The sequence below is a fragment of the Bidens hawaiensis genome, unplaced genomic scaffold (genome assembly GCF_021521415.1).
Source record: "Bidens hawaiensis isolate Kalapana, Puna unplaced genomic scaffold, B.hawaiensis_p1.1 tig00001412_1, whole genome shotgun sequence".
Lineage (NCBI taxonomy): Eukaryota > Viridiplantae > Streptophyta > Magnoliopsida > Asterales > Asteraceae > Bidens > Bidens hawaiensis.
In genome coordinates this window covers 667,273-725,000 of record NW_027491079.1, presented here as the reverse complement: position 1 = coordinate 725,000, position 57,728 = coordinate 667,273, and the positions used below count along the sequence as shown (strand labels likewise).

The 57,728-nt window shown below is 35.4% G+C and overlaps 1 protein-coding gene across 1 annotated transcript; it reads right to left on the bottom strand.

The window, feature by feature from the left end:
* Positions 1–11,466: 11,466 nt before the first annotated feature.
* On the bottom strand, positions 11,467–20,790 carry LOC143575522 (pleiotropic drug resistance protein 1-like). The gene is made up of 22 exons (XM_077059877.1): positions 20,468–20,790; positions 20,275–20,395; positions 20,097–20,185; positions 19,293–19,377; positions 19,053–19,212; positions 18,663–18,739; positions 18,494–18,547; positions 18,310–18,400; positions 17,930–18,231; positions 17,114–17,712; positions 16,864–17,024; positions 16,611–16,714; positions 16,379–16,535; positions 15,799–15,900; positions 15,138–15,613; positions 14,271–14,561; positions 14,069–14,152; positions 13,847–13,980; positions 13,008–13,235; positions 12,751–12,922; positions 11,981–12,235; positions 11,467–11,910 (listed from the first exon to the last, which is right to left on the bottom strand). The coding sequence occupies exons 1-22, from the start codon at positions 20,788–20,790 to the stop codon at positions 11,653–11,655; spliced, it is 4,323 nt and encodes a 1,440-aa protein (XP_076915992.1). The 3' UTR covers positions 11,467–11,652.
* Positions 20,791–57,728: the final 36,938 nt, after the last annotated feature.

The window sequence follows — 57,728 nt, the reverse complement described above, 5'->3', positions numbered from 1 at the left end:
GCAATAGTTCTAGGATTGCAGGTTCGTTAGAGCTCGACGGGAATTTTGCTGCATCAAGGAAAGTACGTTGAAGATATGCTTGCAAAATTTGAATTTCATGATTCCAAGAGTGCCGCCACTCCAATGGCATAAAGGCCTCTTTTGTCGTCTGATCCTAAAGGGAGTCCCGTAGATCAAACGTACTATCGATCGATGATCGGGTCTCTAATGTATCTCACCACCAGTCGTCCCGACATGATGTTTGCAGTCTGTCAATGTGCTCGTTTCCAGGCTAATCCTAAAATCTCTCATTTAATTGTTGTTAAATGCATTTTTAGATATTTGAAGGGACAACCAAAGTTAGGTCTTTGGTATCCCAAAAACTCAGAATTTGATCTTTATGCTTTTGCTGATAGCAATTATGGTGGAGATGACATTGACAGGAAATCCACATCTGCCGGCTGCCAGTTTTTAGAAGATCGTCTCATTTCATGGCAGTGCAAGAAACAACAAACAGTGTCTACTTCGACTGCCGAGGCGGAGTATGTTGCTGCGTCAGCTTGCTGTTCACAGGTTATTTGGATGCAACATCAATTGCTGGACTATGGTTTGGAATTTCTTAACACTCCCATTTTTTGTGATAATGATGCTGCTATTGCAATTGTTAAAAATCCCGTTCAGCACTCCAAAACCAAGCACATTGACATCAAAGTCCATTTTATTCGTGACTGTTACGACCGGAAACTGATTCATCTTGAACAGGTCCACACTGATAATAATGTGGCGGACCTATTTACAAAACCGGTCGGAATAGTCAGATTTAATTTGCTTGTAGGATTTCTTAAGATGTTGCATTTTGATGACTGAGTATTTTTGAGGTTTAAATTGTGTACATAAATTTTTCTTCGTGTCATAATTTCTGTACAAATTTAGGGGGGAGAAAAAGGAAAAATACAAAAATAGTGTGTGTGCGTTGTTATCATTTTATAAAAATCAAAAAGTCAAAAAATAGTGTGTGTTTGTTTTTATCATTTTATAGAAAAATCAAAAAGTCAAAAATAGTGTGTGTGTTTTTATCATTTTATAAAAATAAAAAAAAAATAGTGTGTGTTTGTTTATATTCACTCTCGCTTAAAAGTATGTCGACTGCTCAATTTTGAAGGACATATACTTGTATATGTTTGGTCCGGTAATCTACTCGTAGATTCACAGGATAGCCATTTATCTAAACACTGAAAGCATTCGGGGCGATTGTGATGTGTTTTATGTTTTGAACTCTTTCACATAAAATTATGTCGGTAATTCCAAGTTGGAGGGACACGTATTCTCATATGTGTTTGGTCCTGTTAACCACTTGTGGTCATACGGGATAGCCATTTACCTGAAAGCTAAAGAGTGACCGGGGTAACTAAGTTCTTAGCATGTGTATCTTCTGGGAAATGATATGATTATTCAGTCAATAGCTTGATGAAGCTTAAAATTATTGTCAAATGAAAATTGATCCAACCTTTGGAAAATGATAGATAAATTGTTTTTGTGTGTCTAGCGGGTGAAGTTATTAAGCTTAAAAGGCCCTAGAACAATCACTGATTTGTATGGTAGCTTTCCATGATGCGTTAAAGTTGAAGTGATATAAACTAAAATTGCTAAACTTACTGTGGAGAGTCATTTTGAAGAAATGTGCATGCTTTCATATACATCTCTCCAAAGGATAGACAGAAAAACAATTACCCAGTCATACACGAGCCCGCTAGTGTCTTGATCACCAAAAATATTGTACTGCTTTGCTTAGTATTCAAAAAAAAAATTATTGTGTTATTATCTGTATATATATTTCTTAAACAAATTAGTTTTTCTTTAAAAAAAAAAAAAAAAAAAAAAAAAGCTTGAAGGGTCATACTAGAACTACAAGGGTGGGGCACTCAAGCAAGTCCTAAACACTCTAAATGAAAGGCCTGTAAGTCCAGACGGCTTGTAAGTCCAACGTTCAACCTTAAAGCCTAAAATTTTTTTTTGTTGTCCATAAACTTTTGATCAAGCACTAGGGGATTGGAGTCAAATTGAGGTGATCTGGGTAAAGCCAAATACGCTTTGAGAAGAGATAGGAGGCATCACAGGTCCATGAATGATGTCTATCTAAGCTTTATGCTAAACTAAACCTAATTCATATCACTGATGCAATGAAAATCATGCTAAGTTCAGTATACCTGCTATCAGCCTGTCTCTTTGTGTCATAATAATGTTGAACATGAATCCTAGTGACAGCACCTTAAACAATATGATTCCATGTTGGGCTATATTTTGTGGCTTATGCTTGTACTTTGGGCTTAGTTTGGGGTGCATTATGTAAACCGAGATCCTTATGGATCTCGGTAGGCTTTGGGGTTTTGTTGGGCTAGTATGTTGGCTTCCTTATATATAGATCTCTTTGTATAGGGTTTAGCAGCTCGTTCAATTGGGTTTTTAGCCGTCTAGTATCATTGGTGTATTAGACGAGTATTGTAAGCATAGCGCTTAAGCACCCGACGTTAATAATAACGTGTGTTTTGAAGCATTCCATCGTGTCTTTTACGTGTTCTTGCTTATTGTCTTGAATCATCTTGTGTTAGGATTCCGCACTAACATCAAGATACTTGATATCATATTGTAGTGATTCAGATTCGGGACTTACATTTGATTTTCTTCATTCGATGCATTAAAGGATGATTCATTTAATTGTTTATCATTTACTCATATTCTTGTTCACTCGCTTACGTAATAAGGTGAGTTTGAGCATTCCCCTTTATTTTACTATTTTTAAAACGTTTTGGGGATATATGCGTACCTATTCATATTTTCTATCATATATAGATACACAAACTCGCAAACATAATTATTATGTGTATTTCAATTAAATGCTAATTGCTATTTGTTTAAGTGTTTATATTCTATCATGTTTCGGAGAGGTCCATCAGAAGTCTAGCTAGTCAGTATGATCATACGTCGTCTTAGTAACCAAATCCCGTTCGCATGGCGATGGTAAACCGACAATCACTTTTGTATACTAGTCATAGTAGCCAATGCCCAATTTGCAAGGCAATGGCCAATTGACACATTGTTTGTTTATGGTTTGATTGACTATTACTCACATATATTTGTTTGCACATTTAACATTTATCATATATTACATATATACTATTATTTTTCATGAAAACTGGTGATCATCTCACTCAACATGTGTTGTTAGCAAACTCTATTCCATTTTCTACGCATATGCAGGTTATCGTGTGACTTAAAACTTGACATGAAAGACATTTAGAAAAGACCTTAGGGAACTTAATGAATACTATTACTATTTAAATTTTGTTTGGGATTATTTTTACTTGTTTTGGATTATTTGTTATGTTCAGATAATGTGTGCACCTTAATATGAAATAATTAATTTAATAGATATTGTCATTTTATTTATGATATTACATTTGAGCTGTGAACAGTCGGCTTACGTCCCAACATTTTCGCCTTAAGTTGGGGTGTGACAACAAAGTGATGTAGAGTCCCTAGTCACTTGAATCGATTGTGAAAACGACCGTCCGACAGGCCGTTTTCACCTTTCTTGTCTTGTGTTTTGGCAATGATAGAGTCATGTGCAACATTTATCTTTATCTATTTTTGTCTAACTGATACACATATACATATCTAAAATACATATCTAAAACATATCTCTCTTGATTCCATTATTCTTCAAGCATTAAATCAAATAGGAGAAAGATTATAGAAGAGCAAAAAGACAAAGAATATTTAGAACATCTTTCATATAATCTTGTAATATTGTGAGGGCATCCTTAGTGTTACACTAGTCATTTGTAATATTGTGAGGGCATCCTTAGTGTTACACTAGTCATTTGTTCATCATTTATTGGTGACTTGTTAGGGGACACTTATCTTGATATAGTGAAATTTTTTATCTGAGAATTAGAATACTATCTGAACATAGTGAATGGTTGAGAAGTTGTAAAGACATGTAATCTTGACATAGTGAGTTGAAGAAGGTGATAAATATCTTGGCTTGGTGAAACATTGTTTTGGAGAGCGCGAAAAGAATGTAGATTGGATTAGTGAACATTCACTTAAACCTCTATATATCAATTTTGTCGTCAGTATCCTTTTAAACTCTTAATTTATTGCATATCTTATATTTGAATTGTAAAAAGAGTTTAACAATCAAGTAAAATTTAAGAAAACCCATTCAACACCCCCCCCCCCTCCCCATTTTTTTTCTCCTTACTAGTTTTCTAGAACATTCTAATAAACATGTTATGTCAGGCTGATCCAAAACATGTTCTTAAAGTCATGTTCTGGACTTCTGGTTGTGTCAGGAATTGTCGTCTCTATATTTAACCAACATGATGAAATAAGCCTATGGTAATTTGACAACGTAAAATGAGTATTTTACAAAAAGAGTAGTTTTAAAAATATTTAAAGGAAGCAAGTCGAATACAACCCCAAACTTAGTAGGTAAGCAGCCAAGACGCAATTGAAGGTTACAAAAAAGGATCTCCACAAACTACAATGCCGTGAATCACACCATGCAATCCTGTTTATTTAAGAACATCACATGTACAAGTTGGCACGTCCTCAAGCCAATGAAAAGTTTGGCATTACCTATACATGAACGAAACAAAAGTAGTTCACTATGTGGGTCACCTAGTTTTGAAAGAAGACAAAACAAATCAATAGCATTATCTTTTTTCTTTGTCGAGTGACTAGTAAACCTTGTGTCTATGCTAGGAGCTCCCCCCCCCCCACCCCCAACAAAAGAAGCTTCACCCCCGGTGATTGTCTCTGTCAACAAGGTAATAAATTGTCACAAGACTTTACACCATCACAATCAATCAATCAATCATGCCCAGTGAAATCCCACCGACAGCAAAGCTATAAGTAGGGTCTGGGGAGGGTGGGATGTAGGCACACTGTACCTCTATCCAAAGGAATAAAGAGGTGGCTTCCAGAGAGACCCTCGGCTCTAAGTACATGTGTATGAAGCAAAATAAAGGAAATCAAAGTTTAACAGTTATATAAAAACTACTACTAATTATAATAATATTAATAATAAGTTCACAGTTTAACAGCTATATAAAAGCTAATAATAATTATAATAATAATAATAATAATAATAATATATGTAAGGGAAATACCATTATGGTATGTGACCTAAATAAGTAAAGTCTAAGCCCTAAGGTATTCAATTCTCTCTAAAGATCCTTAACTTTAATTCTACTTCTCCACGAATTCCTATCCTCAACCATGTCCTCGGAGAGGTTTAGGTCTATCAAATCATGCCTAATCCTCTCATCCCAAGTCAATTTCGGTCGTCCTCTACCCCTCCTCCCCTCTATAGTAATGTTTTCTACGGATCTAACAGGATTCGTCGTCTGTCTTCTCTTTACATGTCCAAACCATCTCAGTCTCCACTCTCTTATCTTGTCTGCTATGTTCGCCACCCCTAATCTCTCGCGAAACACAACATTTCTTATTCGGTCTAGCCTTGTGTACCCACACATCCAACGTAGCATTCTCATTTCTGCTACCTCCATCTTCCGCACTTGTGCCTTCTTGATGGCCCAACAATCTGTTCCATATAGCATTGCAGGTCTTACTGCCACCCTATAGAATTTTCCCTTTAGTTTAGTCGGGAAACTCTTGTTGCACAATATACCTGTGGCTGCTTTCCATCTACACCATCCTACCTGAACTCGGTGGGTCACATCACTGTCTAATTCCCCATCGTTCTGTACAAATGACCCTAAATACTTGAACTTCGTTACCTGCGGAACCACCTGCCCTTCAATTGTGATCTGTGCGTCTTCATTGTCGTTTATCCCACCAAAATCACAGTTGAGGTACTCCGTCTTAGATCGGCTAATCTTTAAACCTTTTGTCTCTAAGGCTGTTCGCCACTCCTCAAGCCTCATGTTTAGATCTTGTTTTTTCTCAGCAAGTAACACAATATCGTCTGCGAACATCATGCACCACGGGAGAGTCCCCTGAATCGACTTTGACAACTCATCCAAGACTACTGCAAAAAGAAACGGGCTCAACGCTGACCCCTGGTGAAGACCTACCTCTACAGGAAAGAAATCAGTATCCCCCACTGGCGCACGGACACTTGTTTCACTCCTGGTATACATATCCATAATTATCTCTATGTATTTCCTTGGCACTCTTCTACCCTCCAAGCACTCCCAGAGCACCTGTCGTGGCACACTGTCGTAGGCCTTTTCTAGGTCAATAAACACCATATGTAGATCACGCTTCTTCTCCCTATACTTTTCCATTAATCTTCTTATAAGGTGTATTGCCTCTGTGGTGGAACGCCCCGGCATGAAGCCAAATTGGTTGACCGTAACCTGAGTTTCTCGTCTAAGTCTAACCTCAATCACTCTTTCCCATAGCTTCATAGTATGACTTAGTAGTTTGATTCCTCGGTAGTTACCACAACATTGGGCGTCTCCTTTGTTCTTATAGATAGGAACTACAACGCTGCTCCTCCACTGGTCTGGCATCTTACCTGATTTGAGAATACTATTGAACAGAGTAGTTAACCACATGACTCCTTCCTCCCCCAGACACTTCCACACCTCGATGGGTATGTTGTATGGGCCAACCGCCTTAGACCTTCCCATCCTCCTAAGTGCATCCTTCACCTCCTCTCGTGTGATCCGTCGGCAGTAGCAGTTATTCGATTGTTGTCGTTGAAAGTTTGTGTTGTCATGTTCTTCTTGGTAAGCTCTCCTATTGTTAAAAAGAATGTGGAAGTAGGTTTGCCATCTTAGCTTGATGTCCTGCTCCTTGACCAGTACATGCCCATCTGTATCCTTTATGAACCTTCCTAGATCTTGCCTTCTACGCTCCCTGGCTTTGGCAATCTTAAACATAGCATGTTCCCCCTCTTTTGTTTCTAGACTTTCATACATCCGTTTAAAGGCCGCCTTCTTTGCTTCCGCCCTTTACACCATCACAAAAAGGCTAAAATTGATCAGTTTTCTTTATATTCAGTTCAAGACTCAAAGTTGGACTCGTCACCTTAATGATATTTAACACTCTAGACACCTCCTCTTAATCTTCAATAACAGTCTCGTCATCAAGATACCAAGCATAAAGAAAAAGCTTGCAATTGTCTCTAATCTGATGCATAAAGAGAGATGCAAAAAAAGGACGAAAAGAAGTGGTCTCAAAAGGTTGCCTTGCTGACCTCATATATATATATATATTCCTTTGATTTGTATTATACATCAATTAAATTCTTTTTAAAACAAAATTGAAATTATTGTATTTTCATATATGAAACACAACAATCGCTTGGTAAATTTTAAAAATAAAAAATTATAATATTTATTATTTCATGTCTCTAACTCTCGGTAAGAGCTCCAAACTTTTCCTTCACTTTAGGCCCTAAAAATGGTTGGGCCACGCTGAACATCTAAGTTTAAGTGTTTAACTCCCATTTGAAATCCAACCATGAGTCCAGGCATGATGACAACTGCATGTAGACCTTATATAAATTCAACTCAACTACACATAGTAAAACACACCATCACAAGCAGATACATAAATGTACTTATAGCTCCAAATCCCCCTCCCCCTCTCCCAACAAATCTCTTTCATCTGCAACAAAAACCCTAAGAAGGCAGAGCCTTGAGAAATAGAAAGCAACTCATTTCCTTATCTTTCACTCAATTCTTATGTATATGTCATAAAATCTCCTGAATTGAAGGAATCAGGACTCAGAAAACCAAGTTCTCTGATTCATCACATTTGTGAACTGCAAGTGTTACATTAAGGGGTGTACATAATTAAGACATGACACATGCAGCCGTAATTAAACAAAGAATATTCATTAATTAGCTAGTATCTTGCACAAAGAATCTGTAACATTCGTAATTTTTTCAAACCTGAAAACCCGACCATTTTAAAACTTGATTTTATCATCATCATCATCATCATCATCATCATCATCATCATCATCATCACTACCACTACTATTCTTATCAAGCATTCAAAGATAGGTTACATACCATTTAAATATACTACGGGTTACTCAGGCTTAATAAATTAAATATTGACAATATGCATAATCCACCCCTTAACCTATGTTTTGCACCATTATGTTTAAACATTCATAGACCAAGGACCAAAATGCAAATAACACAAAAATTATCTCTTTCCCTTCTTTTCCTTTACACTGTACACATGAGACAGCCCCTCCCCTTTGATCTTGAATCCGTTAATCAAGCCTAAAATCATGTAAACTGATCTAAACTACTCGTTAATTGGTCAAACGCGGTGTCTATTGCAATCCAATTATGCTGATTTACAAATTTTGACAACTAATTTCGGCAATGAAACGAACCACAGCTACCATGATCTTATTCTCCTATAAACACGTTATCATAATGCAATTAACTTGACACACGCCATCCACTCCTCATATTGACGCCAAACAAATCCCCATATCAATTATAACCCAGAAGTTGTGTAAGATCAAGTTCAAGTTCGTTTTCAAACTGAAAACCCTATCTCGTCGTTCTCCGCCAATTCTTAACCAAATCAAGTAATTTTTTGAAGGGAAAATAGTTGATTTTGCACCCTTATTGAAACCCCTAAGTCAATTTTAATTGACAGACGGTGCAGCTACTTCGATTGAATTCTAGGGTTCTTCGGGTTTATGATTGACTTGGGATATTTTATAATGATCTTTTTCACTCGTTAAATCAGATAGCCATCAGCTCAGATGGCCGGTGCGCATTGCGTTAAGACTCAGACCAGTTCAGGGGCACGGGTTCGAACCCCTGGACCGGTTTTTGATATATATATATATTATTTTATGCATCCTTGTTTTAAATAAATTTACACTATTTAAATTATAACCATACTAATAATTACTATTATTTTTTCCAACTGATTAATGAACTGATCGCCAATAAATTTTCGAAACAAGTTCTTGCTTAAAGTGTGGTTACACACATGTACATGTACATGTACATGTATATTTATTATTATATACTTAAATTAGCATTTATCGGTTTAAAATCGAAAAATATCTCGTAATAATAATAAAATAGTTTCCGTTTTTTGTGGACTTTTAGAAAATTAATATAAAAGATAATTAAACGTCCTTTCGATCCCAAATCCATTATAAACCAGTTATCTCGTGTTTTATTAGTTTATATCGTTTGAATATTTATTAATTATGCCTCTAAAATTAGGACATATAGTCGAAATTTCTCGTGGAACTAACTAGTCCGTTTTACCCGTCTTCTCGTTACCGCCTTTATTTATTTTAAGGTGAGTAACCACATCCCTTTTTTTTCATTTTTTTTGGAGGGCATTTGCACATTAAAGTAATATTAACACACTATTATATTCAAACACAATTCCATTATTTCCTTGGTTGTGAAATTGCTCGATTAATTTTTGAGTGCTATATGACTTATGTGTTTACTGCTTTTATGATTGGTTGATATTTCATCCTCATCCTCATAGTATAATCATACGCCGTCGGAGTGTAACTTGACACCGTTTGGTTTGAGGGGAAATGACGCTTTCATTTTATGTTGTTTATTGGTTGCGAATTCATCTGAGTAGACATGTCTGAAATCTAGTGGCATGAACGAAAAAACACATATACTTTTTTATAATAATTGATGCTATTCCCACACGCAAAGAATTGTTTCTTTCTCAAAATTATTATTATATTTATAATTGACTGCAGTTACTCGATCAACATGTATTGTTGACAAATTATTTTCGCGCGTAATGCAAGTTATTATAGAAAGTGAATTGAAGTGAAGGCATAGATTTGGACTTTAGGCTAAAAATTATAAAGTTTAAATGTTGTAGTTATTTATTTTTCATTTGAACTCTTTTTGTACGATCTTGTGAATAAATAAATTTAGATATTAACGCTTTAATTATTTTATTGTCTTTGAACTCTGATACAACTATTGTCGCTTCCCGACATATTCCGCCGTTAGGTTGGGGTGTGACAAAATCTTCCTTTCATCATTTCAAGAATCTTGTTCGGAAATCTTGATGGGTTCAACTGGAGGAGATGTAGTTTTTGCTATAGTAGTAAGACCAATCATTGTTGGAGGTGGACCATCTGGTCTAGCAGTGGCTGCATGCCTCAAACAAAATGGCATCCCATCTCTTGTTCTTGAGGGAAATGACTACATTGCATCTTTGTGGCAACACAAAACCTATGACTGTGTTAAACTCTATATCCCCAATCAATTACGTGAGCTTCCAATGTTAGGATACCATGAGTGTTACCCTAAATACCCTACAAGAAACCAACTTATTTCTTACGTAATATCAAGCCAGTTTTTAACCAGACAGTGGAGAGCGCTGAGTTTGAGTTTGAGCGAGGGGTTTGGAGAGTGAAAACGCAAGACGGTCACTATGAATCATGGTGGTTGGTGGTGGCTACCAACGAAAATGCTGAGCTAGTGGTGCTCAAGATTCCGGGGATTGAAATGTTTGAGGGGCGACTTGTGCATGCAAGTGAGTATAAGAATGGAGATGAGTTTAGAAAAACGTTTTTAACCGGAAATCTCACATTTTTTTCCAGAAAATTCAACATTTTCATCCCAAACATCTTTGTAAACTTAAATCAGACATTTAGAAACTTTTTTTCTAGTAAAAGCCTCAATTATTAAGGTCGGCGGAACCCTAGAATCATCGCCGGATCGGTTGGTGGTGCTCAAGCGGTGGTGGTTGGTTGGTGGTGGTGGTGTACATGTTGAGTTTCCTGGCAAAAAATATGACTTTTCCAAACAAAAACGTTTTTCCGGTGAAATGTAACTAATGGAGTTGGTATTCTGTTAGTCGTGGACCGTTGGGTACATATATGATAAAAGGTGGGATTGTTATCAACTCATTCGTTAGTTGGGACAAGCAGCGACCAATAAATGATAGTTGGGATTAATAAAAACCAATACACCTATATTCATTTACATAACGAGTCTAGTATATTATTGGTTGACCGGAACGAAAGACGAGTGTATCCCGATCTATTTAAAGGATTCGCTTGCCATTCGAAAAAAAAAAGTATATTAATTTATAAAAAAACCATAACTAAACTTTTCAATTTTCATACATATAAATATTATTTAATTGATTTTTATGCTAGTTATATCATTTTCCAACCGGTTGGTTATTTTGGTTCTATTTTTTTGTGATGACCCCCTAATTCAAGAGCAAATGTGAGTACGGGGAGTATGTGAAACTCACACCCAATAAAACAAGGTCATTTTCACTCTTTAATACTTAGTATTATAATGCCTGTAACCTGTTCGATGAAATGCCTCGGAGAACCCTGCTTTGTATTTTACCTTATAATTCATACGTACATTTATCTATGCCTTGTTGTTACTTGTTTGTAGTGATTCATACCATTTCTTGCCTAATAAAAATTGCGACTTTCATATAAATAGATACATATGATGGGATCTGTGTGTATTGTACATTAGTGCTAAAAATGATACATATTATTGTTTCCATTTATATCAGGACTCACAACTCTTTAGTGGTCAAGACATATAACTCATCTAACAGCTCAACTAACAACAATAACTAACTACCAACATACTCAAACCGAAACAAGTTTCTTGATTTACATACTGAACCCGTTCACTACCGTTTTTGGAAGTTAAACGCCTTGATGGAGTACGCGAATATGAACCCAAACAAAACTGTAAACCCAACAATAATAACCGCCACGTATTTTATAAAATCATATTCAAACCCATAGAAGTTGTGCACAAACTCTGCGACTGTTTCACCCGTGTCAAGCTTGTCGGTTATATCCCCGAATTGTGAAGTAACCAATCCGTATAATGTCCACGCGATCGGGCATATGTAATAATACCATCTCCACCATATGGGTATCCGCTGTTTAGAAAAAAAAAGATTCAAGATTTGACATTTTTTTAAACATTATAGTGTGAAAATTAAAACTTACAGTTCGTGGGACGACAAAGCCTGAAAACAGATTCCAAATGGCGTAAAACGCTGATGAAATTATGGCAGCAAAGTTGTGGTTTGGTGTGACTGCAACCGTCATCATCCCGTAAAACGTGAAGTACAAAAGTGTGAAGTACATGAAGAAGAGGTACCAAAAGAACTTGACAGCTGTCCACTCGAATCCGATCATCGCGTATACAATAATACCATAGACAATAGTTTGAACAAAGATGTATGGAATCTCAATCATAACCTGTATAACACAGTTATATATAAGTAACCACAAGTTTACATATGTGTAATCATGAAATTACACATAAGAAATGACAAAACTATCCTCACATAATACTAAATGATAAAGTAAATAAATAATATGATTGCTTGTTAAGAGTTCTTAAAGTTCTTGAATTACTTGAAGTTTTGAAAGGATCCTGATTCTATATATAAATATTTTGTTACAAAGAAGAATTTTATTTTAAAATTTTTAAGTTTTAAATATTATAAAACTAAGGATTTATATATTATTAACTTTATGAATTTTAAATAATTCACTATATTTTTTAGTTTTTCAAATTTTATTATAATTTTATAACTTTTAATATTTTCCTACTGATCCATCCTTTCGTTTAACATTTAAAGAAAAAATCTTGACTTAAAACCTCCCCCAACAAAAATTATTTAAATATGTTTTTTGTATATTTTTTCAAAATAAAAGGTTTCAGCAATGATGTGACAATGTTTTTTAAAAACCAAATATTATATTTCTACCTGTCCGAAAGCATACGGCAAAGCCGAATACATTCCCGCTGCTCTTTCTCTATAAAAAACCGTTCTTTCTATAGAAACAACGGGCTGAACTGACGTGGCGTTTTGTACACCGATAAAGAGTATAGCAGCATACATAGAACCCATTGCATTAAAAAGATCTTGTTGTTTGTCTCTGCGATAAGAAATGCAACAAGTTTAATAAAAGATCAATGATTTATCTTATTTCATTCATTTTCTGTTAATCATGATTTAATTACCTTTTTGACCCCATGTCCCAGAAGATTGTGCCAAACATCAAAGCTATAAAGGTTGTAAATAAGAACCTAACAGCCGTGTATGGCGGGTTCCGCCAATAAGACCAGTTTTGTTTCCATAAACACGCCATACATTGCGTCCAAAACGATTGTGAATATTGGGAGTTGAAGTGTATATCTGATGAACCGGGTATCGGTTTACTGCTTTCCTTTATTAATTCTTTATTTCTCCTGAATGTGTCACAAGAACCGTGTTTAGAACGAGTATATCGGGTTAGAGGTGACAGTTTTGACCCGCTTTTATATGAACGGTTAGCTTATATTGAAACAGATCGAATGGGTTAAAAGTCGCCCAAAGTGAGATTCCTTTATTTATTTTATTTAGAAAAGTTAGATTTTTTTTATTTATTCTATTTAGAAAAGTTGGATTATTAAAAGTGTAATTTTTGTGGTCTTATTTAACAAACTATTCATTTAAAAAGATTTTGGACAAATTTTAACCTGTTATATATGAACGGGTCGATTCAGGGTACTTTGACCCGTTTATATGTTAACGGGTCAATTCAGGGTATTTTTGTTTCTAACGGGTCAAAAGTCACCCAAACTGAAATTCTTTAAATTATTTTATTCAAAAAAGTAAAATTATCATTGAAATAATATAATTCTTTTGATCTTATTGGACATGCGATTTTGTTAAGATTTTTGAAGAATTTTATATGGAAAAACACAATTTTGACCCGTGTAAAATTACCCGCTTTCATCTAAACAAGATTTTGACCCGTTCCCGACCCACCCGTTTTGCCACCTCTGAATATAAGTATCAACAGATGATGTCACCATACTTGTACAACTCCGAGTTTTTGTAGACTTCCGCAAAGTTTACTCCAAGAGTTGTTTCTTGACCCGTTGAAGTCACCTCTAGCATCCAAGTTGCGGGATTATAACGGTCTTTAATTTTACTAACTCCTTCGATTCCCTTAATTAAAAAAATAACAATGTGTTATTCTTTTTTCAATAAAACTTGAAGAAAATTTTGATTACTTTTCTATGTTAATCATACTTACCTCAAAGTACTTGATTAAATGAGACGAATGACGACCTAATGGACCGACATATATTTCTTCGCCTCCTCTTTTCAAAAGAAATAACTACATTTCATATAAAATATCGATTACTTGTAACTTTTGAAACTTAGTAGTTAGTACCCAAACGCGTGAGTTTGGTCAAACCACATAGACCGTTTATGTAATTAACTCTTATACTTACCTCGTCAAAAGCGTCAAATATGTCAATGCTCGGTTGATGTATGGTGCAAACCACTGTCCTTCCTGTGTCAACCGTGTTCCTAACCGTTCTCATGACAATGGCTGCAGCCCGTGCATCGAGTCCTGATGTGGGCTCATCCATGAATATTATAGACGGGTTAGCCACGAGCTCGACTGCTATAGTGAGCCTCTTTCGTTGCTCGGTTGAAAGCCCGTTTACTCCCGGTAAGCCCACGAGTGCTTCCTTCAATGGAACAAGTTCCACTAGCTCCATTACCTCCTCAACAAACATCTACATGTAATTAAACATAACATCAATATTTTGCTAATATTATTACATAACATTATAATTGGTTTTTAAATAGCATCAATATAATGACGGTTTGAGAGCGTAAATGAACCAAGACGCTCATGAACTGCTCAAGATTGCTTCGCTAAAAGCTCAGAGCGAGCCGAGCTTAAACGAGCCCGGGCCCAAGCTTCAATTATTGAACTTAAGCTGGCCCGCGAGCCTTGAGTGCGTCTAGAGCCTTTGATAACAATGTATTTATATAATAGTTATTATTATGTATAAATTTATAATAAAAATAACTAAATAATATATTATCATCAATATGATTAAAATAACTAAATAGCATCTATTTTGTTGTACATAAAAACTATAATTAAAAAAAATATAAAAGTTCATTATAAATGTATATAAAATAATTATTATATAATAAACGAGCCTGCCAGGCTCGGCTCGGCTCGTTACACCACTTACCGGTTTTGTCTAAAACAACAATGTACCTCACTTTCGTCCGATTTGACAAAAATGAAAGTACGTTTTTATTTTGGACAAAAAATAACTCTTAAACATAATGATCACCTCTCGGGTTGCGGAATCAACTTCGGGAGGTAACCTAAGCCATGCAGAATACTGCAATGATTCATAAACTGTAACATGAGGCGAGTGGATGTCAGTCTGCTCGCAATATCCTGCTATACGAGCAAACGTTTCTTGTTTTTTCGGGTACCCAGAAATTTTTATTGTTCCCTCAATATAACCACCTGTTTTTCGTCCTGCTAATACATCCATTAGCGTGGTCTTACCGGCCCCACTTATCCCCATTAGGGCGGTTAGAACCCCGGGCCTAAACGCACCATTAACGCCTTTTAATAACTCTAACCGATCTTGCGCTACACCTTGTGCTTTCATTTCTTGTGGCATATCGACTGCATATCTTATATTATCAAATGTGAGTGATAGGGGTACAAATGGTAACACCATTCCTCGTTTTTTGTTCTGAACGGGTTCGTTTATGTTTCCCACTCGTGATGACATTCGGACTTCGTTCTTTCTTTCTGCATTTTTAGTAATTAGTTAGGCTTGTGGCGGGACATATAGTTTAAATGAATGCATAAACAAAATGTTCACGAACAACATGTGTTCATGCTTGTTCGTTTAACTAAATGAATAAAAAGTTTTGTTCATTTTCAGTCGTTTATTAAATAAATTAACATAAGCGAGCTTCCCAACAAACACTCACCTGAGGATGATCTTGTTGATAGTTCAATCGGGCGTCCGGTTTTCATAGCTTTTCTTGCAGCCATGCTTTCTTCTGATAAAACCGCCTGTGAATTCCCAAAGGCTGCAACAAAAGGTAGTTAATAATACATGCTTAATAACATAATATTATTATGGGGAAGGTTCATGTACATTTTAATCAACATGAGAACGTAGGAAATAATACCAATTTATAAAAAATGAGAACGCAAGAAACAACACCAACTACATAAACAATGATTTATAATAACAAAGAAAAAAACCTAAAAATTACAACAAAAGAATCAGTATCAAAAACAAAATAATAACAGTAAATACCAGCAAATACTTATAACAGCAAAAGAAAAAATCTAATAATAACAACAAAATATAAATCAGCAAATACTTATAACGTCTCATAATCTAAAATTAGCAAATACGAATAAAAAAATAACAGCAAACACCTACAAAAATAAACCTAATAATAACAACAAATTGGTTCTCACTGTTTTCATGTTAAGAATAAAATGTATTTGATCATGTTTCATATTATTTTATATAGTAATATACTAATAAACACTTACGGTTGAGGCAATGGAGAGCTAAAGTGAAGCATATGTTGAAAAGAAACATGTAACCGATTGATGCAGCTACTGCTATCCAATACCAATATGCTTCCGGGAATATTCCCCTAGATTTAAGAACAGATACACCTATTGTTTCTGTGGAATTTGGTAAAATCTGTAGCATATAGTTTTCATAAGGTTAAATTATATTTATATATTTTTACACTTGATGAACATAATGTTAACTTACTTTATTCCAACTATCTCCCAGAAATTCATTCACTGCCACACCATTTTGTCCATACATCATTGGTGAAAACCAATAACACCATATCCACCAACCCCTTATATCATCTACACAGGGTGAAAATTAAGTTCAAATACTATTAGGTTTGTTCTTTTTGTTCTCGCAATAATACAATGTTCTGTAGTGAACCTCATTCTGTGTGTGTGTGTGCGCACGCGCGTGTTTCTTATTTAATAAACTTATGTATATACTTTACCTCGTGCCAAGATGAATCCACCAAGAACAAAAATAGTAAGCAAACCAAACGAACCAAACGTGTTAGCAACAATAATATTTCGTCCTAACGATCCAATGAAACGAAACAGGCCAGATGACATTTGGTGAATACACACAAGCAAAAACAACTGTTTGAAAAATCTGCAAAAGCCGAAAAAAGGATCCGTTACGCATATAATATTAATGAAGTAAACAGAATCTATGAATTTTTTTTTTTTTATAAACTATACCTTGTGGGATCAGAGTCAAAACCTATGACATAATAAGTCATAATCACCCACGTGGAAACTTCAACAATCGTAACCGGGAACTTTAGAACCCATGTAGGTAACGAGTAAGCCCAAGCCGGAAAGAACAAAAGATCCCGTTGCTTATAAAACACGGGTAGTTTCAAAATACTCAAAGATAACTCTGAAAAACCGTTGAATGTGATCATAACCAATGTGAAAAACAAAGCACCCATGAAAATTGTGCCATCAGCAAATGTTCTTTTTGGCATTTCGGTCCGTAAGAATAATGTCATTGTTATTGTAGCCATGAAAATGAGTTGAGTCATCTTGAATATGTAGACGAATGAGTTTCGTTTCATGAGTAAATACTCTCTAGATATGCATGCTTTTAGCAGCTCCTTTTTACTCACACCGAACTTCTTATTTGTTAACGCGTGTGGGTGGCTTTTGGACCGGTCAAACGAGGTGGAAAGTTCGTCTCCGAGCTTCTTCCCAATGTGAAATGACTGAAATGCCTCTGCAAATTCTCGTGATGTTATGAAACTGTACGGTTCGTCTCGTTTAGTCCAGTATTGCTCTTGATCTTTCATCGATGTCACCTATGATAATAAAAAAATAAAAAATAATAATTAATTAAAATGGTAAAAGGACGAAAATGCCCTCACGTGCAAGGCGCATGACTGGATTAACAAAAGCTATCGCCTGCTAGTGGAAAGGACGTAAACTATTATAGCATACGAACCTAAGGACTATAACTGTAATGCACTCTAATTTTTAGAAAGTAAGTTTAAATGTTTAATAAGTAAATAAGATTACTTCTTGTAAGAAGTCTGCAACGCCTTTTCTTTCGGGACACTTGAATCCCATATGCTCGAAGAATTCTAAAACGTTCTCACGTGGACCTTGGTAGACAATTTGACCGTCCGAGAGAAGGATGATGTCATCAAACAAGTCATAGGTTTCGGGTGCGGGCTGCAGGAGTGAAATGACAGAAGTGCCCTGAAGAATATGGATTGATTGCCTTATTGAGTTCACTATTTGAAATGTTGTTGAACTGTCTAGACCCGTTGATATCTCGTCCATGAACAAAGCTCTCGCGGGCCCCACCAGCATTTCGCCTGCATTTCAGTTTCGTTACAGTTTACAAATCCATACATCAAATTTATTAATTTTACACTAAGGCTTTATGTATTTACCGGTTGTGACACGCTTCTTTTGCCCTCCGGATATACCTCGGAACATTTCGTCACCTACTATGGTATCAGCACATACTTCAAGACCTAAAATCTTTATAACAAAAATCACCAACCAGAATTTTAGTTGAATATCTTTTACAATATTATTAAATGTTTATAATCAGGTAAGTTTATAAGTTGGTACCTTGATAACATACTCGGTGACAACACTGGCCTCTTGTCCTTCTAGTGATGCTGCCTGCAAAATTATGCCGGAAATAATATAAGAAGTTTTAGATGCAAAATGTATAATTATGGAAAATGTATATTCTATATGAGATTTTTTATTTATTTATTTTTTTTTTTAATTTTACCTTCATGTAGATGTCAAGATCATGATCAGGCTTAATGTTTGCTTCCTTTTCTCTTCTTGACAATTCTGCCAACATTTCTGCACATTTTCCAGAAATTAAAAATCAGTAAAATTTCTCATATATATATAGGATCAGGATCATTTTAAAACTTCTAAATAGTCTAAGAACTCCCAAAAGTCAATTATCAATAACTCTATTTATTTATATTTTTTTACCGTAATTCTACTATTACATATATGTAAACTGGTTATCATACATAAATAAAATGACAAAATTGTCCTCAAATAATATTATAAAATAAATATATATAATGATTGACTGTAATAAGTTCTTAAATTATTTAAAAGTTCTAAATGTATGTGTTAAAAGTCTGTAAATTTTTTAACTGACCATAACTTGCTCCAACTCCTTGACATCTGGCTGAGAAAGCTAATGTTTCTCTAACTGTCATTTCTCCAATGTGAAGGTCATATTGACTTATATAAGCTGATGATCTTTGAGGGACAAATTCATTCATTTCATGCCCATTATATGTTACTCTACCAGATACCTATAACCACACACATACATATCAATTTTTTACTCAAACTTTTCAATCCACACTACTTGCTTTGACTCATGTTCTCTTACTTTCAAATCTGACCCAAGTTTTCCAGCCAAAGCCAAGAGCAGTGTCGTTTTTCCCGAGCTTGGTGGGCCCAATAGCAGTGTCATTCTGCATAAACATTATATGTAATTAGTTAGTTACATTTATTAATTTCGCTTTTTGTTTAACTACTTGAGTATGAATTGTCGTTTTTTCTTGAATCAAGGTTTGAGTTTTAAAATTTTTAATCATTTGAGTCGTTTTGGTCGACTCCGTTCGATTTTTTTTAATGGAAGGACATTTCAGTCAGTTTACATCCGAGGGGTAATTTCTGTAATTACAAATATTATTTTATTTAATTGTTAGAGGGCAATTTTTATTATTTTAGCAATTTTAACACTTAGCCGTCTAAATATTAAATAATCATTGTAATTTACATGAATGGCCCCTCAGATGTAAAATGACTGAAATTCCCTTCATTTTCCGTTAATTGGAGGGGTACTTCAGTCAAATTACATCTGAGAGGCTATTTATGTAAATTACAACGATTATTTAATAGTTATAGGCTATTTTTATTATTTTAAGTAAATTACACAAATAGCCCTCTAACTATTAAATAATCTTTGTAACTTACATGATAACCACTCAGATGTAATTGACTGAAATGCCCTTCCATTTAACAGAAAAATCTAACATAGATGGTTAAAAGTTTAAAAACTCAAGCCATGATCTAAGAGAAAACGAGAATTCGTACTCAAGTAGTTAAACTGAGTACACGTAAGGGACGAAAAGCAAAATTAACTTTTTACATTTATTATTATTCAAATTATATTGTGTTTAATTCTTACCTCCCGGGCTTGATAATTCCACTGACATCATGAAGAACCGGTAACGGTATCTTTCTACTGGGAAAAAGATGCAGGTAATTCAATGATCCCTGAAATAAAAAAGTTTTTTTTTTTTAAAGTGAACTTTATATTAAACTAAACTGTTATATGCAGGGGTATAAATGTAAATTATACCAACCTCTAGTATGTTAACCACAAAGTTAAATATGGTAGGAAGTGCCCTGCTTCCAACATATGCCTCTGCATCAACGTTTAAATGCTCGAACCGAACCTCAATAGTTGGAAGCTGAAGCCCGACTCTGTTTAGATTAAAATTTAATAAAAAAAACCTATAAAAGTAAGTTACTATGTCAAAAAGTTTATATTTTTACCGGTCAATGCGATTCTTGAGTTTTAACAAGAAGTTCTCATTATCTTCCTCTGCAATTTTCACAAGTCTTTCAAGAAGATTTCTTTTTTCAACCAAATCAAGATTCTTGATATCAATCTCTCGTGGCTGGCCCAACTCTTCGGTCAAAATGCCTCTTTCTAATCTTAAGTTTGTTGGCAGTTTTTCAATTGCAGCCCATTTTAATGCTTCTTCATCATCCTCTTCAACCGAAGATCTCGAAAATATATCTCTACCGCTATTTCTCCATATGTTTGAGCTGCTTATACGCGCACTGCTTACTCTAAATACATCTCCACTCTCCATGAACACTTGTATTTTTTTGAAATATGATGATTGGAGGTTGTGTATTATATATAGCTAGCCTCTTGTGTCACACACATACATAATTAACATATAAAATATAACAAAATATATGTTTACAGCTTTGTTTTGTTGTGTGATGAGGTTAGAAATGACATCATGCCATGTTATACGTATGAAGGTTTATCTGAAGTAGGTGAGTTTGGAATGCTTGGTCTTTACTTTAATTATCATTCCATTTACAGTATCTTCAAATCTTTATTAATATTACTAATTTCCAGGTTAGACCCATCTGTAAGTACGGATATTGGTTATCACAAAATCATCATAGATCAATCATTAAATAATGTTTACATGTGAATGAGATATGAACAAGTTGGAAGATGTGTTTAATTATCTGCATGGGTGGTTCTATGAAACATCATATGCATAATTAATAATGTGTCCTTATACGGGACCGCTAGTTACATAACTAATTTTAAGTACAGAACTGCGAGAACAATATATTTGTATAAGTAGTTGTATGTAGCGCTTTAAAGATATAGTAGAAGAGGAAATGTTGCATTTTTGTTAGTTGAGGGGTTAGTTTGTAATTGTCCTTTAGTTCAGGGGTTGTATTGTAAAATGAGGACTAACGTCCAACAGTCGACAGTTGTATTTGAACGATCATCATAAGATTAGTCGGTAGTTGTATTAGAGAAAGAGTGACAATATGTGGTTATAGAATCACCTTATGGATCACAGTTAAAACAATATGTACAAGTGTTTACATGGTTCTTATAGTTCTCTACTTAAAAGTGAATATGTATCTAACGACTCTTTATTTAATGCTAATTAAACATATGCATTGAGTGTGCACGTGTGAGACTTTAATTACATATATTGGTTGTGTATTTGTTAAGGTAAATGGCAATAGTTATATTATCTTTCTCCCTTTTCCAAGCATACCCAAATGGTAAAGTGGTAATTACATGTATTTTGAAATATAAACATAGAAAGCATATTAAACTATGAAAACAATCTTTCATTGATTGTTGTACCATGTTATTGGTCGGCCGTAGCTGGTTTTGATTTTGAATATAAAATTATTTTAAATCAAACATAAATGATTGTCTATTTGATTTTGTCACAAAAAAGCTAAACAAATAGGGGAGTCAACTAACTTGAAAACAAGAAGAAAGATTCCATATATTAATCATATACTCAAAATAGTGTTTACAATGCATCCCGGTTTGATGAGACCGGATCTTATCATATCATATGAACGTATAAAACTAGAAGGGTGTACATGCGTAAGGATGCTACTGAGAGATGACTTGTACACAACAATGTTATGCTACAGAGTGTTGTACCGTATGCTGGTTGATGGCGGTACATGTTGTGTGCATAAATCACCTCCCTTATGATTATAATATATGTGTAAGGTATATGGCATGTGTAGTATCATAATATGTGGGATATGCTTCTGAACATATCTATGTAATTTAATAGAAGCCATAACATATCACATAAGTTTAAGCTAGCTGTGTGATACCAAGACAACACATGGATCTTGGAATATAATAATGAACATGTACCTTTACCCTTGAGAATTTTTCATATTTAACCCAGATTTTTCTGTTTTGAGATCTTGATTTTAGGAACAAAATATTGCATTTTTAATGTCTATTTTTAGTGGGCTTTGAATGATAATAAACTATGTGTTTTGTGCATTTTCTTGATTTTGCTTCACCATCGATTTGTCTTATTACTTTTATTTGTTCAAATTATTCCTTCTTTTAGAAGAAAAGAGTACTTCAGAATTGGGGAAGATTGAAGAACACAAAATATACATGATGCACAAGTTGTTAATTTAGTGAATTCTCAAATCTAGAGAAATGTAAAAACTTGTAATGCATAAGGTAGAAGTTATTGTAGCACCATGTAAAAAGGTGGATTATGAATCCACTCAAAGTGGATTTTACACAAGTTCACCCCCAAGATTTCCCACCAACAATTCTCTATTGAAATCTTAGTAATAGATATCCCACTAGCTCATGCTTTTAAGTCGTCACATTTTGGACAAACTTACATGATTTGGGAGATCTGGGTGTTTCCAGTCAACTTTGTTAGATATTTTAGTGTTACTGGATTGACTTGTTTGACACATGTGAATCATAATATTCATCAAACAAGTTAGGAGGTGTTTGATGCACGCCTGTTTTAGTTTATTATGGTTCTTAGGGGCTAAGCAATGGTGGATCCACCTTTGGCGGGGTCCAAGAGACAGAGCCCCTGGCTTGGTTTAGGGGTGCAAATGAGCCGAGCTGCTCGCAAGCTACTCGAGATCGGCTCGTTAAAAAGCTCGATCCAGCCGAGCTTAATCGAACCCGAGCTCGAGCCTAAAAGTAAGCTCGTTTAATAAACGAGCCCGAGCCCGAGCTTCAGTTATTGAGCTCGAGCCGGCTCGCAAGCCTAAACGAGTCTGTCATTCATATAATTTTTTAAAATATCTATTTAATAATTGTTAATTAATATACGAAAAATAAATAAAAATAACTAAATAATATATTATTATTTTATACATAAAATTATAATAGAAAAAAAATATATAAAAATAATTATAATTATATAAAAAATAGTTGATATATAGTAAACGAGTCGAGCCCGAGCCAAGCTCGAGCTTGAAAATCTACTCACGAGCCGAGCTCGAGCTTTGAAAATAGAGCTCGAAACGATCCGAACTCGAACTCGGCTCATTTGCACCACTAGCTGGGGTCGAGCTAAGTGAAAATGGGCGTGATTTTCAATAGACATTAGAAACCCTAATTTAATATGATAATTGCAATCGACGGTTTCTCAACCCATCTCGTAATATGATTTCTGTATCATTGGGTCATATACACGTTTCATTTCTGGTTCTCAAAAATTCACATAAATCATACTAAGTTCTTATCATTTTGAGTTTTACCCGATTGAGTATTTGAAGAACCACCAAATAATTTCATGTTAAAAGTGTTATACGACTCTCTGATTATCCAAGTTTATCATGAAATTCTCCAACACACTTCAATTGGTCTTGGTAAAATTCTAATCAAATTAATGATATGATTTAATAAAAGGGCAACTGAGCCGGCCAGGTTGATTGGGTCAGGTCAACTTAATCGACCAAAATGATTCAGTTTAGATGTTTAAATTAATTTTTAAAATATGTTTTTGAAACTTTTAGTATGTGTTAGATTTTGAAAAATGATGAAACAAAACCAACTAGCATGAAATTTCTTGTACAATGAGCAAAACACAAAGAAATGAAATAAAGATCACATAATTTCATCTTATATTGGTAAGGCTGAGGGGTGTGGAGCGCGAGAAAGGGCGCGTGAGGCCATCCGCCACCGAGGCGCGAGAGGGGCGCGAGAGGGGCGCGAGCGCGGATTTCCAGGCGGGCGCAAGGGTGATCGCGGGAGAAGAGAGAGGAAAAGCTGGTGGGCCCACCCAAAAGAGCCGTTGAGCTCGGGTTTTTTTTAAAAAAAACCTTTACAAAATCCTATATAATACCCCTAAATCAACCCATTTTAACCATATCAAACACAACTTCAATCTCCAAACTCATATATAATATCCCAAACTCCTTTATAAAACCCTAAATTTTTTTCCTATATATAACCCATTTCATATAAATCAATTACCACAACTTCAAAAAAAAATCCAAAAACAACCCATCGTCCCAATTTTTTTTTTAAAAATAATGTCGTCGTACTCGTCTGATTCCGACTCCTCCGAAGAGGATGATTTGCTTCTTCATGTAGGGGGAGTTTTGACCGCAACCGTGGTCAATCTCTTGCAAAATCAAGCCCATCAACCCCGACTCCCGAGGGTTAGAGCACCACCTCGTGATCGTGATCGTGATCGATCGGGTGCTAACGATACTTTGATGAGGCATTATTTTAGCCCTCAACCGGTATACGCGGAGTCGGATTTTCGAACTCGTTTTCGAATGAGCAGGCAATTGTTCACACGTATAGCGAGTGATTTAGAGGCACGGTATCCCTTTTTTCAACAAAGGGAGGATGCTAGGGGTCTTCCCGGTTTTACCCCTCTTCAAAAATGCACGGCTGCTATCCGTCAATTAGCGTACGGCATCTCGTCGGACGCTTTGGATGAGTATTTACAGATGTCGAAAAGGGTTGCACGTGAATCCCTTCATTTTTTCTGCCAAGGTAAAAAACATTAATTTTACTTTTTATTAAATATTTATTACATTTTGTAATATATATTGTACGTAGGAGTCATATCGACTTACGCTCGGAGATATCTGCGTAAACCTACAACGTATGACATCCAACGCATATATGAGGTGCACGCAGAAAAACATGGTTTTCCTGGGATGCTAGGTAGCATCGATTGTACGCATGTTGGATGGGCTATGTGTCCAACGGCCTGGCGAGGTCAGTTCCACCGTGGTGATCATGAAGGGCCGACCCTCATACTTGAGGCGGCGGTGTCACAGGATCTTTGGTTTTGGCATGCTTTTTTTGGTGTTGCTGGGCCAAATAACGACCTTAATGTTATCGATCAGTCACATTTGATCAACGACCTTATCGACGGGGTTGAACCACCTCAATCTTTTGTTGCAAATGGAGAACTCTTCAAGTACGGGTACTATCTGGTCGATGGTATTTACAACGAATGGGCTGTGTTAGTTCAAGCTTTTACAGATCCAATCGCCGACAAACGGAAGTATTTTACGAAGAAGCAAGAGTCTGCTAGAAAAGATATTGAAAGAGCTTTTGTAGCTATAAAAAAACAATATTATGTTCTGGCGAACCCGATACGTTATTGGACTCGGGAGAGGATAACGAACGTCGTCTACACGTGTCTTATCCTACACAACATGACGTTAGAAGACGAGGGCAAAGCTATATGCCAAAACTACCAAGGTGACATTCCGCCACAACCGTCCACAATCAGTGATCAACAAAAACTTCATAACATAGCAAATATCAAGAGCCGTGAGATACACGGGGAGCTTCGACATGAGTTGGTTGAACATTTGTGGGCGAGGCGACCAGATGATCTTGTATTAGATTAGTTTTATTATTAAATATTATTGTTTGTTTAATTTTTAGTATGTTTTTTTTTATTATGAATTTTCAAAAAAATGTGTGTTTTTTTAAATAATTTCTTGTTTTTTTAATAATACGTTTTTTTAATACATTTATAAAAAAATAAAAAAATAAACCGCTCGCGCCCCCTCTCGCGCCCCTCCACACCAGGGCCAGGGGCGCGAGCACCACAACCAACACCCATCTTATCAAGTTTCTCTCTCTGCCACACGTCACAATATTATTGGCTGGAGCCCCCACTCGCGCCCCCTCTCGCGCCCCCCACACCCCTCAGCCTAATGGTAGCTAACAGTTGCTTTCATTTTTAGAAAGAAAAAAAAGTTTAATAATGGATCATTTGTCATTTGGATTTTAGTGCACAAGGGATCCTATTTCTAGGCAAAAGGAATTAGAAGTTTCTAGGCCCATGAAAACATAGTATTGACATTTAATAAGTCAAGGAATCAAACAAGTTGACATTCGATTAGGTTAAGTTTTGTCCTAAAGTTAAGCTAAACATATACTTAAACTTAATTCATCTTTTCTAAGCATTTTTAAATAGCATTAACATCTTAATAACTATTTATGAATAGATGGGTTTTTGTCTACATGTCTACAACAATAAGTGGTACTTTTTCCCAAAAGTTTTTCCTTTTTTTTCCCTCTTTTGAAGGAGTTTAGACTTTAAATAGAGCCATAGAGGCGTCAAGTTAGCATTCGTGTCGTGATGGAAAGTGTTCGTCGCCCCTATGTTTTGATGCTTTAAGTGTAAAAAACGCTATTAAAAGTAGCCCTTTGGAAATTAGTTATAAACCGAATTATTCTTATCCTTTAATAAATTATGATTTCTATTTAGGTTTGAGTTACTTTATTCAAACATACCCATTATACCCAAAGGTCGCATGCGAGTTTACGAGCACATAAAATTGTGTGTACGACTTACATAAAACAGTTTACTAAAATATAATAAATAGTAATAAAAATTGGTACGATGACTAGAATATGCATCCTCTAACAATTTTTTATTGCGAATTCATAAAAGAGGACCACATACAAATTAAATTAAAATTGAAGTTACATCTTGGTTTAGATATTTTATTGAACGTCAATTTGGATCATTGACGGTTTACTGATCAATCCGATCATCTCCATTCCATTCAAGTGGAAACTCATCAATAAGAGAGAAAACCACTGGCCCAACTTGAGTCTCTTATTATTATTATTATTATTATTATTATTATTATTATTATTATTTTGTCTTGAGTGAGACTTGAACAATTAAACCCAAAATCACCCACTTGAACACTTGGACTAGAGATCATTAACAAAGTGTTTGTACCTTACCAATTTAACTAGGATGAATCGATAAAATCGGTTTAGATGAGCCAATGAGTTTCTAGAAGGCCTATTTTCAGAATATAACAGTTTACTTTTAAAAAATTGGAACTTTCAAGAAATAATCAAGTGTTCAAGTCTAAAGATTCGATTTGTTGGGTGAAGAACCTATGAAATTATATGTTTGCTGAATACTTTTGGGCGAAAGAATATGCAATTTTAACTTGAAGCAAAAACAAAACTATTATAATAGTACTATTGTGTAGTCATGTCGAGGAGATTAGATTGCTAGAGCACAAATCAAGGGGAGTTTAAATGATCTTAAGCTTGACGAGTGCCTTGAAACTCCTTTAATAAACAAAACAAGCTTAATATATTAAGTTTGACTAGACTAGCAAGTTAAAACAGACATGTTTTAAGAAGATTTATATAATTTAAGAATGCTTTAAGTAATTTTACTTAAACTTAGTTTTAAGAAGAGAATTATATCCTTTGACCATAGTCAACATCATATACGTTAAAAAACGACTAGTGACTAAAGTGGGTCACTTGATTATGATTTATTAGTCAAATTGATCATTTTCTACTTTGTCTTAAGAGTTAAGACCATTAATAATTTAGAGAGCAAGGTGTCATTTTCATTCTTGTGGTTTGACAAATAATGCGAATTTAGTTCAAAAAGTTTATTTTTTGCATATAGACCCTCCATGTTTCTCAATTCTTGCCAATTACATCCAAATCACTAACCTCGTTAAATTTAATCGTTAAGTCAGGGGTAGACATGTCTTTTCACTATTTCTTTATTATATGAATAAAGTGTCAAAATCGTCCCTGAGGTTTGGTCAACATAGAAATCATGAAATGTTTGGATTCATACAAAGGAATCATGAAATGTTATATATGTTAGGGATGAGCAAAATCGGTACCGGTAACGAAATTGGTACCGATACCGAAATCGGTACCGAATCGATACCAAGGTTTTGAGTTTTTGAGACCGGTACGGTAAGGTACCGGTATTTCCCGAATTTTACCTCAAATACCGGTACCGTCCCGGTACTGGTACCAAACATTTGCGATTTTGGGGATCGGGATTTTCGTTACCGGTACCGGTCGGTAGCGGTACGGTACCAAGCTCATCCCTAATATGTCATCAAACAAGCACATAATAACAATAATGTAAACAAACATGTAAAAGGACAGTAACACCCATAAGTTAACGTTGAATTTAGACCGAGTTAACAATTTGAACGAAATTGGCAACGGTCGAGAAAAATCGATGGTCTACTTGAGAAAAAAATATTTTTGGACGAAATTCGCAAATATGACTAAACCTCATGGACAATTTTGGCACTTTACTCATATAATAAAGAAATAGTGAAAAGACATGTCTACCCCTGACTTAACGATTAAATTTAACAAGGTTAGTGATTTGGATGTAATTGGCAAGAATTGAGAAACGTGGAGGGTCCATATGCAAAAACTAAACTTTTTGGACTAAATTCGCATTATTTGCCAAACCACAATGACGAAAATAGCACTTTACTCTAATTTAAATTACTGGAAGCGATGTAAGCTAAGTATTGAAAAAGGAGGGCATCTATAATTTTTTACTTTCCTTTGCTTAACCACCCTCATAAACTATAATCTAAGTTGTTCCTCCCTTATGGATGGACGAACTACCTCCAGCATAGCCTTCTAAAAAGTTAGACCCCACTGGGAATACCACAGGGCCTGGAAAAGATGGCCTCGATCGGGGGTAGCCACCCGATTCAATGACGATTAAAGAATAAATTGGAATGGGAGGGATGGGAACACCACCTCGCCTCCTTCGGGGTCGAAGAAAGATGATTGGGTGGGATGGGTACTCCCACCACCTTAAATCATGCGTAGTGACATAATAAAGGTGGATAAATTTCTTTTGAATAGTTAAACTATTTCTAAATCCACTTAACTGGCTTGTAACACAATTTAAACTCTCGACTTCCAAATGAAGATATCACAGCACATGCACCAGCCGGCCAAACTTCCTTTTGATGGTCACAAACAATTAAACTAATAAAAGTGATGATAAAGGAAGGATGCTATTGTTTTCAGGATATTGCAAATTGAACTAGCGTCATAGGCTTATGTGTGTAAGACAATAATATTTTAAAAGATGATTTGAACTCCACATTTCTTTTAAAAACGAATTTCTGTCATTCGAAATACTTTAACTCAAGGTCTTCTAACTTATTGGTGTTTTAAAGGCTTTGTCTTTATCAATGGGCTGCCCAATCATGTTTTTTGACCCCATATTATTACGGAAGAAAGTAAAAGCATTTATTCTTTATAAATAAAAACTAGATTTTATCCCCCGTATTAAGGGGGTTATTTTACATTATTCGTTTTTAATATTTATATATGTATATTTGGATTTTAATTTTATTATTGTAAGAAAGTTAATAATTAATATACTTGAGGTTTGATGATGAAATGGTTTCACAAATAAATGATATGTTATAATCCGGTTTACAAGCTATCTGGGTTTGATGATACCCATTACCTGTTTATTTTCTTTATTATAAAATTGTTTATTAATTATAAATAATATCTTTTTTTAAATAAAATAGGATATTAATTTTTAGCATATTCCTATTTTATAAGATTTTCATATCAAATATTTGTTGAGATTATTTTTTAATATAATGAGATGTTATAACCCGTTTAAGAGCTATCTGAGTTTGATGAGACCTTTACCCGTGAATTCGGGTAAATGCGTGAGAAGCCTTCATTTACAAATAAAGCAATCTGATGGCTTGAGAGAATGGTTGTTTTACATTTTTTTGTTTTTTAATATTTATTTTTTGGATTTTAATTTTCTTTATTGTAAGAAAGTTAATAATATACTTAGGGTTTGATAATAAAAGGGTTTCATAAATAAATGATATGTTATAACCCGTTTAAAAGCTATCTGGATTTGGTGACCCATGACCCGCTTATGTTTTTTACTATAAAATTGTTTATTAATTATAAATAATATCTTTTTCTTTTTAAATTGGATATTAAATTTTAGTATATTGCTATTTTGTAGGATTTTCATATCAAATAATTGGTAAGATTAATTTTTAATTTAATGAGATGTTATAACCCGTTTAAGAACTATCTGGTTTTGGTAAGACCCATATCCATGAATTTGGGTTAAATCAAAGAAGAGGTCTCCATTTAAAAATCAAGAAATCTGGTGGCTTCCATAAAAGGGGGGAGCGACCATAACGCGACACATATGATTTTTGAGTTTTTGTTTATATATTATAGATAGATAGATTAATAAGGAATTTTAAAACTAGAATAAGAAAAATGGAGAGCTAAATAAACCAATAGAGGAATCTACACGTAATAATAAAAAATAAAAATAAAAATTGATCCATCCTTTTCAGTTCAGGAACGAGAAAAAAGGGAATTTGGTTTCTGAAACATGTAACATATTTTTGTTTTAAATACTACGCAATAAGTGTATTCTAGAGAATCATTTTAATAGAAAGAAAAAATAAGAGTTTATTTTATATAACAAACTAGACTTTATCCCCCGTATTACGGGGGGTTGTTTTACATTATTTGTTTTTAATATTTATATATATATATATATATTTGGATTTTAATTTTATTTATTGTAAGAAAGTTAATAATTAATATACTTGAGGTTTGATGATAAAATTGTTTCATAAATAAATGATATGTTATAATCCGGTTTAAAAGCTATATAGGTTTGTTGATACTCATTACCCATTTATTTTCTTTATTATAAAATTATTTCTTAATTATAAATAATATCTTTTTTTAAATAAAATGGAATATTAAATTTTAGTATATCCCTGTTTATAGGATTTTCATATCAAATAATTGGTAAAATTAATTTTTAATTTAATGAGATGTTATAATCCGTTTAAGAGCTATCTGGGTTTGGTAAGACCCATACCCATGAATTTGGGTTAAATTAATGAGAGGCCTCCATTTAAAAATTAAATAATCTGGTGGCTTCCATAAAAGGAGGGAGCGACCACATCGCGACACATAGGATTTTAGGGTTTTCGTTTATATATATTATAGATAAGTTTATAAAATCTTTTTTAGTTTGAAATTAAGAAATTAGAAAATCTTAAAGTATGCTAGAAAACCAATAAAAAAACTGGAAAAAAAAATACTTGAAAAAGTTGAACAGATACTATTTAAAAAGTTAAGTTTGTTGCTCTTGCTTCTACAACTACTCGTATTGTTGTTGATGGTACGCAGTGTTTGTGCAATTGTGCCGGTGTGGTTGTTAATGACGAGTCATTGTTGTTTTAGTCTTTCTTTTTATTGATTTGAGGGTTGTATCTTGCTTGGTTGTAGTTGCGGTTGTTAATTGTTATTGTTGTTACTACTATATATAACCTTACAAGTTCTCACATGTACAAGAACAATGGCTTGTTCGGCCACTTTCAAGCACTTGTTACTTGTTAGTTACATGTTGGAATCAAAATCGAGATACCATGTGAAATTGTTTTAGTTGTTTTTGACTTTTTGTTTACCGTATGTATGTGTGTGCGCTTTTAGAGACAATAACTTTTGTTTTACCAAAGTGATTTTCAAGCTTTGATTTAAGGTGGGGTTTCACCTCATCATGACAATAAGTCCTGAAAGTCTAAAGGGCTGTTGTCACGCCTTAGATAATTCCCGTATCATTCATGGATACGGAATACGTTTGATTATCAAAAATGTATGGTCTCAAATCTATACTATATAATAAATAAAAGTTTTCTTTTGTCTCGTATCATTTTATGTTGCATTCTTACTCTTTCTTCCCGCCTCTCTCTTCTATTAAATATACATTAAGGGGGTGTTTGGGATTCCTTATTTTTACCAACTTATAACTTAATAACTTTTTAAAAACTAATAAGATGTTTGGGATTGCTTATATTGTAAGAGGAAATATTTCGTAAGTTACACTTTTATAACTTATTAACTTAATGAAAAATTATAAGGAGGTAAAATAAGGAATCCCAAACACCCCCTAAACATAAATATTTTTTAATTCATTTTGATTTCTATAACTGCTTTTACAAAGCATATTTTATTTAAAAAAAAAGTTAGGTTTGTTTATTAAACATTTTTATAAATTGGGTATTTTTCATGATTTAACTTCTCTAATATGAATTATATCGTTTTATATATATATATATACACACAAACATTTACAGATATACGAATCATTTTTTCCCTTAAAATTTACTCGGGTTCATTGTTAAAAACACGTGGATTTTTAACTAAACCCAACCCACCTTCTTTTTCTCTGACCATATATTGTTAATCAAAACCATATCGATTCTCTTTTGCTACACATTCTTCAACTAATCGAATGCTTTCTTCCACTGATGATAGGTTCGTTTTGTTCTGATTGTACCAGTTATGCTCTCATAATATTATTCTACCTTAGTTGTTACCATATTTTTAGTGTATCATTTAATGTTGTATCGAAAAAAATATTTAGAGATTTATGATATATTTGAAGTTTGTGAATTAAAGTTGCAATTTAACATTTTACTTATTTAATGTAATATTCAACTTTCTTTATCATTCTTTTAAGTTGTTCAACCCATGTAGAACACGAGTACCTAACCTAGTACCTTATATAATTATAACTCGTTTGGGGTATTTTGGATACCAATGAAAGGGGACTCCACTGTAAGTGTTTTTGGAAAGAAGAAACATCATGATAGGTATTCAAGGATAGGCGTGTGTTTTTGTTTTAAGTAGAAGAACGACCCGCCCCAGGGTCGTCTCTAGGGACAGCGTAATGTAACTAAGGTTTTATGTAAGTCCTCAAATTTCCAAAACAAAATTAATACTTATTCATTTGTAATCTGAGATTTGGATTAAAATGTGTGATTTAAGCGACATTTAACTTGAATTAGGTCTGGGAAGGTGTGAGGAATTGCATTAGTTATGTATTTGCAAAAAATGATGACAACATCTTGATTTATTTGGAGCGTAAGTAAGATAACTTTTTTACAACAGGATCTCATTTTTAAACATCATTTTAAGCCATCAAAGTAGTTGAGACGGCCCTGGCCCGTCCTCATCCCTCTTGCACATGAGAGCACTTAATATGTGATATTTTGACATTGTTAAGGGGGTGGATGAGTTATATATAGAGTTAAGTGCCATTTTATACGCGTGGTTTGTTCAATTACACAACTTTAGTACTTTTTTTGAATTTAATGCAACTGGATACTTGATTTTCAAAAACATGTCATTCTATTGCTTTTTCTAACCACGTCTATTTTGTTCGTTAAGCTATGGGTAAATTGGTAATTTCGTTTATTTTATTTATTTTCTCTTTTGATTTAGGTGTCATTTTCATATATGTGATTTGCTCTATTATGCAACTTTAGTACCTTTTTTGAGTTTATTGCAACTAGATACTTGGAATTAGTTTTGAATACATAGACAACCAAAAGAGACATTGCATATTACATATTACAATTAAAATGTCACTAAAATACATGAGAGAGGATAAAAAACAACCATGAAATGCATAACATAATTTTTAGCCTTTTGTTCTTGATTATCAATTTTCTTCCAGTAGCTTTTAAGATCTGAGTTCATATTAGCCACTGTTCTTGCATTTTCTTCATGTGCGTTAATTTTGTTCAAAAGTCCGGTTATGATAACAGCACCTCTTTGACACGTCGGAGGATCAAGCCAAATAACAAACCTACAGCTTCTCACATTTCAGTATAACATCAATTAGGCCATAAATTGGAGGACCAACATCGATTAATTAGGTCAGAAGTGAACAAAATTAGTATTTTAACATACCTTTCTACCACTACAATAAAAACGTTGACCAAGTCTATATGATGTCTTTATGTTCTAACGATGGTTTGCGTTTTTATTGCTGTAGTAGAAAGGTATGTTAAAATACTAAATTTGTTCACTTATGACCTAATTAATCGATGTTCGTCCTCCAATTTCTGACTTAATTGATGTTATATTGAAAGGTGAGAAGCTGTAGGTTTGTTATTTGGCTTGATCCTCTAACGTGTCAAAGAGGTACTGTTACCATACCCAAACTTTTGAACAAAATTAACGCACATGAAGAAAATGCAAGAACAATGGCTAATATGAACTAAGATCTTGAAGCTACTGGAAGAAAACTGACAATCAAGAACAAAAGGCTAAAAATTATGTCATGCATTTCATGGTTGTTTTTCATCTTCTCTCATGTATTTTAGTGACATTTTAATTGCAATATGTAATGTCTCTTTTGGTTTGTCTATGTATCCAAAACTAATCTAAATATCTAGTTGCAATAAACTCAAAAAAGGTACTAAAGTTGCATGATAGAACAAACCATAGATATGAATATGGTATTTAACTCAAAAGAGAAAATAAATAAAATAAATAAAATTACCAATTTACCCCTGACCTAACGAACAAAATAGATAGGGTTAGAAAAAGTACTAAAATGACATGTTTTTGAAGCGCTGAGTATTCTGTTGCAATAAATTCAAAAAAAAAAAAGTACCACCGTTGCATAATTGAACACACATATATAAAAATAGCATTTAACTCTTATATATATAAAAACCAACTTGAAAGCTTTTGTTTTTTATGCGTTAGCCACCAAATGTACTTTTGTCTTTTATATTTTATCAACCAAATTTATAAAAACCAACTTAAAGACTTTTGCCTTTATATATACTTTGACCATCAAACAAATTTTAACTGCTTTCACAAGCCACCAAACTTTTGTTTTTAATACTTTGCCATCAAACTTTTCATTTTTTTACGATATCAAAACGAACCTAACTGGTACCAATCACGCCCCCGTTACAATGTGTTGGTTTAAAGCAACTACAGAGGTTTTTGGATCATTTCATTTTTCTATGGAGATAACCGGTAAAGGCGTTAGGGTTTCTTTATAAATCAAGTTTGAGCCATCGTAACACGCAAAAATCTCTAACTTATTATGTAATTATGTTACTAAATGGTAACACTAAGGATGCTCCTTGAATTTTGTTTTTGAAATGTACATATGGTATAAATTTTACACAAAGTACGAGACTGGTTTAATAATTAGTTCTACATATAATTATCAAAATATATCAAACATAAAACTACGATGCTATGCGTACTTTCCAATGTAGTGTAGCGATAGGAATAATGGGTCATGTTTAATCCTCATTTACAACATTTTGGGAGGGCATATGTGCCTCAATGAAGGAAGACTGAGATATTTGTGATCTCCAATTCAATCTTGAGAGCATCCGGGTTTTACCATCAGTGGGTCTTCGTGCGGGTGGATTTCCTGTAACTGGAGATAACTTTGAGACGCTTAAGGGCTTCGTACAGCTGGGTTGGGCCAACCAACGATAGCCTTTTTCAATTGGATTACACCGTATAGAGCACCTACGCATTCTATATTTGTTTTCATTTAAAATAATAATAAAATATGCTCTAATTTAATGCTTGACTATATATGGTCAGAATCCACACGTAACATGCTTAATATTTGTGTGGGACATTGGAACCTCCTTTGGTTTGGGCACATACCCACGAAGCTACCCGACTAGAGGTGGGCATAAACCGGGTAAGAGTAGGGTTATAAACGAATTGAACCGAATGAAATTTTATTCATGTTTGATTTAAACTTGTTTATGAATGTTAATTGAACGGAAAATCTTGTTTGTGTTCGTTTATTAAGGAATTGAACTTGTTCACGAAAGCAAGCGAACATGTATTAAGAAAAAAACTAACATATTTAATCTAAAGCATTAGACATAATCACCTTAATTATATACAAAGTAAAACACTTGAGATAATAATCATAAACACAATCATCTCCCAATCATATGTTTTTGTTCTTTTTAATGTCAACTAAGCATTAGTTAGATATATATGTTGTTAGTTAAAACAAGAATTTAGAAAACAAGGAAACGAACTGAACATAAATAATAAGGTTAAAAATTTTAAATGTTAGGTTGGTTTTACAAGTAAAATATTATAAAAATATAAAACAAACCTTTAGCTAACAAACACAAACAAACGAACATAAATGAACACATTACCGAACGCTCACAAACACAAATGAACGAACGCCACCTTTATTCATATTCGTTCATTTATGTAAACGAACAATATTTCTTGTTTGTGTTCGTTCATTTACTAAACGAACGAACGTAAACGAAATTTCCGCCGAACGGTTCACGAACGGTTCGCTGAACATTCGGTTCGTTTGCATCCCTACCCGCGAGACCCGAACTGATCAGACCTAGTTATATTACAAATTTACAATAGGGTCGGTCGGATTCAGGTTCGAGTCAAGTATGACCAGTAAGACCCATTTGCTCCTTTACCCAACCATCAATTATATATAATATTAATTTAAGATCTATTTTTTATTCAAATGTTAGATTAATTATGAATTTAAGAAATGGTCAACTATTAATCATGCATACCTGAAAACATAAAAGCATAAAATTATTAAGGGAAGGGAATATGCATGGAGATCACGATCATATGTACCATGTGTATAAAATCTCCATGCATCCAAGAAGATCTCACCTTTCATGGTCAAATATTATTTTTATTTTATTTTTCTTCTTCTAATCAATATGTTTGCTTGCATTTCAGGTCTATTAAATGTACTTGAGTTGGTAAGTCATTGCATTATCATATGCTCTCTCTTTAATTTGCCTCCAATTGTTAGCAATAAGTCCAATAACGGTGATTTATATATAATAACATATGCATATTACATATGCACTATGCACAAAGATAGGGAACTTCTTGTAGGAAATTGTTTTTTCGGTGCGAATTACAAGAAATAAAGGAACTATTACGTAAGTTATGTATAAAATCGCAATGATTCACATAAAGTGTGTACATGTATACATAATTAGGAAACAATCTATATAATTACACAACTTTTATGTAAAATACAACATCCTTTTCAAAAAAGTTAAATTAAAAATATTTTGTTTTTGGTTTTATGGTATAGTTTAACATGAATAATAAGATATATAAAACCACGGGTGTTAAAAAAAATATTGTAATTAAAAAGTAAACAATTTTAGCTTCTTTTTTTCTTCTTCCTGTTTTCTCACTTAATTACAAATTAAAATAGTGTATGTTAAAACTTAAAATAGAATCCTTGGATTCCAAAGGAAAAAGCAATTTATTTACGTGTGAATATGATTGGAGGATAATAATATAATTGTCAGAAAAATAGAATTTTTCACTGTTAAAATGCACTCTTTTTTTCTTTTTGTTTTCTTTTTTCTTTAACTTTAAACATAATTTTTTAACTATCAAATTTCTTTTAATACATGACGTCTTGTTTATGAGACTTGACACTCCTCATCTCAAATTCAGGTCTTTAAAGGTTTTGTCTTTATCAATAAATTAATCACTACCCTCCGTTGGTAACTTTAAACAAAAATAATTATATATAATTGCAATTAATATAGCCAAAAAACACACAATTTGTTAATTTGATTATAAGAAAAACTATGCAATACATCAGTTTTATATTTGATATTTTGATTATATAACTAAAAAGGATATTAAAGTATAACGACTCAGATCATAATTAAATCAATCTATTTTGACTTTAATGGTAGCCATTAGCCAAACTCTTGTATTATCATTATTATATAAAAGTTGGTTTTCGTATTTATATAATTTTGAATCTTTGCTGTTTTCAACTTCGAATATTGATCATGTAATGTTCATTGTCTTTAGCATTAACCCCAAAACACTAACGAAAAAAAAATACAAGTTTTGATTGGAGTTCGGAAGATGATGATCTCATTTCTTAACAAGAAAACTGTAGCCAAATGATATAGTTTTGTTGCTAAGTCATATATAATATATCCTTGGATCTTTTAAGTAAATGAGTTGAAGAAACCTACATCAGAAAAATTTCAAGAAATTATTAAATGATGAATCATTAGAGAGTTCACAAGAAGCTAGTGATACATTAGCATTAGGAAAGTTTTCTGTCGGTTTGGATTAATGGAAACGAAAGCGTGCCGCATGGGTACCCGATATGAATGAAAGGGTTACTCGTGTTTGGTAGGGGCATGTAACAATTGGTATGTACCAGGAAAGGGCAATAATCGGCCTAAAAACACTTTAATCTGTCGGTTGCATACTAGGGTTTTTTGTCCCCCCCTATATGGACCACATAACCTTTGTAAAGCCAAAACTGTGGAGTTGTTTACACACATGTAGGAATGCATATCTCCATAGTTAATGCTTGTGAAAGTAACTCACTAAGGCGATGATAAGAAAACCAACAATGATTGCGCTACCTGTTGTAACATTTCGGGTTTTCCGTATTCATATTTGTATTCATTTATCGGGTTACGAACATTATTCGGATCTTTCTTATTAATAAAATTATGCAATTATTAGAGACATAATTATTTTTATCTTATTTTATATTTTATATTTTATAATTCCTTAACTTTCATTTGTGCCAAATAGCCCTTAGAAACTCTTAAAATCGCTTAAAATGGCTTAAAAATGCGTTTTTGAAACTACATGGACTAAAACTGCCAAAAATGAAAATATGGTGGAAACCCAACCTTCGCGCGGCGCGAAGGATTGAGGCTCCAAGCTATGCGCGGCGCGAAGCCCCGTCAGATCAGCTATTTTTGAGTTCGATCTTCGTTTAATGCTAAATCTTTCCCTAATCGACCCTAAATCACAAAAATTGAGCAACAAGTTATTGTATCTACTAGGGAATGATGTCTAGGTTCATACTCTGTAATTATATCAATATATCGATGGATTCAAGACCCGATTTCGTCTTTAATTGTGTGATTCGGTTACCAAAATCGACCCATTTCTTGTCCAAAAAGTTGGTTTAACCCCTATATAAACACATCATAATTCCAAACCCCAAAGGTTACTACATCTAAGCATTCCCAGCCGTCACATACCCTTAACCGACGTTTCTTGCTCATTATTGCTCGTTTATGTGAAGATTCGTTAGCTGCAGTTTGACTTTACCGGTTCTATCATCTTTGACCTTGATTTCCCGTTAATCTAAGCATATTCCGGGTACGTTGTTAACTGATCAAACGTTCATTAATACTCATTGTGTGTATATCAATTGAATGTTATTTGCTAATTGCAACTTGTTTAATTGTTACTTATTCGCATTCAGAGAGGTCCAACGTATTCCCTTATATAGGGTGCTCATTAGTATGATCATACGACCGTCTTAGTAACCGGAGTCCGATTCGCTTGGCGAAGGTAAACCGACAATTTTAGTCATCGTAATCAATGCCCGATTCGCGTGGCAACGCCCGATTCGCTTGGCAACGATTCATTGGCACACTAGCAAGACTTTGGTTGTATATATGGTTTGTTAAGCTTTGATTGATTATTACCACATAGGTTGGTTTGCGTATTTAACATTTATCATTTATCTATCATATATATATTTGGTGTGTCAAATTCGGATGATCATCTCACTCAACATGTGTTGTTGACAAATTCTTTTATTTTCTACGCATATACAGGTTGCTTTATATTTAAGATTGAAGTTGGACACTTAGACAAGACCTTAGGATTTAATAAAGAAAATCATTACTTAAGTTTGTTTGGAATCATAATTATTTATTTGGAATATTTTGCTATTGTAATATACGAAAATTCGATACAATAAAATAATAAAGTAATAACTGTCGAATATTTGGGGTTAATTATTAGAAGTGTTAATATCTCGTTAAGCAGATGGAACGTTAAGGAAAAATAGTCGAACATTTTAGATAATGAAAAATAGGTTTAGGGGTTAGTTAAATCTACATATTCTAATAAAGTAAAATAAATGTAAACACTTGTCATGTTTTTGTTAATTCTCATATTTTTTTCCCTCCAAAACTATTATACCCTAATATATGTAATAAATCAATAATTATTCACTTTCCTTTTACACTATATTTATATAATATCTATATATTTTTATAAATATTAACATATTATTTTACTATTATATTTCAAAATATTTGGTGAATTTCAAAAATCAACAACAAATCATGTTTTTCAAATGAAAATTATTTCGGGTTTTTTGTGGAACTTAAATTTGATTTATAGGTCAAAGTTGGTTAATAGATTGTTTGGTACAAATTAACTACATTTAGGTCAAAATTTGTTATGGGTCAAAAATGAAAATTTTGAGTACTTTTAAAAGTTTGAGAGTGCAAAATAGATTTATCGTCAAATTTGTTATGGGTTCAAAGTGTTAACTTTAAAATGTCAAAAGTATGAAAGTTAGAATTTTAAACATGATTCGGATTTCAAATTTATTTTAAACATGATTCGGGTTTCAAAAATATACAACATGTTATTTTTTATGTTGTCATTATGACAAAGTCGAGAAACCCTCTGAAACTTATCAAAATCTTTTTCATGGTGTAGCTCAGAAAACATAGTTCTTGAAGAACATCCGCTACTACAATTTAATGTCCTACTTTCCTTTGATGGGTGGTAAATTGATAAATATATCAATAAAGATAACGCCTCTTTTGTATTTAGGCTGAGTGGTTAGAACTACTATCGTATGAGAAGTCTTATTTTAGAAATTGGTTCATAACCAAAATTCTTTCAATTATACATATATGACACTAAGAATGAAATTTTCAACAAAAAGAAGCATTCTTAGGTATGTTTTTGCACAGGCATTTTTTTTATTAAGTTCATTTAAAAAAAATCATTTTGTGATATAAATAAAATCAATTTATGTACATATTGTATAGATACAAGCATAGATGTAATACATTTTTTTTTCATATACGCTATGTAATTATTTTTTTACTTATAATTTTATAATTTGAATTATCCTGTATTTGACACGGACTCTAAAACTAGTTAAATTATACACATAAAGGTTTGTTTTGTAAATATTAAATTAATAATAAAACAAAGTAGGAGGACCAATCTTGCCAAATCCGAAAACTTTAATTTGAAAACCACTGATCTTCTTCTCCACGATTTTTCCGGCTAGGATTTTTAAAGATCAGTTATTTGGATTTATGTATGTATATATATATATATATACACATATATATCTCTTAAACCTCGTAGATCAACTTACGAAGCCCACCACCAGCTTCTGACTGTGCTTCTGTTTAACGACCGCTTCACACCACCACCGCCTTGCGTACAGTCGCCGGAAAACAGAGACATTCACCCTGCCGTTCGTCGTTTCTTTTCCGAGTTAAACCGTAGCCACCGCTAACTGTTGCTGTCGCCTATCACCGGCCGCACGTGCTCTTCGCTAGTTCCGGTGACATACGTCGTGCACCGTCACTCGTTTCAGTTTCCCGCAAGTATACCAACCATCGTTTTCCTCTTCGAGTAAGTTACCGTCACACGCGCCGCGCATCACCTCCGTTGTCTCCGTTCCCACTTCGTCCCGTCCGACTGTTGAGGTAATACTTCCGAGCCTCTGCTTCTGGTCTGTATAGATTTTAATGTGTTCCAGTATGGCGTATTCCGGCGACTAACACATATAATATAATAAGTAAAAGAATTTAGTTTACAAAGAAAATGGCCACCCAAATAATTTATGGTTCTATTCGTCTGTCTTACGTGTTTTGATTCACATTCATATAAGTACTATAATACTATTCCACATATTATTACTCATGCTAGTTGTTTAACAACCAGTAAATGATTTATTAAACTATTGTTAGGTGGGGCACTTTCTTATTTTAAACAGAATATGATTTTGTATCAAAATGCTAACATAAATTAGGTGAATTATAAAATTGGAATATGTTATGTATTAGTGACGATCAGAGTTGGGATTTAATATAACTTTATATATATATATATATTTATATATATATATATATATATATATATATATATATATAAAATTTGTAGTGACTTTTGAAAAGGGAAAGTAAATTAATTAAGGTTCGTGGGTAAACAAATTTGTTTCGTTTAGAAAAGGTCATAGGCTAACTACATAATTTTGTGTAAAAGAAATAAATTATGGTTGAGCGTTTTTAAACTACTAACGGAAAGAGTTGTGTTAAAGTCGCCGGGATCATCGATCAATAAGCGAGCTTGACAGCGTAACATAGCACAAAGTAAATCTTATTGAAATAAATGACATGTAAGTGTTAGTACAACGTAGCACGACTCAACTTTGGTAGCATACTCATCGACTACGGAGGTACGGTTTCCGTTTTTGTTTCCTCTTAGTATTAATTATATTCCGTTACTTCATAGTACGGTTTCTGTTTTCGTTTACTCGTAGTATAAATTATATTCCATTTTATATTCGGTGTCCGTCACTTTGTAGTGCGGACTTTTCTGTTTGAGTTCGGTTTACTTATTTGGTATGTTTTATATTTATTTTTGTAGCATGCAATAGATTATATATTTTGTGCTCGTTATTGCATGTTCCGTTTGTAGCATTTTTGTTGCATATTTATATGAAATTAGCTTTTGTACTCTGTTACCCGAGCATGTCTGAAATGTCGTATGGGCGTCAACGACATGCACTTATTGTGACAGTGCGTAATAAAAGTTCACGGCGTCTCTAGCTTGGCCCTTAGAGGCGTATAGATCAATCTTAGCTCTGAGTTTGCGTTTGTTGTGTGGAGATGGAATAATGGGTACATGCCATACTCACCGTCTCATAGGTGCATGGACTAGCTAGCTGTGTACCAGTCTGTTCTGTTTAGGCTTGTTGGTGCTTCTGTTTCACATGACTTTGAGTTTTTGATATGTGTAGTCACGTGGTTTGATATGTGTATATATTCTGATATGTTTCTGTATGCGTTTGATTTTGTTACAACCAAGCGTCGGATTATGCGTCAGTTTATGTTTAGTACTTTTGTCAGTAAAAAGTTGGTTCCAAGTTTGAATCAAAGTTCTTAGACTTGCTTTTCCTTCGTCTGTCATTACCTATACTATTGTTCTTTCCATTACTGAGCAATTTTTGGCTCAGCCGTATTTTCTTTGTTGTGTTTTTTCCGATTTGTTTACAGGTAATCCGGGACTCGGGGGAGTTAGTGATGAGAGAGACTAATGAAGTTTAAGATTTTAAAAAGTTAATTCATTTTAGTTTAATAATATGACTTAGATTGCTTCGATTTATTGCAATTTGGATTGTGGCTTGATTTAATATCTGTAATAGTGACACGTCAGCCTGTTCCGGGTTGGGGTGTTACAGTTATATTTGGATATTGTGTGTATTATTGAATAAAATAATTAATTTGATATTGTCATTTATATTTATGATAGTATCTTCGAGCTATGAGCAATCGGATCACGCCCCGACATTTCCGCCTTTGGTTGGGGTGACACCTGTCAACGCATAATTAGGAGTACATCATAAAAACCATCATCACTTAATGAAATTAATTCGATGTTACTAATTAGTAGAAGTTATTCTTGCGTGAAAGTTACCATACAAACTGATAGACTGGTAGTTAATCAATAACAGAACTATCGAAGTGTCAATAAGGTCCGCCAACCCAATGATACTCATTGAAAATCGTTGGAATTTGCTTTGTAATGTAGTCGATCTTTAGAAAAACACGAGTTGAATCCTTCAAGCCCGCCAACTAAGAAGAATACATATTTTATTTATATATAAAAAAGTGTACATTTCGATGGAGGTAAACTTGGTTTTTTAGACGAAAACACGGATATTTACGGGGTGCAAAGTTTCAATGTTCTAACGCTTTTAAGAGGAAAACAAACATAAATTGTGTATGAAAGAAGAGTTAGTACAAATATGACAAGCCATTAATGTTGCGCCAATGTAAGTTAAAATGACCAATATAAAATCTATGGGTGTGGACCGTACGTAATTATTGTCTCCAAAACTATTAAATAACTTAATGCATTGTGCAATTAAAAGAAAACGTTAAGGCTACTACTAATTTTTTAGATGAGTTGGTATTTTGGTTTGTTTTTTTCTTTGTGTTTTGCGTAAAGGTTAATGATGGCAAGAAAGTTGCAAGGATGTTTGTTGAATGGAATCATTATTCAGGAAAAGCTTATGAGAATGTTTATGGCTTTTACTGATTATTTAAACGACAAACTAATTTACTTCTAAATTAGTTTGTAAACCACCTATACATACACTTTACAGGATTTAACTTCTCACCTCTATGATAGAGGGATGACACCTTACCATCCCACCATGTCCCTTGGGGACACGTATATGGGCGTTAAGTTTGTGGGTTTTATGACCACTTATGCTCAAGGATAAGGATTAAAGATCTTAAAATATTAGTGCCAACCTAGACTCGCGATGTTATTAATTGGTAATTTGCGATAAATTTGATTACAATCTAATTTATTACGTCTTAACATTGTAAGTTTCGTACTAGTTATGGATAATCTCTATGTAAATCACTTTTAGGTTAAATTATTTCAATAATGCTCACAAAATCTTAATCGAATAGTTTAGAAGGAATAAACAAGTATGTAATGTTTGCTATGAATATAACTACTTGTAAGGAATTATTATAATGTTTAGTTGAAACGACAAGGTATTTCATGAAAGAGTGTGCCATATCGCAGTTAAATGTCTAGTAGTGAATTTGATTACTTAGTAAGAAACATGAAACAATAGTTTAGTTACTTATGGTGATCGTGTGACAATCGTCAATTCCAGGTTAACCTCGTTAACTCAACTCCGTTAATTCAAACTTTAAAGATCGTTGAATCTATAACGCATACTTCATTACATTTAAACTAGGGTTTAAATGACGCTTAACATTTACTACATGTGTAGTAGTCTTTCGGGATTTGCACCGAAACGCAAACGAGTTGATAAATAAACGACAAACGTCAAAACACGAACTATGTGATTACTATGTGTTAGGATTATGTGCTATGTGATAATATTATGGTCATGTTAACTTATTGTGCAAGTATGATAGAATGTTCTAGAAAAACAACACTTGGAAAGTAGAGGGATTAGAATGTAACTTGTATATCTATAAATATATTATTAACTTAACCCTAACTATTATTATTATCCTAACCCTAACCTACAAGTTCCGATCGGCTCTCTCTCACCTCCCTTCTCCACGGCTGCCGTCCACAAGAACACCCACATACACCATCAATTCAAGTCTTTGATCCAAGAACTAAGTGCTAGGAAGGTATATTTGATCATCCTTCACATCCTTGTTGATTGAATTTGATGGTTGTTGGGTTAATAACAAACCCTAGCTGGCCGATTCTAGGTGTTATATTGTTCATGTGATTCTTGAATTGATTTGATGATAAAGTGATAACTAGATTGATATTGATACATGATTGATTGTTGTTCTTGATTTGAATTAAAACACAAACCCTAATCTTGTATGTATGGTGTGATTTATATGCATGGATAGTAGTTATGGTGTCTAGAGGGTTATATGGATGCATGATAGTTCATAGATTGTTATGATGTTGAGTTTTGATGTGAACAGATTCTGGACAGAATATATATACGATGTTTAACTGACTGTAACGAAGTGTAAATGTGAAAATTGATTGAGATTGTGGGTACTGCAGTAAACTAGGTTGAGTCTAGTTTCTATAAAGTATAAATTCGTAATTTTTGGATAAGTGGAAGTATACTTTTATGATTTTACAAAAACGTGATGCAAAGCTGAGCTGTTAGACCTGCTGTTAGGTTATATTGTAAATTCTATATCTCATGAACTACGAGGCCAATTGGGTTGGTTCCACTTCTGGAAGTTGACTCACTGAGTTAGGAACCAAACCCAAGTGGTCTTGCATTTATTGGATTTTTCGTTTACCGGGAATTGCAAATAACATTCTGTTGTGCATGAATCTGACTGATATGAGTTTACTGTAGTGTTTTGATCATTATGAGAAATCTATATGGAATAAAAATAATATAAAATATGTTCTGGAAACCTAAGACATGTATGTTTCAGTGGTGATTTTTGGTGAATTAATTGAGATGATATGATCGGTGAAATAGTACAATCTTTCAAGTAGAAATTCTGTCACAATGAAACTAGCTGCTGAGTTGTGTAGGAATGCATGAAATATGATAGTTTTTATATAATTGTTGTATTTTGACCAAAATACCCTTGCGGGGAATAGTTGCTAGTTTGATTGCCATGAATTGACCAAATTGCCCTTATGGGGAATAATGGTTAGTTAGTCTTTGTTTGTTGACCAAAATGCCCTTACGGGAATAATTGCTTGTAAGTATGTTATTAATACATGACACGAAAGTAATTGCTCACTCGTGTATCGTATCACAATTGTACTTGTTTAAATCACACACGGTTCACAAACGAAACACGAAACATGATACGTGCATAGGTATTATGTGCCGAGTCTAGAGACTCGTTAAACGTTCCGATACTTAGAAAATCTCTTTGTTATTTTAGAACGCTAGAGAGTTTTCTACGACGCGCATCACTCGGTGATCTAATTTGGAATATTCTTCGCAAACAGTGAGTTCACTTACCCCGCTCTTTGAACTGTTTTCAAACGTTTTTCACTTGGGGGAGATAACATACTCCGATAAACGCATTTTTGAGATAAACACATATTTAAGATTTTGTTATAAATTATATATATCACTTGTAGAGGCTAAGCGGCACGTAACCCTTGAAGTCCCACGCATCGAACCGGTTAATATTTGGAATAGCGAGTCACTGTTGAGTAGTACTACTGGGTTTGACAAACCCCACCCGACGCTAAGCTCAACTGGAGGTTGAGTGGGTGTAATTTTGGCTAACACTTACCATGGTCTGGGTTGACCTGGTGACGGGCACTTGATAAACAGTCAGCTTCGGTCTCGAACCACTTAGTAATACTTGTTGTATAGATTAGCTACCTATCGATATATAATTTGACATAACATTATCTGGTAACACTTAAACGATGTAACGTGGTTACACACTTAAACGCCGTAACGTGGTTACGCAAAACATTTAAACGCCGTAACGTGGTTACGCAAAACTTTTAAACGCCGTAACGTGGTTACGCAAAACACTTAACGAAAACGCTGAACTCAAACGCTAAACGATTTATCTTATATAACTTGTGAACTCACCAACCTCGTGTTGACCCCTTTTAGTATGTTATTCTCAGGTAGCCGAGGCGGGCGCGCGGTTTAGGAGCATGCATTAATTGTTAAACATCTTACTCTGCAAACTTAATTTTAACATTTACATTTGGTTTTAAGTCGTCCTGCGTGACGCAACTTTTGAATTAAGGTTTTACGCTTCCGCACTTATTTTTCATTTAAACGTTTTCTTTGGTTTGATTATAACTAATGATTCCGATCCTGCCAGTTCACACCCTCTGACGGTAAAACTCCGTTAGTGGATTTTGAGGGTGTGACAGATTGGTATCAGAGCCATTGGTTATAGCGAACTAGAAACTGCATGCATACTAGACTATAACCGTGACGACCCATTAGTTATAATAATACGCACTGCTTAGGTTTGTGTAGTCTTGTAATCTTATCTCTTACCTCTTTCGCTCATACGCGCGCGCATACACGGCTTACCTGTAGGAATGTCGATGCCACCCTCATCATCATCCGATTCGATGACGCATGCTCACGGGAAGGAACCTCAGTTACCTACCGCCTCGCCACCCCGCGTAGTCCCGGAACTCGCAGCTCCCGCACCGAAGAGGTACCGCCTATCCGGAAGCCTTTACGAAAACAACGTTAGCTGGGATTGGTACCCTAACATGATCAGACGTATGGTCTACCGTGAACAAGTTCCCCCGTTGCCACACCCGAACCACCCTGCTTATCCCAACACCCTACCACCCATAACCGAACCTGTAGAGAGAGTTCTCGCAGCCGTTGTTTCATGTTTGGAGCGTGATGTGGGTTACATGCGCTACACGAGAGAGAACGTTTCCAGATTGTTAAAAGATGAAACCGAGAATAAGGAGGAGGTTGCCCGCATGGCGGCGGCAATGAAGGATATGCAAGGGGCTAGTGATCAACAAATGAAGGTTATGATGAAGAAGATCCCGAAGAGGAGCCTGAGGAGAAACCTGAGGAAGATCCCGAGGAGGAACCCGAAGAGGAACCGGAGGAAGAACCGGCTGAGCCAGAGGCACACTCGGATGTGTCCTCAGGCGACGACATCTCGGGATGATAATACCTAGATGGCTGGAAGAAACGCTGGACGAGAACGTGGTAACATCAGCATGACTGCAGCTGAACTCCAAACTCTGCTGAATGACCATGTCGCGGCCGCTTTAGCCGCACACGTTCAGAATCAAACAGGAGGTCCGAATGGAACGTGTACCTTCAAGAACTACCGTGACTGCAAGCCCAGTACGTTTAAGGGCACTGAGGGAGCTATAGGCTTCCTGCGTTGGGCTGAGAAGGCCGAGTCGGCCTTTGAGATGTGTAACTGTCCCCCTGCCAGTAGGGTCAAATTCGCTGCTGGGACACTTGAGGATTCCGCCCTCACTTGGTGGAATTCGAACGTCCAGATCCTTGGATTGGAACTGGCTAACGCGATGAACTGGGAGGAGTTCAAAAGCATGATGCGAGAGGAGTACTGTCCGAGGGAAGAAATTTCGAAGTTAGAATCAGAATTTTGGTCACTAAAGATGGTAGGTTCGGAGATTGAAGCCTACACTACTCGTTCGCACGAGTTGGCTGTGATGTGTCCGCGGATGGTGGATCCGCCGAGCAAGAGAATAGAGATGTACATTGATGGGTTAGCACCACAGATTCAGGGTATGGTGACGTCTTCCAGACCAGCCACGATCCAACAAGCGATCCGTTTGGCTCACAAACTGACGGATCAGGCTGTGACCCAGGGTGCGTTACCACCGAGGGGTTCGACTGTTAAAGCCCGTGACAACCCGAGTAATGACCACGTCAGCAACAGTAACAACAACAGCAACCCGAACAGCGGGAAGAGAAAGTTCGACAACACCAGATCTTCATCCTCGAACCTCCCACCGCAACAACACTACCGTAAACCCGAGTTCACCCGGAGCTTTAACACTCAGAATTACAACAACAACAACTCCAACAACAACGGTAGCGGGCAGGTTTCGAGCGGATATGCTGGGAAGTATCCAAAGTGCAACAGGTGCAACTATCATCATGTTGGCCAGTGTGACCGTGTCAAGTGTCAAAGATGCGGAAAGATAGGTCACCAAGCGAAAGAATGTAGAGGAGACCTTGCGGCAAAGGGTGCTCCTAAGCAACCGATGACGACTAAGGGATGTTTTGAATGTGGACAGGAAGGTCATTTCCGGAAGGATTGCCCCAAGCTGAAACATAATGACAACAATGGGGGCAATGGAAGTGGCAGTAACGGTGGAGGAAATGGCAAAGGAAGAGCGTTTGTGATTGGATCGGGTCAAGCCCGCAATGATCCGCATGTGGTGTCCGGTAAGTTCCCTGTAAACGATTATTTTGCTTCTATTTTGTTTGACACTGGAGCTGATAGGAGTTTTGTGTCGAAAGCCTTTAGCCAACTTTTAGACCTTACTCCAACCCCGTTAGACGCTAAGTTTCCTGTTGAATTAGCTAATGGTAAAACTGTAGTAACAACTCATATACTTGCGGGATGTAAGTTGAAACTGTCAGGTCATGTTTTTGACATCGACCTTATTCCTTTTACGCTTAGTAGTTTCGATGTCGTTGTCGGCATGGACTGGTTATCCGAGAACCGAGCGGAGATTATATGCCATGATAAAATAGTCCATATTACCACCCCTTCCGGCGAGATCATTTCGGTCCGAGGCGAGAGAAGCGGCATGACCAACAGCATCATCACCCTTATGAAAGCACAGAAGTATCTACGAAAGGGTCATCCGGCAATTTTGGCGCAGATTGTTGAGAAACCCGCGGAGGAGAAACGAATTGAAGACATACCGGTTGTGCGAGACTTTCCGGAAGTTTTCCCGGAGGATTTGCCCGGACTCCCTCCTATTCGTCAAGTCGAATTCCAAATCGAGTTGACACCCGGTGCAGCACCCATAGCACGAGCCCCGTATCGGCTCGCACCGGCGGAACTTCAGGAGTTGTCCACCCAGTTGCAAGATTTGTTGGATAAAGGTTTTATCCGACCTAGCTCATCGCCATGGGGAGCCCCTGTCTTGTTTGTTCGAAAGAAAGACGGGACCTTCCGAATGTGCATCGACTACCGGGAGTTGAACAAAGTGACGGTCAAGAACCGTTATCCTTTACCCCGAATTGATGATTTGTTTGACCAGCTTCAGGGATCGAGTTACTACTCGAAGATCGATCTACGATCCGGTTATCACCAGCTGAGAGTGCGCGAAGAAGATATTTCAAAGACGGCTTTCAGAACACGGTATGGTCACTACGAGTTTTCGGTTATGCCTTTTGGCCTAACCAACGCACCAGCCGTATTTATGGATCTCATGAATCGAGTATGCAAGGCGTACCTCGACAAGTTCGTGATTGTTTTCATTGATGATATTCTCGTCTACTCCAAGAACGAGACTGACCACGAAGAGCACTTAAGGATAATTCTGGAACTGCTGAAGAAGGAACAACTGTATGCTAAACTCTCGAAATGTGAATTTTGGCTTCGCGAGGTTCACTTTTTAGGACATGTGATCAACGAGAATGGTATCCATGTCGATCCCGGTAAGGTAGAGGCCATCAAAAACTGGGAAGCACCTAAGACTCCGACTGAGGTGCGACAATTCCTAGGACTGGCCGGCTACTATCGGCGTTTCATCGAGGGATTTTCAAAGATTGCTCAACCCCTCACCGCTTTGACTCACAAGGGCACTAAGTACAACTGGGGTGACGCGCAAGAATCCGCTTTCCAACTGTTGAAAACCAAGCTTTGTAGCGCCCCTATTTTAGCCCTCCCCGAGGGAACAGAAAATTTTGAGGTACACTGTGACGCATCTATACAAGGTCTCGGTTGTGTGCTGATGCAACTCGAGAAGGTTATAGCCTACGCCTCTAGACAACTACGGGTTCACGAGAAGAACTACACGACCCATGATTTGGAACTCGGAGCTGTGGTGTTTGCTCTTAAGATATGGAGGCATTACTTGTACGGTACCAAGTTTACCATTTACACCGACCACAAGAGTCTCCAACATATCTACGATCAGAAGGAGCTGAACATGCGACAGCGTCGTTGGGTCGAGCTGCTCAAAGATTATGATTGTGCCATCAAGTACCACCCGGGCAAGGCCAATGTGGTGGCCGACGCCCTCAGCAGAAAAGAAACAGAAAAACCCAGACGAGTAAGAGCATTGCAACTTACGATTCATGCCAGCTTACCCGATCAGATTCGCGATGCGCAACTGGAAGCTTTGAAAGATGAAAATCTTCCATCGGAACTCATGCGGGGCATGAACAAGCAACTTGAAACCAGATCGGACGGGGTCCGATATTTTGAGAACCGGATTTGGGTTCCACGATACGGAGAGTTGAGAACTCTAGTGATGGACGAAGCTCACAAGTCCCGATATTCTATCCACCATGGCTCAGATAAAATGTATCATGATTTAAAGGCACTTTACTGGTGGCCGAACATGAAAGCCGACATTGCCACCTACGTGAGCAAATGCTTGACTTGTGCCAGAGTCAAGATTGAATACCAGAAACCATCTGGTCTACTGCAACAACCGGAACTCCCAATGTGGAAATGGGAGCACATCTCAATGGATTTTATTACGGGTTTGCCTAAGACACCGACGGGATGCGATACCATCTGGGTGATCGTTGACCGGTTGACTAAATCGGCACATTTCCTAGCGATTAAGGAAACGGACAAAATGGAAAGACTGACTCGAGTATACATGAAAGAAGTGGTGTCTAGACACGGAGTGCCTGCCTCGATCATTTCCGATCGAGATTCCCGTTTTACCTCACACTTTTGGAAGTCGCTGCAAAGCGCACTGGGCACACGTCTCGATATGAGTACCGCATACCATCCTCAGACGGATGGGCAAAGTGAACGGACTATTCAGACCCTGGAGGATATGTTGCGTGCATGCGTCTTAGATTTCGGAAAAAGTTGGGAACCCCACTTACCCTTGGTAGAGTTTTCGTATAATAACAGCTACCACGCAAGTATTAAGGCAGCGCCGTTTGAAGCGCTGTACGGACGGAAGTGTCGATCACCACTCTGCTGGGCAGAGGTGGGTGACAGCCAAATCACTGGTCCGGAACTGGTACTCGAAACCTCGGAAAAGATTGTTCAAATCCGAAATTGCATGGCAGCAGCACGAGATCGCCAAAAGAGTTACGCCGACAAGCGCCGAAAACCTCTCGAATTTCAAGTAAACGATCGAGTGTTACTCAAAGTCTCACCTTGGAAAGGTGTGGTTCGCTTTGGTAAGCGAAACAAACTCAACCCACGGTATGTTGGTCCGTACCGGATAACTGAGCGCATTGGTCCGGTGGCGTACCGACTGGACCTACCAACAGAACTCAGTGGCGTACACGATGTATTCCACGTATCAAATTTGAAGAAATGCCTATCTGATGAAACCCAAGTAGTCCCTTTGGAGGAACTGCAAGTTGATGAACAGTTACGGTTCATTGAGGAACCAGTCGAAGTTTTGGATTGGGAAACCAAAACACTCAAACACAGCAAAATTCCAATCGTTAAGGTTCGTTGGAACTCGAGACGTGGACCGGAGTTCACGTGGGAACGCGAGGATCAAATGATGAAAAAGTATCCTCACCTTTTTGAAGGGCTAACCAAACACCGAAAACCGCGAAACCCGGCAAACCGTCAAACATCACCGAAGGTATGAATTAAATTTCGGGACGAAATTTCTTTTTACTAGGGGATGATATGACAAACTGAAAATTTTTCTTCTTACTTTTTCAGGCTCTCATCACGACTTGACTCAAATTTTCGGGACGAAAATTCTTTAACATGGGAATGATGTGACAATCGTCAATTCCAGGTTAACCTCGTTAACTCAACTCCGTTAATTCAAACTTTAAAGATCGTTGAATCTATAACGCATACTTCATTACATTTAAACTAGGGTTTAAATGACGCTTAACATTTACTACATGTGTAGTAGTCTTTCGGGATTTGCACCGAAACGCAAACGAGTTGATAAATAAACGACAAACGTCAAAACACGAACTATGTGATTACTATGTGTTAGGATTATGTGCTATGTGATAATATTATGGTCATGTTAACTTATTGTGCAAGTATGATAGAATGTTCTAGAAAAACAACACTTGGAAAGTAGAGGGATTAGAATGTAACTTGTATATCTATAAATATATTATTAACTTAACCCTAACTATTATTATTATCCTAACCCTAACCTACAAGTTCCGATCGGCTCTCTCTCACCTCCCTTCTCCACGGCTGCCGTCCACAAGAACACCCACATACACCATCAATTCAAGTCTTTGATCCAAGAACTAAGTGCTAGGAAGGTATATTTGATCATCCTTCACATCCTTGTTGATTGAATTTGATGGTTGTTGGGTTAATAACAAACCCTAGCTGGCCGATTCTAGGTGTTATATTGTTCATGTGATTCTTGAATTGATTTGATGATAAAGTGATAACTAGATTGATATTGATACATGATTGATTGTTGTTCTTGATTTGAATTAAAACACAAACCCTAATCTTGTATGTATGGTGTGATTTATATGCATGGATAGTAGTTATGGTGTCTAGAGGGTTATATGGATGCATGATAGTTCATAGATTGTTATGATGTTGAGTTTTGATGTGAACAGATTCTGGACAGAATATATATACGATGTTTAACTGACTGTAACGAAGTGTAAACGTGAAAATTGATTGAGATTGTGGGTACTGCAGTAAACTAGGTTGAGTCTAGTTTCTATAAAGTATAAATTCGTAATTTTTGGATAAGTGGAAGTATACTTTTATGATTTTACAAAAACGTGATGCAAAGCTGAGCTGTTAGACCTGCTGTTAGGTTATATTGTAAATTCTATATCTCATGAACTACGAGGCCAATTGGGTTGGTTCCACTTCTGGAAGTTGACTCACTGAGTTAGGAACCAAACCCAAGTGGTCTTGCATTTATTGGATTTTTCGTTTACCGGGAATTGCAAATAACATTCTGTTGTGCATGAATCTGACTGATATGAGTTTACTGTAGTGTTTTGATCATTATGAGAAATCTATATGGAATAAAAATAATATAAAATATGTTCTGGAAACCTAAGACATGTATGTTTCAGTGGTGATTTTTGGTGAATTAATTGAGATGATATGATCGGTGAAATAGTACAATCTTTCAAGTAGAAATTCTGTCACAATGAAACTAGCTGCTGAGTTGTGTAGGAATGCATGAAATATGATAGTTTTTATATAATTGTTGTATTTTGACCAAAATACCCTTGCGGGGAATAGTTGCTAGTTTGATTGCCATGAATTGACCAAATTGCCCTTATGGGGAATAATGGTTAGTTAGTCTTTGTTTGTTGACCAAAATGCCCTTACGGGAATAATTGCTTGTAAGTATGTTATTAATACATGACACGAAAGTAATTGCTCACTCGTGTATCGTATCACAATTGTACTTGTTTAAATCACACACGGTTCACAAACGAAACACGAAACATGATACGTGCATAGGTATTATGTGCCGAGTCTAGAGACTCGTTAAACGTTCCGATACTTAGAAAATCTCTTTGTTATTTTAGAACGCTAGAGAGTTTTCTACGACGCGCATCACTCGGTGATCTAATTTGGAATATTCTTCGCAAATAGTGAGTTCACTTACCCCTCTCTTTGAACTGTTTTCAAACGTTTTTCACTTGGGGGAGATAACATACTCCGATAAACGCATTTTTGAGATAAACACATATTTAAGATTTTGTTATAAATTATATATATCACTTGTAGAGGCTAAGCGGCACGTAACCCTTGAAGTCCCACGCATCGAACCGGTTAATATTTGGAATAGCGAGTCACTGTTGAGTAGTACTACTGGGTTTGACAAACCCCACCCGACGCTAAGCTCAACTGGAGGTTGAGTGGGTGTAATTTTGGCTAACACTTACCATGGTCTGGGTTGACCTGGTGACGGGCACTTGATAAACAGTCAGCTTCGGTCTCGAACCACTTAGTAATACTTGTTGTATAGATTAGCTACCTATCGATATATAATTTGACATAACATTATCTGGTAACACTTAAACGCTGTAACGTGGTTACACACTTAAACGCCGTAACGTGGTTACGCAAAACATTTAAACGCCGTAACGTGGTTACGCAAAACTTTTAAACGCCGTAACGTGGTTACGCAAAACACTTAACGAAAACGCTGAACTCAAACGCTAAACGATTTATCTTATATAACTTGTGAACTCACCAACCTCGTGTTGACCCCTTTTAGTATGTTATTCTCAGGTAGCCGAGGCGGGCGCGCGGTTTAGGAGCATGCATTAATTGTTAAACATCTTACTCTGCAAACTTAATTTTAACATTTACATTTGGTTTTAAGTCGTCCTGCGTGACGCAACTTTTGAATTAAGGTTTTACGCTTCCGCACTTATTTTTCATTTAAACGTTTTCTTTGGTTTGGTTATAACTAATGATTCCGATCCTGCCAGTTCACACCCTCTGACGGTAAAACTCCGTTAGTGGATTTTGAGGGTGTGACAGATCGGCTTTTATCAACTATAACTTGCATTGTTGATTGTCATCTATTGCCGGTTGCAACTTGTAAATTAGTTATTGTTGATGATGCAGTCGCTGTTTGCCAACTAGTTTCGAGCCACGATCACTTACTGGTGATTAGTTTCTACTAATGATCGATTACCAGTCAACTCCTACTTGTAGATCAATAAATTAGCTATGCCAAAAGCAAGTGTCAAAGGGCTCGTCCCCTTGGACCCCATTAGGGTTTCTTGGTGCCGAAAATCAAATTAGTCTCAAACGAGCTAAATGTACACTCTGCAAGTCCTAATCCACGTTGATGTTTATTCTTATTTCTTTTTGTTAACTATATCCCAATTATATAAATTGCACTTATGACACTAAAATTAATAACAAAAATTTGCACATTAATAATATACTATTTGATACGTGGACATATTTTTTTTCAGAAAAACATGTAAAGCCGATGGAGATTAAAAAAAATGGTCATTAATTATAAATGTAAAATGTATTGAAGTTTGACCAATAACCAAGAAATAGTTCTACTAAACAGCTTGTGTTCGTGGGTTGACGAATCAAAGCCAACACAAGCCTAAAATTGTGTCACACATATGAATCTGAACACGACACATGTAGTAGTGTTTTTGACATTAACACGAGCCTAAAATTTTTTTTTATGTTTTTGGTGTAAAAGTTAGTAATGACATGAAATTGTACGGAGGTTTGTGAATCATCAGTTGGGAAACATTTGTAAGATCGTGTGTAGTGGAAAGTCGTGGCCGCGTTTTGAGGAACACCACCAGAACCCCTGGCGTTTTGGGGGCATTTTGGCCTTCAAAAACTCTCCCCAACATTGTGGAGAAAACGTTGGATGAAGAAAATGATGGGGCCAAGGAGAGAAACCATCCAATAGGATGAGAGTTGGTGGCGTTTTGGATATTGTCCATTACGCACGGTCTAAGAATGTGTTGCTAACATTTATGGTGATGATTTTACTACTACAAGTGCTCTAACGAACGATTGACAGCTTAGTACATTTTTAGATTTTTTTCTAATCAATATTAGTCTAACTATTTATTATCTCACTTAATTGTGTAAATTACTTTAAAATATTTTAATGATACTCTCAAATCTTAATAAGATAATTCAAAAAGAATCAAGAACGAGTATATAATTTTGTAATATGAGCATGTGCCTGAAATACACCAGAGGCTTTTGTTTTATATGCAAGGAACCAGTAAAACGTTTAGTTGAAGCGATAAAATGTTTCATGAAAGAGTGTGTTAGTTGACTGTTACAATGATTGGTATTGAATTCAAATATTGGCACCAATGACACTGTAACTTGGCTACTGTTGATCGCCTTGCCATTGTCGTACGCCCGATTGCTACTAATAGCGTAGTTACCATTGATGATGTAGCTACGTTTATCAATCGATTAATTTATACTCATTGCCATGTTCTACCAACAGTAAATGTATTGAAATTAGATCAATAACTAAGAAGATTGACGTTTGTTGTAGCATCCTAGACGTGAAACACATGCAAATGATTTCAACCCTTCCTCACGTTAATTGGAATACACGTCACACCCACTTAAATGATATCAAATCAATCCGATAACTATTTAACTTTGAAGTCAGATGTGATGGCAAAGACAAAAGTGCTAAAATAATTGCCAATCTAAATCGCGTTTAACGTTTACTCTTTTTAAGCAAGGCCGGCTCAACCTTTATGGGCCCCAAAGCAGATTCTAAAGTCGGGCCTCTTTTCATAATTTTTTTTTGTTTAATATTCCAACACATAAAGGTATGATGACACACATGTTTTGTATACGATTTCTAAAAGACACACATTCACACGTATTATAGTTTGAGTGAGTT

Bases quoted from the DNA above. Each gene is read 5' to 3' on its own strand.
- LOC143575522 (XM_077059877.1), bottom strand. From the start codon at position 20,790: ATGGAGAGTGGAGATGTATTTAGAGTAAGCAGTGCGCGTATAAGCAGC. The intron at 19,213-19,292 runs GTAAGAGAACAT...GTGTGGTTATAG, and splicing joins AACTTGGGTCAGATTTGAAA to GTATCTGGTAGAGTAACATA. The intron at 18,548-18,662 runs GTAAAATTAAAA...ATAATTTTGCAG, and splicing joins ATCTTGACATCTACATGAAG to GCAGCATCACTAGAAGGACA.